The 70,572-nt window shown below is 48.3% G+C and overlaps 7 protein-coding genes across 7 annotated transcripts; 4 read left to right on the forward strand and 3 right to left on the reverse strand.

The window, feature by feature from the left end:
- Positions 1 to 1,122: 1,122 nt before the first annotated feature.
- Positions 1,123 to 2,058, reverse strand: LOC140265188 (olfactory receptor 14J1-like). The gene has a single exon (XM_072361073.1). It carries the CDS (start codon positions 2,056 to 2,058, stop codon positions 1,123 to 1,125), a length of 936 nt encoding a protein of 311 aa, XP_072217174.1.
- A 13,277-nt stretch (positions 2,059 to 15,335) lies between these two features.
- LOC140265162 (olfactory receptor 14C36-like) lies at positions 15,336 to 16,301 on the forward strand. The gene has a single exon (XM_072361047.1). It carries the CDS (start codon positions 15,336 to 15,338, stop codon positions 16,299 to 16,301), a length of 966 nt encoding a protein of 321 aa, XP_072217148.1.
- An 18,056-nt stretch (positions 16,302 to 34,357) lies between these two features.
- Positions 34,358 to 35,281, forward strand: LOC140265176 (olfactory receptor 14J1-like). The gene has a single exon (XM_072361061.1). It carries the CDS (start codon positions 34,358 to 34,360, stop codon positions 35,279 to 35,281), a length of 924 nt encoding a protein of 307 aa, XP_072217162.1.
- Positions 35,282 to 41,474: 6,193 nt separating this feature from the next.
- Positions 41,475 to 42,410, reverse strand: LOC140265190 (olfactory receptor 14J1-like). Its single transcript, XM_072361075.1, has one exon. It carries the CDS (start codon positions 42,408 to 42,410, stop codon positions 41,475 to 41,477), a length of 936 nt encoding a protein of 311 aa, XP_072217176.1.
- Positions 42,411 to 47,640: 5,230 nt separating this feature from the next.
- Positions 47,641 to 48,261, forward strand: LOC140265096 (olfactory receptor 14J1-like). Its single transcript, XM_072360977.1, has one exon. The coding sequence runs from the start codon at positions 47,641 to 47,643 to the stop codon at positions 48,259 to 48,261; it is 621 nt and encodes a 206-aa protein (XP_072217078.1).
- Positions 48,262 to 55,450: 7,189 nt separating this feature from the next.
- On the forward strand, positions 55,451 to 56,416 carry LOC140265097 (olfactory receptor 14C36-like). Its single transcript, XM_072360978.1, has one exon. The coding sequence runs from the start codon at positions 55,451 to 55,453 to the stop codon at positions 56,414 to 56,416; it is 966 nt and encodes a 321-aa protein (XP_072217079.1).
- A 12,269-nt stretch (positions 56,417 to 68,685) lies between these two features.
- LOC140265098 (olfactory receptor 14J1-like) lies at positions 68,686 to 69,636 on the reverse strand. The gene has a single exon (XM_072360979.1). The coding sequence runs from the start codon at positions 69,634 to 69,636 to the stop codon at positions 68,686 to 68,688; it is 951 nt and encodes a 316-aa protein (XP_072217080.1).
- Between the last annotated feature and the right edge of the window lie 936 nt (positions 69,637 to 70,572).

The raw sequence follows: 70,572 nt of genomic DNA on the forward strand, positions 1-70,572 counted from the left end.
GGGCGACAGGGGAATCGCTGTTCCGCAAACTGCCGCGCCGCCCCCCCCCCATTCCAACTTCTTTTGTAAAGTCCACTCTGAGCTTGTTGTCCTCTGATTGGTCAGCCGTAATCGCGCAAATGGTGTGCCATCACCTGGTTGGTTCTTCCAGGAAACTTTGTATCCTTCGAGGCGCGCTTCTCCGGGGCCGCTCCACACTGCCTTCACCTGCGCCGCCGGCGCCGCCAGCCCCGCCCCCTGTAACTAGGCAGAACACAATCCCTGTGGTCTCCACGTCCCGCAACACCCAACCTGGTTTTAAAGAACAAACATTTTATTAAACTATTAACACGTCCCGGCTTTAATGAGCAAACATTTCTATAACATATTATATATGTATAAAAACATTTCTCATAATTATTATCCTTTTCTTTTTCTCTTTATCTCAACCCATAAGTTTTAAACCGCAGCACTGCCCTGAGTCCCTTAGAGATCTCCTTGGGACACTTCAATCTGAAATGGTTACACATTTACCAAAAAATCTCGAGGTCTTCTCAGGGAGCAGCTCCTGAGGTTTATTCCTTACACCAGCTTTGAAAGAGGCCTCTAGTTCTCTGGTCCTGCTCTGAAGGGGCCCTCTTGTTACTGCAGTGCCAGCAATGAGACCAGCTCTGACACAGCCGTTCATATTGCCGGCTACTGACTGCAGCCCCGGAGTGCTGCTATAGAGACAACAGGACTGTTGTGAGACACACAAGACCTTCAGGCCTGCACAAATGAGAGGATGTGAGAGCACTGTGGCAGTGGAAAGTGAGCAGGAATGAAAAGAGCACGTTGTGCTGCTGTCTGTGGCTGTACCTCTCCCAGACCCAGACAAGGAAGGAAGAGAGAGGAGCTAAGGAAAAGTCCATTTTGAAAGCTTATTAGGAATCCTTTAACTTTTCCAGAGAGTCTGGTTCCAAGTTTCCATGAGCGCTTGGAGTCAGAAAATGGAAATTAGGTAGGAAAGAATTGTAATAAATTTTTATTTATAGGTTCAGTAACATTTTTTTGCAGGTTTTTATATCACACACAATCAAACAATCAAAGATGCATAAAACATAAAGAACCTTCACTGAGAATTGTGGTAGGAAAATATGTAATTTATGGAAGCTGGAACAGTGCATATTGCAACAGCTTCCTGAGACTGTGCATGATCTCCCGGTTCCTCATGCTGTAGATAATAGGGTTCAGTGTTGGAGGAACCACTGCATACAGAAGAGCCACTGTCAGATCCAGGAGTGGGGAGGAAATGGAGGGGGGCTTCAGGTGGGCAAAAAAGGCAGTGCTGAGAAACAGGGAGACCACAGCCAGGTGAGGGAGGCACGTGGAGAAGGCTTTGTGCCGTCCCTGCTCAGAGGGCATCCTCAGCACGGCAAGGAAGATCTGCACATAGGACACAACTATGAAAACAAAACAGCCAAAGACTAAAATGACACTAAAAAGGAGCACGACAACTTCCCTGAGGTAGGAGGCTGAGCAGGAGAGCTTAAGGATCTGGGGGATCTCACAGAAAAACTGGTTGACAACATTGCCTTGGCAGAGAGGCAGTGAAAACGTACTGGCAGTGTGCAGCAGGGAATTGAGAACCCCAGCGCCCCAGGCAGCTGCTGCCATGGTGGCACAAGCTCTGCTGTCCATCAAGGTCCCGTAGTGCAGGGGCTTGCAGATGGCAACGTAGCGGTCATAGGACATGATGGTGAGAAGGGAAAACTCTGCTGACATGAAGAAGAGAAAGAAAACGAACTGTGCAGCACATCCTGCGTAGGAGATGGCCCTGGTGTCCCAGAGGGCGTTGGCCATGGCTTTGGGGAGAGTGGTGGAGATGCAGCCCAGGTCGAGGAGGGCCAGGTTGAGCAGGAAGAAGTACATGGGGGTGTGCAGGCGGCGGTCGCAGGCTACGGCTGTGCTGATGAGGCCGTTGCCCAGGAGGGCAGCCAGGTAGATGCCCAGCAAGAGCCAGAAGTGCAGGAGCTGCAGCTGCCGCGTGTCTGCCAACAGCAGCAGGAGGAACTCGCTGATGGAGCTGCTGTTGGGCATCTGCTGTTCCTGGGCTTGGAGTCCTGTTCAGAGTGCAGAAGATAATGACAAGTCCAGACCACTCTCAAACTCACTCCTCCTGCTATACTATGTAAATTTTCATTTCCCTTAGGAAAATAGTTATTTAACTCCAGAACTTGTGTATACTATCATGAGCTTCACCATCCCGTAACGAGTAGAAGACTGGGGAGCTCTTACTTTCTTCTCATTTCCTATATCATACCCCAGCCTCCTGGATATTTTCCTCTTTACTCCAATTGCTCTTTGAGACCACAGCCCCAGCCTCTTTGCACTTCAGTTTGTCTTAGAGAAATCAGCCTGTTTGCAGGACAACTGAACTATTAATGCCTGCAGAAAAGAACTATAACTTCAGCTGATTGTACCCTTTTAGGTAGGTGAGGCTGAAAACACAACCTGTGTGACTTTTCACAAAACAGCCAACTGATTGGAGAAATACTGGGGAGTCTCTGAGCTGTGTTCAATGTTGACAGCCGCTTTTAGATTTTTTGCCTCCATTCCTTTCTGTTTTCACTCAGAACAGAAAAAGGAAAATCCCTGCCTTGGCTCTCCTCTTGCAAAGGACCCTCAGAAAGAGTCTGTTGTGCAGTGGAGCTGTGATCCCCTGCCCCAGGCAGCAGCTGTGGCAGCACAAGCCCTGCCGGGGGGCTCCTTCCCCCCACACGTCTCCCCGCAGCACCCTGGGCAGCTCCCCAGGCAGGCTGAGTGCTGAGCCTGGCAGGCGGCAGAGTCCCATAGCCGGCACACAGCCCCTGGGGCACAGCAGGGACCCTGCTCTGCAGGACAGCCCTGGGCACCTGCCTGCAGCTCCAGCTGCTCATCCTGCAGCCGTGCTGGGACACGCAGCCCTCAGGGCTGTGCTTTCATACTGCAGCATGGAAAACCTCAGCTGGAGCAGAAGTCTTTTTCCACAATAAAGAAACATGCAGTGCCTGCACCCAGATCTGCTATTGAATGTCCCTGATTAAGATAACCCTCTATGAAAACCAGCTGCATGGCCTGAAGTGAGACTTACCTTGTCATGGTCTGTCGGCTATGCTCCTGCAGCAGGCTCAGAAGGCTGCTCACACCTCACGCATCCTGTAAGCTCTCTCCCTTTCTCTCCTCTCCTTCTGTCACCTTCAGGCTGTGCTGTGCACAAGAGCTGCTCCTGGGCACAGCTGTCTCTGCAGCACCACAAACTTTTATGAGCTCCCTGTGTCCCAGGAGCCCAGCCCAGCTCTGTAGCAGAGGATGTCATTTTTATCCTTCCCACTCGTATCCCCCGAGATTTCTCTGCATCTTCATGGTCAACAGCTCCTGAAAGACAACAGCATCATGACTGTGCTTTGAAATCTGTTGAATTTAACACCAGATTTCAATTGGTCAGTGACTAATGCCAGACATGTGGTGAGTCCTCCCAGAGAGTGTTTGCTGAAACAAAAAGGAGCACACAGAGAACTACAGGATATCATAGAATCATGAAATCACCAAGGTTGGAAAAGATGTAAAAGATTATCCAGTCCAACTGTTCAGCTATCACCAATAGCTCTCACTAATCCATGTCCCTCATCACAATATCTATTCATTCCTTGAATACCTCCAGGCTCAGTGAATCTCCCCCCACCCCGGGAAGTCCATTCCATTTTCCAAATTGCAGGACATGGTTTTTGATCTTGGTGAACTTCATCCCATTGGATGGCTCTCTCTCTCCAGCCTGTCCAGATTCCTCAGCAGGGCCTTGCTAACTCCAGGCAGATCCACACTCCCATCCAATTTGGTGTCATCTGTAAACTTACTTAGGGTTCACTCGATGCCCTCATCCAGGTCAATAATAAAGATATTGAAGAGGAAAGGCACCAGCACTGACCTCTGGAGAACACAAAGTAGGCACACAGGTAGGCGTCCAGGTGGGTCTTGAATATCTCCAGACAAGGAGACTCCATCACCCCCCTGGGCAGCCTGTTCCAGTGCTCCGTCACCCTCACCGTAAAGAAGTTCTTGCGCACATTCGTGCGGAACTTCCTATGCTGGAGTTTCAGCCCATTTCCCCTAGTCCTGTCCCCACGCACTACTGAAAACAGACCAGCCTCGCCACTATGGCTCCCACTCTTAGGGTATTTATAAACCTGGATCAAGTCCCCTCTCAGCTTTCTTTCCTCAAGGCTAAACAGACCCAGTTCCCTAAGTCTCTCCTCATAGGGGAGATGGTCCAGGCCCTTCACCATCTTTGTGGCCCTCCGCTGGACTCTTCCCAAGAGATCCCTGTCTTTTTTGTACTGGGGAGCCCAGAACTGGACACAGTATTCCAGATGAGGCCTCACCAGGGCAGAGTAAAGGGGGAGGATCACCTCCCTTGACCTGCTGGCTATGCTCTTTTTAATGCACCCCAGGATGCCATTGGCCTTTTTGGCTACAAGGGCACACTGCTGGCTCATGGCCAACCTGTCGTCCACCAGGATGCCCAGGTCCCTCTCAGCAGAGCTCCTCTCCAGCAGGTCATCCCCCAACCTGTACTGGTGTATGCAGTTTTTTCTACCTAGATGCAAGACTCTACACTTGTTTTTGTTAAACCATCCGGTTTCTTACTGCCCAAGAGAAGAGCTGCTCCAAAGTAATGCCTCCTCTTCTATTAACTGGGCTGTAAAATCAGAGGCGTATGTTGGAGGTTTGGCTGTAGAGGTCGAACATTGCCACCAACATCCTATTAAAAATTGCTATTGTGTGACAGATGACAGCAGAGGGGCAGCCTGACAGAATGGCATCTGACATGGAGGTGCACATGAAGCAAAGGTTTGCCACTGAATTCCTCCAAACAGGAGACAGGTGCACTGGTTGACATCCACCAAAACTTGCTGAATGTTTCTGTAGACCAAATGGTGGATGTGAGCAGAGTGAGGCAGTGCGAGGTGTGTTTCAGCAGTGCTAAGTGTGGGTAACCTTTGCTTGGTACATTTGCTTATGAGCATGGTATGCAGGCTCCTCTTCCCTCCCCTCAGTTTCCCATCGGTGTTCTCCAGGCTTCTCCTGACCTCCTCATGTCAGTCATCTCATTAGGGGCAGCTTTCCACCTACCAGCCTAGGCTCCAGAATGGCTCCTGTGGAACCTGGGTAACTTTAATCCGACCTTTGTGCAGGATTCCTCAACCACAGACCATCCTGGAGGCAGCGACCACCTCTGTGTCCAAAATGGAAGAAGCCATGAAGAAAGCTGTGATCAACGGAGTGGAATTGTGGACAGTGAAGTAAAATCCAGTTGGCGGCTGGTCACAAGCGGTGTCCCCCATTGCTCAGTGCTGGGACTGCTTCTGTTTAACATCTTCATTGATGATCTGGATGGGGGGATTGAGTGCACCCTCAGTAAGTTTGCAGACAACACCAAGTTGGGAGGGAGTGTTGATCTGTCTGAGCGGGGAAGGGCACTACAGAGGGACCTGAATAGGCTTGATCGATGGGCCAAGGTTAACGGAATGTGTTTCAATAGGGCCAAGTGTCAGGTCCTGCATTTTGGTCACAACAACCCCAGGCAACCCTACAGGCTTGGCGAGAATTGGCTGGAAAGCTGCCTGATGGAAAGGGACCTTGGTGTGCTGATGGACAGTCGGCTAAATACAAGCCAGCAGTGTGCACAGGTGGACAAGAGGGGCAATGGCATAATGCCTTGGATCAAGAATGGAGTGGTGAGCAGGACTAAGGAAGTCATCCTGCTCCTGTACATTGGTGAGGCCTCACCTTGATTACTGTGCCCAGTTTTGGGCACCTCAGTACAAAAAGTCATAGAGGAACTGGAGTAGGTCCAGAGAAGGGCAACAAGGCTTGTGAAGGGCTTGGAAAATCAACCCTATGAGGAGAGGCTGAGGAAGCTGGGGCTGTTTAGTCTGGGGAAAAGGAGGCTGAGGGGAGACCTTAATGCTCTCTTCCAGTATCAGTAAGGTGCTTACAGAGAGAACAGGGCAAGTCTCTTCTCACTGGTGACAAGTGACAGGACAAGGGGAAGTGGCCTCAAGTTGTGCCAGGGTAAGTTCAGGTTCGACGTTAGGAAACACTTCTTTACAGAAGGGGTAGCTAAACACTGGAACGGGCTCCCAGGGAGGTGGTTGAGTCACCATCACTGGGTGTGTTTAAGAGCTGTTTGGATGAGGTGCTCAGGGATATGATTTAGCTGACGGTTGTTAGAGTTAGGGTACTATGGTTAGGCTGTGGTTGGACTTGATGATCTTCTAAGTCTTTTACAACCTGGGTAATTTTATGATTCTATGATTCTATGAAGCTTGGAAAATTATGATGTGATAACCCATATCCAAGAACTTGTCCTGTGCAGGGTATCACAGGGAATGAGCAAGAGGGGACGTGACAAACAACATGCAATCCAGCTGCTGCTGCTGGCCTCTCAGAGGCACTGGCAGATGTGAGCCTGAAAGCACAGACCCCAGCCAGGAGCCCAGGGATGGCCCGTCAGCTGTTGCAGGCTGAAGTCACTGTATATTCTGATGAACAGCTTTGTGTTTCCTACCAGACTGTGGGTTTCTGAGAACATCTGACCCTGACAGCTCCAAAAGAAGGAGGACAGACAGAGTCACTGCATGTCCTTTATTCCGTAAGGTTCACAGAGAGCCTGGTTCGTTATGTACAGTGTGTATGGGCTACACTAGAAAGGTACAAACAGAGTAGGAATTCATTTGACTAATGATGATTTAGTGAAAAACATTACAGTACACATATATATAAAGAATAATTATAAATTACACATATGAAATGAACGGAACAATCAATAAAAGAGAGCTTGATTCAGAAAAAAAGCTGGATTACATTATATGAATTCCATAAGATGGGCAGTTCACAGCTTTTGAAACACATTTAGTAATCACTTTCCTCACTGCATCCTTTATCTCCCTGTTCCTCATGCTGTAGATAATAGGGTTCAGTGTTGGAGGTACCACCGAGTACAGAACTGCCACCATCAAGTCCATGGATGGAGAGGAAGCATAGGGTGGCTTCAGGTAGGCAAAAGAGACAGAGATGAGAAACAGGGAGACCACGGCCAGGTGAGGGAGGCACGTGGAGAAGGCTTTGTGCCGTCCCTGCTCAGAGGGCATCATCAGCACAGCAACGAAGATCTGCACATAGGACACCACTATGAAAACAAAGCAGCCAAAGAATAAACTGATACTAAAAATGACAAGCACAACTTTCCTGAGATTTGATTCTGAGCAGGAGAGCCTGAGGATCTGGGGGATTTCACAGAAAAACTGGTTGACAACATTGCCTTGGCAGAGAGGCAGTGAAAACGTACTGGCAGTGTGCAGCAGGGAATAGAGAATCCCAGCACCCCAGGCAGCTGCTGCCATGGTGGCACAAGCTCTGCTGTCCATCAAGGTCCCGTAGTGCAGGGGCTTGCAGATGGCAACGTAGCGGTCATAGGACATGATGGTGAGAAGGGAAAACTCTGCTGAAGCGAAGAAGACAAAGAAAAAGAGCTGTGCAGCACATCCTGTGTAGGAGATGGCCCTGGTGTCCCAGAGGGCGTTGGCCATGGCTTTGGGGAGAGTGGTGGAGATGCAGCCCAGGTCGAGGAGGGCCAGGTTGAGCAGGAAGAAGTACATGGGGGTGTGCAGGCGCTGGTCGCAGGCTACGGCTGTGCTGATGAGGCCGTTGCCCAGGAGGGCAGCCAGGTAGATGCCCAGCAAGAGCCAGAAGTGCAGGAGCTGCAGCTGCCGCGTGTCTGCCAACGGCAGCAGGAGGAACTCGCTGATGGAGCTGCTGTTGGGCATCTGCTGTTCCTGGGCTTGGAGTCCTGCTCTGAGTGCAGAAGGTAATGACATGTTCAGATCATTCTCAGAGACACTCCTCCTGCTACAATATGACATGTTTTCATTCTCCTAAAACAGTGTACATTTAGCACCATTACTTGCATTTAATTTCATGTCGTTCAGCATTTTTTAAGCAGAAGCAGCATTTGGAGCTCTAACCTTCCTCTTCTTTTTTTTTATATTACTCCGTCTCTCTGGATATTTTTATCTGTTTCATGTCTCATATCTTTACACCAACTGCTCTCAGAACCCCCCAAGCCCAGCCTCTGACTTTTAATTTCTGTGTGAAAAAGCTGCCTGTTGGCAGGTTAGGTGAATTATTCTTGTCTTCAGAAAATGATTATAATTACAGCTGGTTCCACCCTGCGAGAAAGGAGAGATTGAAAGAAAATCACGTGTTTCACAATACAACTTTTGGATGGAAGGAAAATTCTCAGAGCTGTGACAGCCCCTTTCAGATTTCTGCCTCCAGTCATTTCTGCCTTCCCTCAGAACAGGAAATGGGAAATCCCAGACTTGGCTCTCCTCTTGCAAAGTACCCTCACAAACATCCTGCTGTGCAGTGGAGCTGTGATCCCCTGCCCCAGGCAGCAGCTGTGGCAGCACAAGCCCTGCCGGGGGGCTCCTTCTCCCCACACATCTCCCTGCAGCACCCTGGACAGCTCCCCGGGCAGGCTGAGTGCTGAGCCTGGCAGGCGGCAGAGTCCCATAGCCGGCACACAGCCCCTGGGGCACAGCAGGGACCCTGCTCTACAGGACAGCCCTGGGCACCCGCATGCAGCCCCATATTCACAGCCTGCAGCCGTGCTGGGACATTCTGCCCTCAGGGCTGTACTCTGACACTGCAGCATGGAAGCCCTCAGCTAAAGCAGAAGGCTTTTTCCACAGTAAAGAATCATGCAGTGCCTGCAGCCAGATCTGCTATGGCATGTCCCTAATTTTGTTAACTTTCTATGAAAACCAGCTGCATGGTCTGCAGTGAGACTTACCGTGTTATGATCTGTGTGGAATGCTCCTGCAGTGAGCTGGCAGCCTGCTCACACCTCACTCATCCTGTAAGCTCTCTCCCCTTTCTCTCCTCTCCTGTCACCTGCAGGCTGTGCTGTGCACAAGAGCTGCTCCTGGGCACAGCTGTCTCTCTGCAGCACTGCCCACTTGTATGAGCTCCCTGTGTCCCAGGAGCCTGGTCCAGCTCAGCAGCAGATGATGTCATGTTTATCCTTCTCACTCATCTCCCCTGAGATGTCCCTGGCTCTTCTTGGCCAACAGCTCCTGAAAGACAACAGCATCATGACTGTGCTTTGAAATCTGATGAAGTAAACACCAGATTTCCAGTGGTCAGTGATTAATTCCAGTCATATGGGGAGTCCTACCAGAGATCGTTTGATGAAACAAAAAGAGTACACAGACAAGGACAGAGAGGGGTGGACTTCCCCTGTGCAGGGCAGCGATCCATCTGAGGTATTGCGCGAATCTCATCCCTAGACAGAAATCCTAGAGCTGAAATGGGATTCAGCACCCCATATACCCACAGGAGCTGGGATTCTTCTGGTTCAGTTCAGAAGTGCACAAGGAGTTGCCTGCATGTGGGCTCCTGATCTGAGTCCTCGGTCATCAGCAGGGAGGCAGTTGCTCACACACAGACGCTGGGTGATGCCCAAGGTGCCTGGGCTGCTCCTGGGTGTGTGCCAGTGCTTGTAAACTGTGTGGGAAATCCCTTAGATAGACATCTCCTTCCTGAGCTTCAGCTGAAGGCCAGAGAAGGGAAGAGGTATTCTTGGCCATCCTAATGACAACAGACCCCAGCGTTTAGGGCACCTCAAAATGTTTTTTTCAGCCATCTCCATGGAGCAAGTAGAGTTACTCAGCTGACTAAATGGATGAGCACACTGTTGTGGTTTTGTGATTTTTGTTGTCAGTATTCCACATAAGAACATCATGCAGAACAGCGGGAGTTAAAGAGTTCACACTTTGCTTCCACGTTACCGCCTTTTTGGGCAGTTTGGGTTCTGGGACGGGAAAGCAGGGGCGGCATCCCCGGAGGACTTGTCACAAAGAGGAAGTGAGGTCAGACTCTGGACCAGACCCCAGCAGCTCTCTACCATTCGCCATCTGAGCTCACAGCTGAGAAATGCACGTGCTTCCCTCGCACTGCTTTGGGTTCTTTTGTCTCTCTCATCTGTTTGATTTGCTTACATTTAGTAATGTACCATCAGATTGTTGCCATTCTGTTTTACTTTGTTAAAACAATCTGTTTGCTCTCTGCTTTTCTCCCTTTCCCGGAGCACATGGCCCAGGGCTGGATGGGTCACGAGGCAAACCCCTTCCTTTCTTTTCCTTTATTCCTTTGTCTCTCCTTTTTTTTTTTTTTCTTTTTTTTTTTTTTTTTTTTTTTTCTTCCCTGGGGTCTGTACCTCCCTGTCCCAGACTGATATCCGGAGATCACCCCCAGACAAAGCTCAAGGAGGCTAAGTGTAGATTGGATGTCAGGGGGGATTTCTTTACAAGAAGAGTGCTGGAGGTGCTGGGACAGGCTGCCCAGAGAGACTGGATACCTCATCCCTAGAGGTGTTCAACACCATTTTGGATAGGGTCACCTGGTCTAGTGCTAGATCTGGAGGTTGCTGACCCTGCCTGTGGCACGGGGATTGGAACTTGATGATCCTTGGGGTCTGACGTATTCGCCAATTCACCCGACTTATCCCGGGACCTCGACTGTCCGGGGGAGAGACACAAACATGGATGCCATGATGTCTTCTCTCAATTTATTGCTGCGTCACATTCCTTATATACCATCCTAAATCCCACGCAGACACGTACACCCGCTGCGCAAAACCCGATGCACGCAAGAGAACCTGTACACACACCTACCTAAACCCCCCGCCCACTAACTCTTAAGCTACAGGCCTAACTCAGCTATTCTAGAACACTCCATCTACTCAGAACTACTGTATGCACTGATAAATCCTTACAAAGACTGCTTAGTACCCCAACACAAGGCACTGCAAAGCTATGGCACATCTATGTTCTTTCACTGATGACACCTTAGTTTCCTCTGGGCTCTCATTTCAGTGCCATCTACATAAGCTGAGGGTCATGCCAATAGATAGGAAGGTGTCAAATGTTGTCTCCTTGTAAGAAAGAACAAGAAAGGAGACAGGGCCAATTATGGACCTGTCAGTCTCACTCCAGTGCCTGGTAAAATTATGGAGAAAATGATGGTGGGAGTGACTGAAAATCAGCTGAAGGTCAATTCTGTCATTGGTCGCAGTCAACACAAGTTTCTGAGGGGACAGTCCTGTTTAAATTCAGGTCATTTATGACACGTTTATCCATTTAGCTGACAAAGGGAAGCCAGAGATGTAATCCTTCAGGATTTCAGTCAAGCTTTTGAGACTATTTCTCACAGCAACCTTCTGGACAGAATGTCCTGCATATTGCTAGAAAGAAACAGAACGTGGTCAGTGAACAGTTGGCCAACAGGTCAGGCCCAAAGGATTATAGATAGTGGGTTCCATCTGGCTGTTAGATGGTCACGATCAGGGTTACCAAGGACTCCATTTTAGGGCCACTTCTCTTTCATGTTTTTGTGGATGACCTGAATGCAGGCCTAGAAGATTTTTTAAGCAAATTTGCTGATTGAAGGTGCTGTTGCCTCCACTGAGAGAGGAGAGGACTTGCAGAGAGATGTGGACAAGTCAGAGAAGTGCAATCAGCAGCAGCCCTAATAGCCTTGTGACTACTATTAGGTGTTTCCACAGCCATCAGCTTAACACCAGCCCTCGTGTTTTTCCTACAAGGAGGCGAGTCACCCTTCTCCTTCACCAAGGGCCAAGACCTTGGGGCTTAGAAGCACACCCCTCTCCTGAAAGCACAGAGACACTGCATGCAGTTTCCATTTTGGTGGCCCCAGCTACTGCCCCACCCCCCTTCATACCTAGTTTAAAGCCCTCTGGATGAACCTACTCAATTCTCTCCTTAAGATCCCTTTTGACCGGTGGGACCCAAGGTCAAAAAACCCAAACCCCTGCCGGGCACACCAGTCTCGGAGCCAGGTATTGATCTGTTGGCCCGTTATATTGAATCCCTCATTCTTCCCTGAAGCAGGAGGGATAGAGATGAACACAACTTGTGCTCCCGAACCCTTTACCTGTCGCCCCAAGGCTCTGAAATCCTTTTGCAGAGTCCTCATGGAAGTTCTGCCTAACTCATCACTACAAACTTGGAACAGTAATAGGGGATAGTAGTCAGTGGGGTGGACTATGGAAGGAATTTTCATCCTCACATCCTTAACCCGGGCACCTTGGAGGCAGCAGACCTCCCTATGTAGAGGGTCTGGTCTACATATTGGCCCTTCTGCTCCCTTCAGTGCAGAGTCACCAATAACAATGACCCGTCATTTTTTCTTAGTTGGTGAAGTTCTAATGGTGGGTGAAGAGCGGTTGGACTTGGGGGGCACCAACAACTAAGGAGTACCATCATCACCACCATAGTCCAGCAGTCCCTGCAAGAAAGATGACAGAGGTAATTACGGACCTGTCTCGTTCCAGTGCCTGGTAAAATTATGGAGAAAGTGATGGTGAGAGTGATTGAAAAGCACCTGAAGAACAATTCTGTCACTGGTCACAGCCAACACAACTTCCAGAGGGGAAGGTCCTGTTTCACTATAGGTCTTTTGATGACAAGGTTATCCATTTAGTTGACCAAGGGATGCCAGTGTGTTAGACGGTCACCCTCAGGGTTCCCCAGGGCTCCATTTTAGGGCCACTTCTCTTTCATGATTTTGTGGATGACTTGCATGCAGGACTAGAAGATGATCTGAGCAAGTTTGCTGATGATACCAGATAAGGAGATGCTGTTACCTACACTGAGGGTGGAGAGGACTTGCAGAGAGATGTGGACAAGTCAGAGAAGTGGGTACCAGTTGGTCCTAAGCACCAAGTACATAAAGCATAACAAGAACAGGTGCCAGATTGTGCACCTGGGTAGGAGCAACCCTGGACATAAACACTGACTGGATACGAGACACTGGAGAGCGGTCTGACTGAAAACAATTGGAGGTCATGGTCAGCATCAAATTGAACGTGAGTCAGCAGTGTGTCCAGGCAGCCGGGAAGGCCAACAATCCATTGGAGTGCATCAAGCAAGGTATTGCCAGCTGGGTAAAGGAAAGGATCATCCCTCTCTGCTCTGCACTGCAACAGCCTCACCTGGAGCACTGGGTGCACTTCTGGGCACCACAGAACATAAAGGACATCAAACTATGGGAGAGTGTACAAAGGAGGACACTGGAAATGAGAGATCTGAAGTTCAGAGTTTCATTTGGATTGACTGCTTGTTCAGACTGGGCCCTTCTCACATCCCACAGCCTGCGAGGTCACACAGGGCACACATGGGACATGCACTTCACAGCATCCTTGCACCCCATGAAGAGCCTGGGATCTCCTGTCTTTCATTTAACATCATACAGATGTCCATCCCACTGCCCCAGGAATGGCCCTGAGCCAACATGAGGGATAGGATATCCCTGCCAAGGGTCTGGGAATCAGGAAATGACCTGTCTGCTTTGTATGGCAAAAGAGGGGTTTCTCTGCTTCAGAGCCACCATGTCAGTGTCTTTCCCTGGCTGTACTCATGGCTTCCAATTATCTGCTCTAACAAGTCCCTTGGGAAGCTTGCTTGTTAGTGTCCCTCAGTGGGCCCATTAATACTCCAAGTAACTTCACTGTTACTTCTGACTTTGTCTTGTTGAGCACTTTGTGCAGTCTTCTCTCTGCACTGGAGTTCGATGGACTCGGCATCAAATGTGCCCTGGGGCCACTTACCACCTAAAGAGCCTCCTGAGCCTTGTGCCTCCCTGTCATCCTCTTCAGGTTTTCAGACCTTGTTCAGCAAAATGGAGGGGTACCTGGAGAGAGCTTAAAGTGGCCGAATCCAGCAGGCGTTAATTGTTTATATATTTATATTTGAGTTTAAACAAAACATTAAAGCAGCACTGTGCAACTGGTATCAATCTGGAATGTTCCCAATGAGTTCTGTTGTGTTACTGTGTGGACAAATGTCCTCCTCAACCTCCCCAACTAATTTCTACTCACATTGGCCCCATGGGACTTGCATCACTTTTTTTCACATCACTCTTCTCTGCCTTCACCCGCTCAGTGTTAAAACTCCTTTGCTCCAACTCCCACTAGCTTTCTACAGAAAACCAGCTGCACATGTAAAAGGAAAGATTTCTCTTTTTTTTATTTTTGGCCAACAAACAGCAGGAAAGGTGTTGCAATTGAATGAACAGTAAAACACAGTGATCAACTGCATGCCATGCCCATGTCGCTTTCATTGAGGTTTGTCTATCACAGGGAATATTTGTACAAGAAATGAGTTAGACACAGTCATGATGCCGTTTTCTTTCAGGAGCTGTTGGCCATGAGGACCCAGGGATATCTCAGGGGAGACAAGTGGGAAGGATGAAAATGTCATCCTATTTTGTTGTGCTGGGCCGGGCTCCTGGGACACAGGGAGCTTATAAATGTGGGCAGCGCTGCAGAGATAGAGCTGTGCCCAGGAGCAGCTCTTGTGCACAGCACAGCCTGCAGGTGACAGAAGGAGAGGAGAGAAAGGGGAGAGAGCTTGCAGGATGTGAACAGCGTGAGCGGGATGTGAGCTCACTGCAGGAGCATTGCTCACAAACGATGACACGGTAAGTCTCACTGCAGGCTATGCTGATGCTATTCATAGAGGGTTAACTTAATCAGGGACATGCCATAGCAGATCTGGCTGCAGGCACTGCGTGTTTCTTTACTGTAGAAAAAGACTTCTGTTCCAGCTGTGGGTTTCCGTGCTGCAGTGTCGGAGCACAGCCCTGAGGGCTGCGTGTCCCAGCATGGCTGCAAGGTAATTTGCAAGATGGGATCCAAGGCAGGGATTTTCCTTTTCCTGTTTTGAGGGAATGAGAGAGGACAGGAGGCACAAATCTAAAAGAGGCAGTCATCTTTGAACACAGCAATGAAACACCTCAGTATTTCTTCTGTTCATCTGTTGTTTTGTGAACAGTCACACAGGTTGTGCTTTCAGACTCTCCTTCCTGAAAGGATACGATCAGTTTCTGTTCTCCTCGTTTTCTGCAGACATTAATTGTTAACCTGTCCTGTAAACAGTCTGATTTCTCTAAGACAATTTGAAGTGCACAGATGCTGGGGCTGGGGTCTCGAAGAGCAGCTGCAGTAAAGAGGAAAATATCCAGGAGGCTGGGATATGATTAGGAAATTAGCAGAAGGAAAGAGCTCCTTAATCTTCTACTCCTTAAGGGATGGTGAAGGTCATAAAAATAAATACAAGTTCTGGAGTTAAATGGCCATTTTTCAAAGGGGAAGGAATAAAGTATAGTACAGCAGGAGGAGTGTCTCTGAGAATGGTCTGGACTTGTCATTATCTTCTGCACTCTGTACAGGACTCCAAGCCCAGGAACAGCAGATGCCCAACAGCAGCTCCATCAGCGAGTTCCTCCTGCTGCCGTTGGCAGACACGCGGCAGCTGCAGCTCCTGCACTTCTGGCTCTTGCTGGGCATCTACCTGGCTGCCCTCCTGGGCAACGGCCTCATCAGCACAGCCGTAGCCTGCAACCGCCGCCTGCACACCCCCATGTACTTCTTCCTGCTCAACCTGGCCCTCCTCGACCTGGGCTGCATCTCCACCACTCTCCCCAAAGCCATGGCCAATACCCTCTGGGACACCAGGGCCATCTCCTACGCAGGATGTGCTGCACAGCTCTTTCTCTTTCTCTTCTTCATGTCAGCAGAATATTACCTTCTCACCATCATGTCCTATGACCGCTACGTTGCCATCTGCAAGCCCCTGCACTACGGGACCTTGATGGACAGCAGAGCTTGTGCCACCATGGCAGCAGCTGCCTGGGGTGCTGGGCTTCTCAATTCCCTGCTGCACACTGCCAGTACATTTTCACTGCCTCTCTGCCAAGGCAATGTTGTCAACCAGTATTTCTGTGAAATCCCCCAGATCCTCAAACTTGCCTGCTCAGACTCCTACATCAGGGAAGTTGTGGTTATCATTTTTAGTGCCGTTTTATTCTTTGGCTGCTTTGTTTTCATAGTTGAGTCCTATGTGCAGATCTTCCTTGCTGTGCTGAGGATGCCCTCTGAGCAGGGACGGCACAAAGCCTTCTCCACGTGCCTCCCTCACCTGGCTGTGGTCTCCCTGTTTCTCAGTTCTGGCTTTTTTGCATACCTGAAGCCTCCCTCCGTTTCCTCCTCATCCATGGACCTGATGGTGGCACTTCTGTACTCCATGGTACCTCCAGTAGTGAACCCTCTCATCTACAGCATGAGGAACCAGGAAGTCAAGGATGCAGTGAGGAAAGTGATTAACAAATGTGTTTCACAAACATTCGACTGCCCATCATTTGGAATTCATGACATGTAATGCAGATTTTACTGATGCAAACTCTTTGCATTGTTTTGATCAACTTTTGTAACTGTAATTTATTATTATTATTATTTTAATACTGTTATGTTTTTCACTGAAACATCATTACTCAAACCAATTCCTCTTTAACTTGTAACTTTGTAGTAGCCCAGACGCACTGTACATAATGAACCAGGCTCTCTGTGTACCTTAACAGAATAAAGGACATACAGTGACTCTGTCTGTTCTCCTTCTTGTGAGACATTTCTGGAGCTGTCAGGGTCAGATGTTCTCAGAAACCCACAGTCCAGCAGGAAGCACACAGCTGTTCATCAGACTGTGCGGTGCCTTCAGCCTGCAACAGCTGACGGGCCATCCCTGGGCTCCTGGCTGGGGTCTGTGCTTTCAGGTTCACGTCTGTCAGTGCCTCTGTGTTGTGGCTTTGTGATTTCTGTTGTCAGTATTCTACAACAAAACATCGTGCAGAACAGTGGCACTTAAGGATTTAATATCCTCTTTCTGTGTTACCACCGTTTGGGGCATTTTGGTTTCTGGGGTGTGGGGGCGCAGGTTCGGCATCCCTGGAGGACTTGGTATGAAGAGGAAGAAGAGTGGGACTCTGGACCGGATTCCAGCCGCTCTCTGACTCTGGTTCCTCATGTTCTGTGTCAGAGTTGCACATACCTATAATCAATTAAGGGCATGATAGAGATACCTGTGTGGTTCCTGTCCATCCTAGTTCATGTAACTGACAATACAGTGTTTGGACTGGTCTCCAGATGCTCATCCCAGTTCCTTATGCATGCTCAGGGTGCCAACTTAGGTACCATGCTGTCAGTCCCTCTGAATGCGTTCCTTGAAACTGTAATTTACATTCTGTGGGGGAAGCCTTCCCCAAAACCGGAGAATGCTGATTGGTGCAGAATATGGAGAGGTTTAGGAGAGAGCTTAGAAGTGTGCGGACACCCAGTGTCATGGGATTTTACTTTTGAACAGCCGTGGGACCCTGAGAAATGAAGCAAGTAACTGACTAAGGGATGGTGCAGTTCAGAAAGATCTGAGGAGGAATGGCTTATCTGGGCCTTAGCTTGTGCTTACCCAACTCTTTATAATACTACTGTGGAGAGATAGAGTTTCCAAACTGAGACTCAATCCAAAAGGGGAAACCTCCAAGTCGATCTTGGTCAATCAGAGGAGGCAGCAGTATCAGTGTCAGTTGCCCCTGTTGTCATGGTTTTGTAATGTTGCTGTCAATATTCCACACCATAACATCATGTGCAGTATGGATCATTAAAAGGTTCATACTCCAATTCTGTGGAATAACAATGTCCCGAATACTCAGCTCTCGGAGAAGAACTACATATCCCAGAGGACATAGCGGCCAGAGCTAAGTCATGGGAGGAGGACATCTATAATCTCGCTCCCAGGCTGGAGCTCTCTCTCTCTCGAACTCTCAGAGAGTGGGAAGTGTTCCAGCCGTGTCGCCTAGAGTTCACAGTAGGCCTCTCATTTTTCAGGCACTCTCTCTCTGTTTTGTTCAATTTACTTACCTCAATCATATTGTATTATATTGTGTTATCTTGTATTCCGATATCATATTTAGTAAAATAAGTTTTCCTCCTTAGATTGTCGCCGCTGTTCTCTTTTCCCATTCTCCTTTTCCCTTCTATTTTTGGGCCGGGGGCTCTACGAGGCAACTACCCCCTATCACGACCACAGGTAAATCAAAGTAAACTGTGACACTGCTTTATAACCAATCTCTGGATTATAGAGTTTATTTTTGCAAGTCAGTCACAGCAGTGGAATGCCCTAAGCTCTGGAATTTGTAGTAGATGGGGAATACATCAAGAACTGTCTCTTCTTCTGCTAAACTCATCCATGAGGTCAGGTAAACAACTCTACAGTCTCAGGTGCCCATTACTCACAGAAACACAGAATCACAGAATCACCGGAGTTGGAAGGGCCCTCCAGATAACATGGAGTTCAATCCCCTCTGCCACAGCAGGTTTCCTACACCAGGTAGGCTCACACTAGGCATACAGGCAGGTCTTGAATATCTCCAGGGAAGGAGACTCCCACAACACCCTGGAGCAGCCTGTTCCAGTGCTCCATCAACCTTACCGTAAAGAAGTTCTTGCACACATTCGTGTAGAACATCCTATGATCAAGTTTCCTCGTGTCCTGTCTCCACACACTGCTGAAAAGAGCCTGGTCTCTCCACTTTGACTCCACACCACAGATATTTATAGACCTGGATCAGGTTCCCTCTCAGTCTTCTTTTCTCAAGGCTAAACAGACCCAGCTCACTTAGCCTTTCGTCATAGGGGAGATGCTCCAGGCCCTTCACCATCTTTGTGAACCTCCTTTGAACTCTTTCCAAGAGATCCCTGTCTTTTTTGTACTGGGGAGTCCAGAACTGGACACAGTATTCCAGATGAGGCCTTACCAGGGAAGAGAAGAGGGGGAGGATCACCTCCCTCGACCTGCTGGCCACGCTCTTTTTCATGCACCCCAGAATGCCATTGGCCTTTCTGGCCACGAGGGCACACTGCTGGCTCATAGCCAACCTGTCGTCCAGAAGGATACTCAGGTCAGTCTCTGCTGAGCTCCTCTCCAGCAACTCATCCCCCAACCTGTCCTGGTGCATGCAATTATTCCTCCATAGGTGCAAGACTCTACAGTGGCTTTAGTTAAACCTCATCTGGTTTCTTAACGCCCAGCTTTCCTGCCTGTCCAGGTCATGGTGAATGGCAGCACAGCCTACAGGCGTGTCAGCCAATCTATCCAATTTCATATCATCAGCAAACTTGCTGAGGGTGGCCATTATCCCCTTGTCAAGTTCACTGATAAAGATGTTGAACGAGACCGTACCCAGCACCGACCCTTGGGGAACACCACTACTTACAGGTCACCAATTGGACTCTGCACTGCCAGTGACAACCCTCTGTGCTCTGCCAGTCAGACAGTTCTCCACCCACCTCACTTTCCACTCATCTATCCCACACTTCCTCAGCTTTCTTATATGGATGTCATGGGGAACACTATCAAATGCCTTGCTGAAATCAAGGTAGATGGCATCCACTGCTCTCGCCCCATCCACTCAGCCATGGAAAACGTCATAGAAGGCTACCAGGTTGGTCGAGCATGACCTCCCCTTGGTGGACCCATGCTGACTACTCCTGATATCCTCCATTTCTTCCAACTGCCTGGAGATGGCATCCAGCACAAGCTGTTCCATCACCTTTCAAGGAACAGAGGCTGCCTAGCCTGAAATTACCTTGATCTTTCTCCTTGCCCTTTTTGAAGACTGGAGTGACACTGGCTCTCCTGCAGTGTTCAGTGGAAGATAAATCCTCTGGATGGAGCATATAGTGATATTCTGATAACCATAACCAAATGGATGAGCTCACAACAGAAGAGGCAGATCTTCCTCTCTGCTCCATCTGTGGCATACTCTGGAGTTCAAGGCATTGCAAAGCTATGGCACATCTACGTTTGTTCGCTGATGACACCATAGTTTGCTCTGGGCTCTCATTTCAATGGCATCTACATAAGTCTGGGGTCATGCCAGATGACAGGAAGCTGGCAAATGTTGTCTCATTGTAAGGAAGAGCGAGAAAGATGGCACGGGCAATTATGGACCTGTCAGTCTCACTCCAGAGCCTGGTAAAATTTTGGAAACAGTGATGGTGGGAGTGACTGAAAAACAGCTGAAGGACAATTCTGTCACTGGTCACAGCCAACACAGGTTTCTGAATGGAAGGTCCTGTTTAATTATGGTCCATTTCTGACAAGGTTACCCACTTAGCTGACCAAGGGAAGCCAGTTGATGTTATCCTTGAGGATTTCAGTAGATCTTCTGATACTGTTTCTCACAGCACCCTCCTGGACAGAATGTCCAGCATACGGTTAGACAGAAACAGGATGTGGTCAGTGAGCAGTTGGCCAATAAGTCAGGCCCAAAGGATTATAGTCAATGGGTTCCATCGGGCTGGTAGATGGTCACTATCAGGGTACCCCAGGGTTCCATTTTAGGGCCACTTCTCTTTCATGTATTTGTGGATGACCTGCACACAGGACTTGAAGATGTTCTGAGCAAGTTTGCTGGTTGGAGAAGTTGTCACCTCCACTGAGGGTGGAGAGGTCTTGCAGAGACATGTGAACAAGTCAGAGAAGTGGGTACCAGTTGGTACTATGCACCAAGTGCATAAAGTATAACAGGAGCCTGATTGTGCACCTGGGTAGGGGCAACCCTGGACATACACACTGACTAGATATGGGACACTGGAGGGTGGACTGACTGAAAAGGACTGGTGGTCCTGGTCAGCATCATATTGAATGTGAGTCAGCAGTGTGCCCAGGCAGCCAGGAAGGTCAACAGTCCCCTGGAGTGCATCAAGGAAGGTAAAAGCATGCTGGGTAAAAAAGAGGCTGGGTAAAAATGTTGCCTGGGTAGGGGAAACCCTGAACATACACACTGACTGGATATGGGACACTGGAGAGCGGACTGACTGAAAGCTATTGGGGGACCTGGTCAACATCAAATTGAATGTGAGTCAGCAGTGTTCCCAGACCACAAGGAAGGCCAACAGTCCCATGCAGCACAGGAAACAAGTTATTGCTAGGTGGATAACAGAAAGGATAGTTCCTGTCTGCTCTGCATTGCTACAGCCTCACCTGGAGCACTGGGTGCAATTCTGGGCACCGCAGTATGCAAAGAACATCAAACTATGGGAGGGTGTGCAAAGGAGGGCACTGGAACTGAGAGATCAGAATTCAGAGTTTCATTGGGATTGACTGCATGATCAGATTGGGCCTTTCTTACATCCCACAACCTGTGATGAGACACAGGGCACACATGGGACATGAACCTCACAGTGTCCTTGCACCCCATGCAGAGCCAGGTATCATTGGTCCTTCTGTCTTTCATATGACATCATACAATTCTCCATTTCCTGCCCCAAGAAGGGCCCTGAGCCAACATGAGGGACAGGATCTCCCTGCCAAGTCTGGAGATCAAGGTTTGGCCTTTCTGCTTCATAAGACAAAGGGGGAGTTTCTCAGCATCAGAGCCACCATGCCAGTGCCTTTGCCTGCCCGTACTCATGGCTTCCAATTATCTGCTCTAACAAGTCCCTTGGGAAGCTTGCTTGGTAATGTTCCTCAGTGGGCCCATTAATACTACAAGTAACTTCACTGTTACTTCTGACTTTGTCTTGTTGAGCACTTTGAGCAGTTTTCTCTCTGCACTGGAGGTTGATGGACTCAGCAACAAATGCCGCCTGGGGCTCCTTACCACCTAAAGAGCCTCCTGAGCCTTGTGCCTTCCTGTCATTCTCTTCAGGTTTTCAGAACTTGTTCAGCAAAATGGAGAGATATCTGGAGAGAGCTTAAAGAGGAATAATCCAGCAGACATTTATTGTCTGTTTATTTATAGTTGTGTTCAAACAAGACATTAAAGCAGCACTGTGCAACTGATGTCAATCCAGGATGCCCCCACTGAGTTCTATTCTGTTTCTGTGTGGACAAAGTTGCTCCTCAACCTCCCCATCCTGTTTCTACTCACATTGGCCCCATGGGACTTGCATCACTGTTCCTCACATCACTCTTCTCCTCTGCCGTCACCCGCTCAGTGTTAAACCTGCTTTGCACCAACTCCCTCTGGCTTTCCACAGAGAACCTACTGCACATGGGCAAGGAAGGTATTCTCTTTTTTTTTAGCCAACAAACAGAAGGAAAGGTGATGCAATAGAATGAACAGTAAAACACAGTGATCAACTGCATGTTTTGTCCCAGCTGCTTCTATTGAGGTTTGTCTTTCACAGGGAATGGTTGTACAAGAAATGAGTTAGACACAGGCAGGAAGGGATAGATAGAATCACAGTGAAGGATTTGGCAATAGAGTCCATCAGACTTTTGAGGAATGGAGCAAATTCCAGTAATCTCCCTGGGATAGATCAGCCAGGTAGTTGGGAGGTATCAACTTAAAACTGAACAGGACTTGTGAGTATTTCACAAATTGAGAAGGGTTAACACATTCTCATTGATTTCTACCTTCAACTCTTTTCCTCACCTTTACTGACATTAATGAAGATATTTCAGACTTTGTGCTTTAAAAAGAAAGAGAAAAAGGAAAAGAAGAAAAAGAAAAGGAATAGATAGGAAGGGATAGATAGGATCACGGTGAAGGAGTTGACAACACAGTCCATCAGATTTTAGAGCGATGGAGCAAATTTGAGTAATCCCCCTGAAAGTCAGAAATCAGACAGATAATAATTGGGAGGTATCTGACTGAACAAAATGCAAGGGATGGAGAAATCTGGTGGGCAGTGGGAGGAGCGTGTGTCCAGATGGCCTGCTGAAAACGTGGCCTTAACCACGGCCATTCATTTAGGACAGCTGGAGACACCTGGAGGATGAGGGACATCAAATAGGCAGCAGGGAAGAGCAGCAGCGGACGCCGGGCTTTAGTCACAGGTCATTGGCACTGGCACCGCTGTCTGTGTCCCTGAACATGAAGGCATCTGTGTCCTGCAAACATGGTTCTGGAAAAGATCGTAAATATGGGAAAAGAAAAACAGGCACAAAATCCCCTCAAGTACTCATATTTACAACTCCAAATGGACAGGACACATGAGATTTTCTCATGTTGAGAAGGGTTAACACATTTTCATTGATTTCTATCTTTGTCTTCAATCTTTGTCTCAGTTTTATTGACAGTTATGATCATCATTTAAGCTTACAGCCTTAACATTAATTAATTTTTTAATTAATATAAAGAGATCCATTTGCGTCTTGCACATGGTTTGATGCCCCTTTGACCTTCACAATTACCCCCAGACCTTCCTTGCCGGAGAGTATGAGATCCAGCAGAGCACCTCTCCTCTTTGGTTCCACCACGGCTTGGTCAAGAAGCTGCCATCTGTGCTCTCCTCGGATCTCCTGGATGGCACATGCCCTGCTGTGCTGTCCCTGCAGAAGATACTGGAGTGAGAAAGGCCCCTAAAGGGGATACAGGCCTGACAACATCAGGATTCCATCTGCCTGCAAAGGGCGCCTTCCACTTGCTCTTCCTGATCAGGAAGCTGGGAACAGGCACTGTTGGTCTCCTCTGTTTGCCATTTCCATTAGCTCTGACCTGGCTGCTCTGCCATCCCCAGGCAGAGCTCTGTGCACTCTCACACAGGGCAGTCACCCTTCCTTGTATCCTCACCTATCCATCCTAAAGACTCTTTATCCCCTTTGTGCTGCAGTTGTGGAAGCCATTAAACTGTGCCCCTGTGGTCCAAAAAAGAGCTCAGGCCTGTTGCTATACCAGGATTTCTAGCTTATTTTGTGTTGTTGTTTGCATTAGTGCAAACCCACAGAAGTAAACATCCAGACTGGAAAGCATCACTGGACATAGACTGACTGGATAGCTCATCTATGTTCTTAGTGTGCAGAAGGTGGCACACAGGGATTAGTCCCACTGTGGGTCTAGGAGTTGATGTAGCAGCAAGGACACTCCTAGGGCATGGCTTTCCTGAAGGCCCTGTGCTGCATTTGCAGCTGCATTTGTGTGGGACAGCCCAGAGAAGATGCACAACACGAGGCTGCTTCCGATGCCATTCACCTGAGAGCCCACAGAAAACTGAGGTTATGTCTGTTGATGAATAACGACATATGTTAGCTTTGTGTTGCCTTGAGCTCCGGAATATGCAGCAGATGGAGAACAGAGAAAGATCTGGCTCTTCAATGAGCTCATCCATTTAGTTAGCAGAGAAACTCTGCATACTCTGGCGAGATGGGTGACAAAGGCACTTTGAGGTCATTTACGATGACCAGAAATACTTCTTTCCCCTCTCTGGCCCTTAGCTGATGCTCAGGAATGAGGTTTCTATCTCAGGAATTTCCCACATGCTTTACAACTCTGTCACACATCAAGGAGCAGCCCAGACACCTTGGGCATCACCCAGCCTCTGTGTGTGAGCAACTGCCTTTGTGCTAAAGGACCAAGGACTCAGAGCAGGAGCTCACATGCAGGCAAATGCATACAGAAATGCCACTGTCAAATCCAGGAGTGGGGAGGAAATGGAGGGGGGCTTCAGGTAGGCAAAAAAGCCAGTGATGACAAATAGGGAGACCACGGCCAAATGAGGGAGGCACGTGGAGAAGGCTTTGTGCCGTCCCTGCTCAGAGGGCATCCTCAGCACAGCCATGAAGATCTGCACATAGGACAAAACTATGAAAAGAAAGCACCCAAAGACTAAACTGAAACTAAATAGGAGCAACACAACTTGACCGAGATAAGTAATAATGCCCCTAGTGATACTCTAGCACATTTGTCCTCTAAAATTGGTTCTATTTGACATGCTACTTCATAAACTTGCATGATCATTATCAATTATTAGCACCAAGGCATGGCTATGAGCATCCTAAAAGCATATGTTGCACAAATTTTAGTGGTCATTAAGAATCAATATATCAGAGTATATGAAAGTTGAAGACTTTTCCTAACTAGTTACAGGTTAACACAATGGGACCCTCATGGATTTATTTCCAGGTTGCAGAAACTTAGGTTGCAGAGCAAACGTGTTTGTTCTTTTTAGTAGGTTTAACATTAATGTTGTTATGTTGTGTTTGATTTGTTTCTTTTCTCATGTTTAGAGTATTGTCAGTCGAGGCCTTGATTGAGTTATAATGGTTTTGTTATTAATATGAGTAGTGTTGTTATTCTATAGGCTGTAGCTTGCTAATTAATAAAAAAAGAGGCTTGGGGCTCGGCCCATGGCTTAGGAATATCATAGAATATGCTTTAGTGTTTGTCGGAATAATCCTTTTAATCCTGTGTTTGCTACCATTTATACTGACTTCCTTGCAAAATATGATTAGTCGGTTGGTAAACCGAGCCGCTTCAGCCAACTTAGTTATGCAAAAAGAAAATGGGGAAGTGTGGAGAGTTGTATTGATGACTGGCTAGCTGAGAAAGGCCATGTAGATACAGTGCAGCTGGTCAAGCAACCGTGTCAGGTGCAGGGATAATGAGAACAACAGAATGTGTGATAAGGAAGTTGGCCGCGGCTTTGGGGAGTCAGCAAGACAGTGGTTATCAGGACGATAACCACAAGGCACAAAGGTAGGTGGGGTTGACATGTAACTGGGAACCAACGATGAGCTTTGCTTTGCACTGTGTATGAGCTAATTATCTGCGCTATGAATGTACATGTAGCAAAGCAATAAACGAGACTTGCTGATTATAAATCATGGTCATTGCACTTCTCCTGTTGTCTCCCACAAATGTCTATTTTGCAAGCATTTTAGGTATGTTTTAACGTATTCAGGGAATTTGGTTCCATGCTTACACGAGCTCTTGGAGTGAGAAAATGGAAATTAGGTGGGAAAGAAGTGAAATAAAATTTTATTTATAAGTTCAGTAACATTTTTTTGCGGGTTGCCATATCACACACAATCAAACAATCAAAGATGCATAAAACATAAAGAACCATCACTGGGAAAATGTGTGAGGAAAATGTGCACTTTATGGAAGCAGGAATAGTGCGTATTGCAACACCTTGCTGAGAGCGTGCTTGATCTCCTTGTTCCTCATGCTGTAGATAATAGGGTTCAGTGTTGAAGGAACCACTGCATACAGAAATGACACCATCAAATCCAGGAGTGGGGAGGAAATGGAGGGGGGCTTCAGGTGGGCAAAAAAGCCAGTGATGAGAAACAGGGAGACCACGGCCAGGTGAGGGAGGCACGTGGAGAAGGATTTGTGCCGTCCTTGCTCAGAGGACATCCTCAGCACGGCAATGAAGATCTGCACATAGGACACAACTATGAAAACAAAGCACCCAAATCCTAAACTGGCACTAAAAATGAGCAACACAACTTCCCTGAGATTTGATTCTGAGCAGGAGAGCTTGAGGACCTGGGGGATTTCACAGAAAAACTGGTTGACAACATTGCCTTGGCAGAGAGGCAGTGAAAACGTACTGGCAGTGTGCAGCAGGGAACTGAGAACCCCAGCGCCCCAGGCAGCTGCTGCCATGGTGGCACAAGCTCTGCTGTCCATCAAGGTCCCGTAGTGCAGGGGCTTGCAGATGGCAACGTAGCGGTCATAGGACATGATGGTGAGAAGGGAAAACTCTGCTGAGATGAAGAAGACAAAGAAAAAGAGCTGTGCAGCACATCCTGCGTAGGAGATGGCCCTGGTGTCCCAGAGGGCGTTGGCCGTGGCTTTGGGGAGAGTGGTGGAGATGCAGCCCAGGTCGAGGAGGGCCAGGTTGAGCAGGAAGAAGTACATGGGGGTGTGCAGGCGGCGGTCGCAGGCTACGGCTGTGCTGATGAGACCGTTGCCCAGGAGGGCAGCCAGGTAGATGCCCAGCAAGAGCCAGAAGTGCAGGAGCTGCAGCTGCCGCGTGTCTGCCAACGGCAGCAGGAGGAACTCGCTGATGGAGCTGCTGTTGGGCATCTGCTGTTCCTGGGCTTGGAGTCCTGTTCAGAGTGCAGAAGGTAATGACAAGTTCAGAACATTCTCAGAGACACTCCTCGTGGTATAATATGACGTGTTTTCATTCTCCTTCAACAATGTAGATTTAGCACCATTACTTGCATTTAATTTCATGTAGTTCAGCATTCCTTAAGCAGAAGCAGCATTTGGAGCTCTAACCTTCCTCTTATTTCCTTTTCTTATCCCGTCTCCCTGGATATTTTCATCTGTTTCATGTGTTTCATATCTTTACCCCAACTGCTCTTACAACCCCAAACCCAGCCTCTGTGCTGTTCAACTTCACTTAGAAAAAGCTGCCTGTTCCCAGGTTAAGTGAATTATTCATGACTGCTAAAAAATACGATAAATTCAATTGCTTCCATGATTTGAGAAAGGGGAGACTGAAAGAATATCATGTGTGACTGTTCAGAAAACAAGCAATTGATTGAAGATAAATTCTCAGAGCTGTGACAGCCAGTTTTAGATTTCTTCCCTTTTGCCTTTACTCAGAACAGGAGATGGAAAATCCCTGCCTTGGCTCTCCTCTTGCAAAGGACCCTCACAAACATCCTGCTGTACAGTGGAGCTGTGATCCCCTGCCCCAGGCAGCAGCTGTGGCAGCACAAGCCCTGCCGGGGGGCTCCTTCCCCCAACACGTCTCCCCGCAGCACCCTGGACAGCTCCCCGGGCAGGCTGAGTGCTGAGCCTGGCAGGCGGCAGAGTCCCATAGCCGGCACACAGCCCCTGGGGCACAGCAGGGACCCTGCTCTGCAGGACAGCCCTGGGCACCCGCCTGCAGCCCTCAGGGCTGTGCTCTGATGCTGCAGCACAGAAGCCCTCAGCTGGAGCAGAAGGCTTTTTCCACAGTAATGAAACATGCAGTGTCTGCACCTAGATCTGCTATTGAATGTCCAATTTATAGTTAGCCCTCTATGAACAGCAGCTGCATGGCCTGAAGTGAGACTTACCTTGTCATGGTCTGTTAGCAATGTTCCTGCAGCGTGCTCAGAAGGCTGCTCACACCTCACTCATCCTGGAAGCTCTCTCCCCTTTCTCTCCTCTCCTTCTGTCAGCTGCAGGCTGTGCTGTGCACAAGAGCTGCTCCTGGGCACAGCTGTCTCTACAGCACCACACACTTTTATGAGCTTCCTGTGTCTCAGGAGCCCAGCCCAGCTCAGTAACAGAGGATGTCATATTTATCCTTCCCACTTGTCTCTCCTGAGATGTTTGGGGTTTTCATGGTCAACAGCTCCTGAAAGACAACAGCATCATGACAGTACATTCAAATCTGTTGAATTTAACACCAGATTTCTAGTGGTCAGTGACTAATTCCAGACATGTGGTGAGTCCTCCCAGAGAGTGTTTGCTGAAACTAAAAGGGCACACAGACAAGGACACAATAGCATAGAATCATAGAATCACCAAGGTTGGCAAAGACCTACAAGATCATCCAGTCCAGCTGTTCAGCTATCACCAATAGCTCCCATTATTCCATGTCCTTCAACACAGTATCCATTCATTCCTTGAACACCTCCAGGGTCCGTGAATCCACCACACCCCTGGGAAGTCCATTCCACGTCCCAAAGTGCAGGACGCAGCATTTGGTCTTGTTGAACCTCATCCCATTGGCTTCAGCCCAGCTCTCCAGCCTGTCCAGATTCCGCTGTAGGGCCTTTCTAACCCCAGGCAGATCCACACTCCCAGCCAATTTGGTGTCATCTGCAAACTTACTTAGGTTTCACTCGATGCCCTCATCTAGGTCAACAATAAAGAAACTGAAGAGGAAAGTCACCAGCACTGACCTCTGGGGAACACCAAGTAGGTGCACAGGTAGGCATCCAGGCGGGTCTTGACTATCTCCAGACAAGCTGGAGACTCCACAACCCCGTTGGGCAGCCTGTTCCAGTGCTCCGTCACCCTCACTGTAAACAAGTTCTTGCACACATTCATGTGGAACTTCCTATGCTCCAGTTTCCGGCCATTTCCCCTTGTCCTGTCTCCACACACGGATGAAAAGAGTTTGGTCTCACCACTTTGCCACCTACACCTCAGATATTTATAGACCTGGATCAGGTCCGCTCTCAGTCTTCTTTTCTCAAGGCTAAACAGACCCAGCTCACTTAGCCTTTCTTCATACGGGAGATGATCCAGACCCTTCACAATCTTTGTAGCCCTTTACTTCACTGTTTCCAAGAGATCCGTGTATTTTATTTTTATTTTTTTATTTTTTATTTTTTATTTTTTTAATGATGAGCCCAGAACTAGACACAGTACATCAGATGAGGCCTTACCAGGGCAGATTAGAGGCGAAGGATCACCTCCCTCGACACCCTGGCCACCCTCTTTTCTATGCACCCCAGAATTCCATTGGCCTTTTTGGCCACAAGGGCACACTGCTGGCTCATGGCTAACCTGTCATCCATCAGGAAACCCAGGTCCCTCTCTGCAGCGCTCCTCTCCAGCAGCTCATCCCCCAGCCTGTCCTGGTGCATGCAATTATTCCTCCCTAGGTGCAAGACACTACACCTGCTTTTTTTAAGCCCCATCTGGATTCTTACTGCCCAGCTCTCCAGCCTGTCCAGGTCCCGCAAAATGGAAGAACAGCCCACAGGCATGTCAGCCAATCCTCCCAACTTTGTTTCATCAGCAAACTTGATGTGTATGGCCACTATTCCTTTGTCAAGTTTGCTGATAAAGATGTTGAACAAGACTGGACACAGCCCTGACCCCTGGGAAACACCGCTACTTACAGGTCACCAACCAGACTCTGCACCGCCAACGACGACAATCTGTGCTCTGCCAGTCAGCCAGTTCTCAACCCACCTCACTGTCCACTCATCTATCCCACACTTCCTCAGCTTTGTTCTATGGATGTCATGGGGAACAGTATCAAATGCCTTGCTGAAATCAAGGTAGACGACATCCACTGCTCTCGCCCCATTTACAAAGCCAGTGAAAATGTCATAGAAGGCTACCAGGTTGGTCGAGCATGACCTCCCCTTGGTGGACCCATGCTGACTACTCCTGATAAACTCCCTTTCTTCCAGTTGTCTGTAGTTGGCATCCAACACAAGCTGCTCCATCACCTTTCCAGGGAATGAGGTGAGGCAGCCTAGCCTGTAATAACCCAGATCTTCCTTCTTGCCCTTTTTGAAGACCGGAGTGACACTGGCTGTCCTCCAGTATTCAGGCACCTCCCCCATTCTCCAAGACCTCTCAAAGATGATAGAGAGCGGTTCAGCAGTCACTGCTGCAATCTCCCACACCACTCATGGATGCACCCCTTCATGTCCCATGGCTTTAAGAACATCAGTGTGGCCTAGGTGCTCACGGACCACCTCTTCCCAGACTAAATGCAAGTAAAGTCTTCCATTCCCCAGACCCTCACTAAGCTCCAGGCTCTGGGATTCCTGAGGGAGAGCTTTTTTCACTGAAGACAGAAGCAAAGAATGCCTTCAGTATCTCCAGCGTCTCAACATCCCCCGTCACCAGAATACCCCCCTCACTTCGTAGGGTACCCACAGTCTCCCAAGTATTCCTTTTATTCATAACATAATTAAATATATATATATATATATATATATATATATATTTAATGAGTGTCAACCAATTTATGTAATACTAAGTTCTGCTTGCAAGGAACTGTGTGAGAGAGGTGGGACAATCAGGGCTGGTTCTGCGTTGAGGTGTTTATAACTGGACAATACAGACTGTTAATGGAAAGATAAATGGTAGTAAGGGTGTATATGGGATCTAAAAAACAGTATTGTTTGACAAACTGTCTTGACGGCATAATAAAGTGTAATTGTTGATGGCATATGGAAGTGTACCAGAGGGTGTGTGGAAGTGTAAATCAGGATACAAATAGTGGAATAGTTTACAGAGGAAAAAGAGTTTAAGAGGAAGTGAGTTTATCTGCACAGACATGAGTGCAACCCCCCGCACCTCTCCTCTGTGAGCAGAGCGAAGCAGAGACACAGTCCCCATGTATCATGTAGTGTTATTCTACATAGAAAATGGGTGAGGTCACAACAGAAGAGGCAGATCTTCCTCTCTGCTCCATCTGTGGCATACTCTGGAGTTCAAGGCATTGCAAAGCTGGGGCCCATCTACGTTCTTTCACAGATGACACTTTAGTTTGTTCTGGGCTCTCATTTCTGTTGCATCTAAAGTCTGGGGTCATGCCAGTTGAAAGGAAACTAGCAAATGTTGTCTCATTGTAAGGAAGAACAAGAAATGTGACAGGGGCAATTACGGACCTGTCAGTCTCACTCCAGAGCCTGATAAAATTATGGAGACAATGATGGTGGGAGTGACTGAAAAACAGTTGAAGGACAATTCTGTCACTGGTCACAGCCAACACAACTTTCTGAATGGAAGGTCCTGTTTAATTATGGTCCATTTCTGACAAGGTTACCCACTTAGTTGACCAAGGTAAGCCAGCTGATGTTATCCGTGAGGATTTCAGTAGAGCTTCTGATACAGTTTCTCACAGCACCCTCCTGGACAGAATGTCCAGCATACGGTTAGACAGAAACAGGATGTGGTCAGTGAGCAGTTGGCCAATAATTCAGGCCCGAATGATTATAGCCAATGGGTTCCATTGGGCTGGTAGATGGTCACTATCAGGGTACCCCAGGGTTCCATTTTAGGGCCACTTCTCTTTCATGTATTTGTGGATGAACTGCATGCAGGACTTGAAGATGTTCTGAGCAAGTTTGCTGGTTGGAGGTGTTGTTGCCTCCACTGAGGGTGGAGAGGTCTTGCAGAGACATGTGAACAAGTCAGAGAAGTGGGTACCAGTTGGTACTATGCACCAAGTGCATAAAGTATAATAGGAGCCTGATTGTGCACCTGGGTAGGGGCAACCCTGGACATACACACTGACTGGATATGAGACACTGGAGAGCGGTCTGACTGAAAAGGATTGGGGGACCTGGTCAGCAGCAAATTGAATGTGAGTCAGCAGTGTGCCCAGGCAGCCAGGAAGGCCAGCGGTCCCACGGAGCACAGGAAACTAGTTATTGCTAGGTGGGTAACAGAAAGGATAGTTCCTGTCTGCTCTGCATTGCTGCAGCCTCACCTGGAGCACTGGGTGCACTTCTGGGCACCGCAGTATGCAAAGAACATCAAACTATGGGAGGGTGTGCAAAGGAGGGCACTGGAAATGAGAAATCAGAATTCAGAGTTTCATTGGGATTGACTACATGATCAGACTGGGCCTTTCTTACAACCCACATCCTGTGATGAGACACAGGGCACACATGGGACATGAACCTCACAGTGTCCTTGCACCCCATGCAGAGCCTGGGATCTTCTGTCCTTCTGACTTTCATTTGACATCATACAATTCTCCATTTCCTGCCCCAGGAAGGGCCCTGAGCCAACATGAGGGACAGGATCTCCCTGCCAAGTCTGGAGATCAAGGTTTGGCCTTTCTGCTTCATAAGACAAAGGGGAAGTTTCTCAGCATCAGAGCCACCATGCCAGTGCCTTTGCCTGCCTGTAGTTGTGGCTTCCAATTATCTGCTCTAACAAGTCCCTTGGGAAGCTGGCTTGTTAATGTTCCTCAGTGGGCCCATTAATGCTCCAAGTAACTTCACTGTTACTTCTGACTTTGTCTTGTTGAGCACTTTGTGCAAACTTCTCTCTGCACTGGAGGTTGATGGACTCAGCAACAAATGCCGCCTGGGGCTCCTTACCACCTAAAGAGCCTCCTGAGCCTTGTGCCTTCCTGTCATTCTCTTCAGGTTTTCAGAACTTGTTCAGCAAAATGGAGAGTTACCTGGAGAGAGCTTAAAGTGGCCGAATCCGGCAGTCGTTTATTGTTTATTTATTTATATTTGAGTATAAACAAAACATTTAAGCAGCACTGTGCAACTGGTACCAATCTGGAATGTTCCCAATGAGTTCTGTTGTGTTACTGTGTGGACAAAGGTCCTCCTCAGCCTCCCCACCCCATTTCTGCTCACACTGGCCCCATGGGACTTGCATCACTTTTCTTCACATCACTCTTGTCCTCTGCATTCACCCGCTCAGTGTTAAAACTCCTTTACACCAACTCCCACTAGCTTTCCACAGAAAACCAGCTGCACATGGGAAAGGAAAGATTTCTCTCTTTTTTTTTGGCCAACAAACAGCAGGAAAGTTGTTGCAATTGAATGAACAGTAAAACACAGTGATCAACTGCATGCCATGTCCATGTCGCTTTCATTGAGGTTTGTCTTTCACTGGGAATACTTGTACAAGAAATGAGTTAGACACAGTCATGATGCTGTTTTCTTTCAGGAGCTGTTGGCCATGAGGACCCAGCGATATCTCAGGGGAGAGGAGTGGGAAGGATGAAATTGTCATCCTAATCTGCTGGGCTGGGCTGGGCTCCTGGGACACAGGGAGCTCATACAAGTGGGCAGTGCTGCAGAGAGACAGCTGTGCCCAGGAGCAGCTCTTGTGCACAGCACAGCCTGCAGGTGACAGAAGGAGAGGAGAGAAAGGGGAGAGAGCTTGCAGGATGTGAACGGTGAGAGTGGGCTGTGAACTCACTGCAGGAGCATTGCTCACAAATGATGACACGGTAAGTCTCACTGCAGACCATGCAGATGTTATTCATAGAGGGACAACTTAATCAGGGACATGCCATAGCAGATCTGGCTGCAGGCACTGCATGTTTCTTTACTGTGGAAAAAGACTTCTGTTTGAGCTGAGGGCTTCCGTGCTGCAGCATCAGAGCACAGCCCTGAGGGCTGCGTGTCCCAGCACGGCTGCAGGCTGTGCATATGGGGCTGAAGGTGGGTGCCCAGGGCTGTCCTGCAGAGCAGGGTCCCTGCTGTGCCCCAGGGGCTGTGTGCCGGCTATGGGACTCTGCCGCCTGCCAGGCTCAGCACTCAGCCTGCCCGGGGAGCTGTCCAGGGTGCTGCAGGGAGACGTGTGGGGGGAAGGAGCCCCCCGGCAGGGCTTGTGCTGCCACAGCTGCTGCCTGGGGCAGGGGATCACAGCTCCACTGCACAGCAGGATGTTTGTGAGGGTACTTTGTGAGAGGAGAGCCAAGGCAGGGATTTCCCATTTCCTGTTTTTAGGGAAGGAAAGAGGATTGGAGGCAGAAATCTAAAAGGGGCTGTCAAATATGAACACAGCTCTGAGAGTCTCAAATATTTCTTCAGTCCATCGGTTGTTTTGTGAACAGTCACACAGAATGCACAGAATGTGCTTTCAGCCTCTCCTACTTAAAAGATAAAAGTTCTCATTGTTTTCTGCAGACATTAATAGTTCACTTATCCCACAAATAGGCTGATTTCTCTAAGACAAACTGAAGTGCACAGAGGCTCGGGCTGGGGACTCAAAGAGCAGCAGGAATAAAGAGGAAAATTTCCAGGAAGCTGGGATATGATTAGAAAATGTGAAGAAAGAAACAGCTCCCTAATCTTCTTCTGTTCTTTTAGGGTTGGTGTAGCTCATGAAAATAAATTCAAGTTCTGGAGTTAAATGAACATTTTCCAGAAGGAAGAGAGAATTTTCATAATAAATGAGATGTGTCTCTGAGAAGGGTCTGTACTTGTCATTATCTTCTGCACTCTGAGCAGGACTCCAAGCCCAGCAACAGCAGATGCCCAACAGCAGCTCCATCAGCGAGTTCCTCCTGCTGCCGTTGGCAGACACGCGGCAGCTGCAGCTCCTGCACTTCTGGCTCTTGCTGGGCATCTACCTGGCTGCCCTCCTGGGCAACGGCCTCATCAGCACAGCCGTAGCCTGCGACCGCCGCCTGCACACCCCCATGTACTTCTTCCTGCTCAACCTGGCCCTCCTCGACCTGGGCTGCATCTCCACCACTCTCCCCAAAGCCATGGCCAACGCCCTCTGGGACACCAGGGTCATCTCCTACACAGGATGTGCTGCACAGATCTTTTTCTTTGTCTTCTTCATGTCAGCAGAGTATTCCCTTCTCACCATCATGTCCTATGACCGCTACGTTGCCATCTGCAAGCCCCTGCACTACGGGACCTTGATGGACAGCAGAGCTTGTGCCACCATGGCAGCAGCTGCCTGGGGCGCTGGGGTTCTCAATTCCCTGCTGCACACTGCCAGTACATTTTCACTGCCTCTCTGCCAAGGCAATGTTGTCAACCAGTTTTTCTGTGAAATCCCCCAGATCCTCAAGCTCTCCTGCTCAGAATCAAATCTCAGGGAAGTTTTGTTTCTCATTTTTACTTTCAGTTTAGGCTTTGGCTGCTTTGTTTTCATAGTTGTGTCCTATGTGCAGATCTTCCTTGCCGTACTGAGGATGCCCTCTGAGCAGGGACGGCACAAAGCGTTCTCCACATGCCTCCCTCACCTGGCCGTGCTCACCCTGCTTGTCATCTCTGGCTTTTTTGCCTACCTGAAGCCCCCCTCTGTCTCCTTCCCATCCATGGACCTGATGGTGGCACTTCTGTACTCAGTAGTGCCTCCAACACTGAACCCTATTATATATAGCATGAGGAACCAGGAGGTCAAGGATGCAGTGAGGAAAGTGATTACTAAATGTGTTTAAAAAGCTGTGAACTGCCCATCTTTTGGAATTCATATAATGTAATCCAGCTTTTTTCTAAATCAAGCTCTCTTTTGTTGATTGTTCTGTTCATGTTATATGTGTAATTCATTATTATTCTTTATATATATATACTGTAATGTTTTTCACTAAAATATCATTAGTCAAATCAATTTCTACTCTGTTTGTACCTTTCTAGTGTAGGCACAAAGCCTTCTCCACGTGCCTCCCTCACCTGGCCGTGGTCTCAGTATTTGTCAGCACTGCCGTTTTTGCCTGCCTTAAGCCCCCCTCACTCTTTTCCTCCCCATCCATGGACCTGATGGTGACAGTTCTTTACTCGGTGGTACCTCCAATACTGAACCCTGTCATCTACAGCATGAGGAACAGGGAGGTCAAGGAAGCAGTGAGGAAAGTGATTACTAAATGTGTTTCAAATGCTGTGAACTGACCATCTTTTGGAATTCATATAATGTATTCCAGCTTTTTTTCTGAACCAAGCTATCTTTATTGATTGTTCTGTTCATTTTATATGTGTAAATCATAAATATTCTTATATATATTTATATACTGTAATTTTTTTCACTAAGACATTAGTCAAATCAATTCCTACTCTGTTTGTACCTTTCTAGTGTAGCCCATACACACTGTACATAACAAACCAGGCGCTCTGTGAACCTTGCAGAATAAAGGACATGCAGTGACTCTGTCTGTCCTCCTTCTTTTGGAGCTGACGGTGTCGCATGTTCTCAGAAACCCACAATCCAGCAGGAAGCACATGACTGTTCATCAAACTGTGCCGTGACTTCAGCCTGCAACAGCTGACGGTCCATCCCTGGGCTCCTGGCTGGGGTTTGTGCTTTCAGGCTCACATCTGTCGGTGCCTCTGAGAGGCCAGCAGCAGCTGCTGGTTTGCACGTTGGTTGTCAGGTCCCCTCTTGCTCATTTCCTGTGAGACCCTGCACAGGACAAGCTCTTTGATACGAGTTATCACATCAGAAGTTTCCAAGCTTCCTGGCTGGAACCAGCCATTGTGGCTTGGAACCAGCCTTGTAAGCCTGGAGCCAGCCTTGTGTCACGACTTACCTAGATTTACCTGTGCCCGTGACAATGGGCAGCCGCCCCGTAGGGCCCCTGTCCCGAAAGGGAAGGGAAAATGGGAATGGGAAAAGAGAACAGCGGCGGCAACCTAAGGAGGAAAACTTATTTACTAAGTATGATATCAGAATACAGGATAACACAATACAATACAAAATGATTGAGGCTAATAAATTAAATGAAACAGAGAGAGAGTCCCCAGAAACCTAGAGGCCTACTGTGAACTCAAGGCAACACAGCTGGAATGCTTCCCAGTCTCCGAGAGTCCAAGAGAGAGTCCAGCTCCAGAGAGTGAGATTATAGATGTCCTCCTCCCATGACTTAGCTCTGGCCGAAAAGTCCTCTGGGATACGTAGTTTTGTTCTGAGAGCTGAGTATTTGGGACGTTGATATTCCACAGAACTGGACTATGAAGCTTTTAATGATCCATACTGCACATGATGTTATGATGTGGAATATTGACAGCAACATTACAAACCCATGACATTCCACGCCTTATTCGACATTATTACATCATGGTTAATGTATATACAAATATACACGTATATAAAACTATGATAACTAAATAGTACAATTAAATGTAATATAACTGTAAAACTAAATTGCACTAAACATGCATATATGTATACATATATACATAGAATTACTGACTGCACTCCTCCAACATCAAATTCCCTTGTGGTACACATTGAGCATCCCCGTCCTTCTGCATCACCCACCAAGTGCACCCAGGTCCCTGGGCAAAAACTGTTCCACGGACAGGTTTGCCATTTCCAGAGGCTGGAAGGACCCAAACAGCTTTTCACAACGCGTTCTTTACATGTACAACAGGGACCTTATCTCCCTCTATAGTGTGTAGGGGGCTGGATTAGGTAGGACCATCATGATTGACAGATCCTCTAGTATTGACCAACCAAGTGGCTTCTGCCAGATGCTTCTCCCAGTGCTTAAATGTTCCACCACCCATTGCTTTCAACATAGTTTTCAACACCCCATTGTATCATTCAATTTTACCAGAAGCTGGTGCATGATAGGGAATATGATAAACCCACTCAATGCCTTGATTTTTGGCCCAAGTATTTATAAGGGAATTTTTGAAATGTGTCCCATTATCAGATTAAATTCTTTCTGGGGTGCCATGCCGCCACAGGACTTGTTTCTCAAGACCCAATATGGTGTTTCGGGCGGTAGCATGGGGTACTGCGTATGTTTCAAGCCACCCAGTGGTTGCCTCCACCATGGTGAGCACATAGTATTTACCACTGCGAGATCGTGGCAAGGTGATATAATCAACCTGCCACGCTTCCCCATATTTTTACTTTTGCCATCGCCCTTCCTCCCAGAGAGTTTTCATCCTCTTGGCTTGTTTAATTATGGCACATGTTTCACAGTCATGAATAACCTGTGCAATAGCGCCCATAGTTAAGTCCACCCCTCGGTCTCTGGCCCACTTATATGTTGCATCTCTTCCTTGATGGCCTGAGGTCTCATGGGCCCATCGAGCCAGAAATAGTTCGCCTTTATTTTGCCAGTCCAAGTCGATTTGAGCCACCTCAATTCTGGCAGCTTTATCTACCTGATGGTTGTTTTGTTGTTCTTCAGTAGCCCGACTCTTGGGCACGTGTGCATCCACGTGACGCACCTTTACAACCATACCTTTTGTTGGGGCAGCAATGTCTTTCCAAAGTTCAGCAGCCCAAACAGGTTTACCCCTCCGCTGCCAGTTCTTCTGTTCCCACTGCTGTAACCACCCCCATAAGGCATTTGCCACCATCCATGAGTCAGTATAAAGATAAAGCATTGGCCACTTCTCCCGTTCAGCAACATCTAAGGCCAGCTGGACAGCTTTTACCTCTGCAAACTGACTTGATTCTCCCTGACCTTCAGTGGCCTCTGCAACCTGTCATGTAGGGCTCCACACAGCAGCCTTCCATCTGCGATGTTTCCCAACAATGCAGCACGATCCATCAGTGAACAGGGCAAACTTCTTTTCGTTTTCTGGTAGTTCATTGTATGGTGGGGCCTCTTTGGCGCGTGTCACCTCTTCTGCTGGTGATGTTCCAAACCTTTTACCTTCAGGCCAGTCCATGATCACCTCTAAAATTCCTGGACTATTGAGGTTCCCCATTCATGCTCGATGTGTAATCAAGGTAATCCACTGGCTCCAGGTGACATCGGTAGCATGATGGGTGGAGGGAACCTCCCCTTTGAACATCCAGTTCAGCACTGGCAGTCGAGGTGCCAGAAGGAGCTGTGTTTCAGTACCAACTACTTCGGAAGCAGCCCGAACCCCCTCATATGCGGCTAAGATCTCCTTCTCAGTTGGAGTGCAGCACTCTTCAGACCCCTTATACGCTCGACTTCAAAATCCCAGGGGTCGGCCTCGGGTCTCTCCTGAGGCTCTTTGCCACACACTCCAGGTGGGACCTTTCTCTCCAGCAGCAGTGTAGAGGATGTTCTTTACATCCTGTCCCGTCCGTACTGGCCCCAAGGCCACGGCACGGGCTATCTCTTGTTTTATCTGCTCAAAAGCCTGCTGCTGCTCAGGGCCCCATGTGAAATTGTTCTTTTTCCGCGTTACGTGATAAAGGGGGCTTACAATGAGGCTGTAGTTTGGAACGTGCATCCTCCAAAAGCCCACTACACCCAGGAAAGACTGTGTCTCTTTCTTGTTAGTTGGTGGAGACATGGCAGTGATTTTGTCGATCACATCTGCTGGGATGTGACGACGTCCATCCTGCCACTTTATACCTACGAACTGAATTTCTTGGGCAAGCCCTTTTACTTTGCTTTGCTTAATAGCAAAACCAGCTTACAAAAGAATTTGGATAATCTTTTCTCCTTTTGTGAAAACTTCCTCTGCTCTATCACCCCACACAATGATTTCATCAATGTACTGCAGGTGTTCGGGAGCACCACCTTGTTCCAGCACAGTTTGGACCAACCCATGGCAAATGGTTGGGCTGTGTTTCCACCCCTGGGGCAAACGGTTCCAGGTATACTGAATGCCCCTCCAGGTGAAGGCAAACTGTGGCCTACATTCTGCGGCCAAAGGAATGGAGAAGAAGGCATTAGCAATGTCAGTGGTGGCATACCATTTGGCTGCTTTTGACTCCAGCTCGTATTTTAGTTCCAACATGTCCGGCACAGCAGCACTCAGTGGGGGTGTTACCTCATTCAGGCCACGTTAGTCTACTGTCAGCCTCCATTCTCCACTGGCTTAACGCACTGGCCATATGGGGCTATTAAAAGGTGAGTGAGTTTTACTGATCACTCTCTGATTCTCCAGCTGGCGAATTGTAATCGGGTTATCTAGATTTACCTGTGATAGAGGCTGCTGCCCCTGGAAGCAGGGGACTGGACAAAAACAGTGGCAGCAATCTAAGGAGAAAACTTATTTTACTAAATACGATATTGGAATACAAGATAACACAATATGATACAATATAATTGCGACTACTAAATCAAACAAGACAGCGATAAAATTGGCAGCTGACAAAATGAGGTTTTGTGCACATTTATCTCTGAGGTCATCTTTGAGTTATGGAAGCAACATTGTTCATAAGATTAATAATTAAACTCTTTACTTTTGACTCCTCAGGGAGTCTGGCTACAGAGGAGAGAAGGGAGGACACCTTCCAGCAGTCCCTCAGACTCACTCTCACTTCGTTTTGTCCTGGAGATCGAGAGCTAGTTCCAATAGCTCCTGAGGATTTTGACTATCCGTGGGATGCTCACACCAGCACACTCCCATTGCTACGTGTCATTAATGTGTTCCAGGTTATGTTTGAGATTAAACAATTATTCAAGAATATCACTGAGAGATCTGACCCAAGGTGAGAAGGCTCTGCATGGCAGGTGGTGTGGGACGGTCTGGGGAGCTGCCTGAAGCAGTGGGTGCCCCCAGGACTTTGGAACTTCATCTCCGTGCAGGATCCTGAGAAACTGGTAGAATAATGGGGGCCAAGTTACTGTTCCATGTATTGCGATAAGAAACTGAAACAACTGCCTCCCACGGGAGGTGCGCTGTGCCAGGAAGTACAGCCCTGTGGTCACTCCAACCTCCCCAATGAGCCCAGTGGCTGCTCCAACTTAGTCAGAGGTCCTGTGGTCATTCCAGCTCTGACAATGAGTTCTGAAGTTGCCCCAGTTCCTGCAACAGCCCAACAGTAGCTGCAGATTCTACTGTGAACTCTGTGGCTGTTAAAACCCCTGCAAAAGGTTCTGGAATTTCAAAAAGATATGCATATGAATTAGTATCTATGCATATATTTTTGCAACTGCATATGTTATATATATGTGAAAATATACTGTATGTAAGCATGCGTTTATATATATAGATACAGATCTAAGTCATAATCAAACTGCTTTCCTTTTTGTCTATCTTAGTAAATAGATTTAACCCAACAAATTTGAAACCACAGCACTGCCCTGAGTCCCATACACATCTCCTTGGGACTCTTGAATCTGACCCTTTCACTCAGTGAATAGCACCAGAAGATCTCGAGGACTTTTCAGGCAGTAGCTCCTGAGGTACATTCCTTACACCATCTTTGGAAGAGGCCTCCAGTTCTCTGTTCCTGCTCTGAAGGGGCCCTCTTGTTACAGCAGTGCCAGCAAGGAGACCAGCTCTGACACAGCCGTTCATATTGCCGGCTACTGACTCAGTCCCGGAGTGCTGCTGTACAGGCAACAGGACTGTTGTGAGACACACAAGACCTTCAGGCCTGCACAAATGAGAGGACCTATTAAGAGCACTGTGGCAGTGTAAATAGAGTAGGAGTGAAAAGAGCACGTTGTGCTGCTGTCAGTGACTGTACCTCCCCCCAGAACCGGAAAAGGTAGGAAGAGAGAAAAGATAAGGAAAAGTCTAATTTGAAAGCTTTTTAGGAATCATTTAACCTATTCAAAGAATGTGGTTCGATGTTTACATGAGCTCTTGGAGTGAGAAAATGGAAAGTAGGTAGGAAGGAAGTAGCTACAAAACTTGCAACAATTTTATTGCAGATTGTCGGATAACAATTACACAGTCAAACAATCAAAGATGCATAAAACATAAAGAAACATCACTGTGAATTATTTGAGGAAGATGTGTGCTTTATTGATGCTGGAATAGTGCATACTGCAACACCTTGCTGAGAGCATGCTTGATCTTCCTGTTCCTCATGCTGTAGATAATAGGGTTCAGTGCTGGAGGCACCACGGAGTACAGAACTGCTACCGTCAGGTCCATGGATGGGGAGGAAATAGAGGGAGGCTTCAGGTAGGCAAAAAAGGCAGTGATGAGAAAGAGGGAGACCACGGCCAGGTGAGGGAGGCACGTGGAGAAGGCTTTGTGCCGTCCCTGCTCAGAGGGCATCCTCAGCACAGCAAGGAAGATCTGCACATAGGACACAACCATGAAAACAAAGCACCCAAAGCCTAAACTGTTAGTAAAAATAATAAACACAACTTCCCTGAGATTTGATTCTGAGCAGGAGAGCTTGAGGATCTGGGGGATTTCACAGAAAAACTGGTTGACAACATTGCCTTGGCAGAGAGGCAGTGAAAACGTACTGGCAGTGTGCAGCAGGGAACAAAGAACCCCACTGCCCCAGGCAGCTGCTGCCATGGTGGCACAAGCTCTGCTGTCCATCAGGGTCCCGTAGTGCAGGGGCTTGCAGATGGCAACGTAGCGGTCATAGGACATGATGGTGAGAAGGGAATACTCTGCTGAAAGGAAGAAGAGAAAGAAAAAGAGCTGTGCAGCACATCCTGCGTAGGAGATGGCCCTGGTGTCCCAGAGGGCGTTGGCCATGGCTTTGGGGAGAGTGGTGGAGATGCAGCCCAGGTCGAGGAGGGCCAGGTTGAGCATGAAGAAGTACATGGGGGTGTGCAGGCGGCGGTCGCAGGCTACGGCTGTGCTGATGAGGCCGTTGCCCAGGAGGGCAGCCAGGTAGATGCCCAGCAAGAGCCAGAAGTGCAGGAGCTGCAGCTGCCGCGTGTCTGCCAATGGCAGCAGGAGGAACTCGCTGATGGAGCTGCTGTTGGGCATCTGCTGTTCTTGAAGTCCTGCTCAGAGTGCAGAAGATAATGACAAGTTCAGACCATTCTCAAAGACATTCCTTCTGCTGTACTGTGAAATGTTTTCATTCTCCTATGTCAGTGTTTATTTAGCACCACAACTTGAATTTAATTTCATTAAGTTCAACATTCATTAAGCAGAAGAGGCATATGGAGCTTTAACCTTCCTCTCATCTTCTAATCTTATCTCATCTCCGTGGATTTTTTCATCTGTTTTTTGTCTCATATCTTTACCCACACTGCTCGTAAAGTCCTCAGTCCCAACCTTGCGCCCTTCACTTTCTGTTCAGGAAACCTGCATATTTGCAATATAAGTGCATGATTTTTGTCAACAGAAAATGATATTTTCAACTAATTTCCCCCTTGAAAAGGTTCCTCTCCTTAAAAGGAGAGGCGGAAAACACATCACGTGTGACAGTTCACAAAACAAGCAATTGACTGAGAAGAATTTGGGAGTCTCAGCACTGTGTTTATATTTGACAGCCCCTTTTATATTTCTGCTTCCAATCCTTTCCGTTTCCTTAAAAAAAAAAAAAAAAAAAAAAAAAAAAAAAAAAAAAAAAAAAACAGAAAATTCCTACCTTGGCTCTCCTCTTGAAAGGCAGCTCCCCAGATATGTTGAGTGCAGATCCTGACAAGTGGCAGAGTCCCATAACCGGCACACGGCCCCTGGGGCACAGCAGGGACCCTGCTATGCACAACAGCCCTGGGCACCCGCCTGCAGCCCCATATGCACAGCCTGCAGCCGTGCTGGGACACGCAGCACTCAGGGCTGTGCTCTGATGCTGCAGCACAGAAGCCCTCAGCTGGAGCAGAAGGCTTTTTCCACTTTAAAGAAACATGCAGTGCCTGCAGCCAGATCTGCGATGGGATGTCCCAGATTTGGTGATCCCTCCAGGAAAAGCAGCTGCATTGCCTTCTGAGAGACACTTACCATGTTGCAATCCCTTGCAGTGAGCTCACATCAGGCTCACACTGTACACACTCTGTAAGCTCTGTTTCCTTTCTCTTCTGTCCTCATGTCAACTGCAAATCAAGCCCCAGCCCTGGTGTGCTGTGCACAAGAGCTGCTCCTGGGCACAGCTGTCTATCTACAACATTACCCACTTTTATGAGCTCCCTGTGTCCCAGGAGCCCAGCCCAGCTCAGTAACAGAGGATGTCATCTTTATCCTTCCCACTTGTCTCCCCTGAGATGTCCCTGGGTCCTCATGGCAAACAGCTCCTGAAAGACAACAGCATCATGACAGTACATTCAAATCTGTTGAATTTAACACCAGATTTCTAGCGGTCAGTGACTAATTCCAGACATGTGGTGAGTCCTCCCAGAGAGTGTTTGCTGAAACTAAAAGGGCACAGAGACAAGGACACAATAGCATAGAATCATAGAATCACCAGGGTTGGCAAAGACCTACAAGATCATCCAGTCCAACTGTTCACCTATCACCAATAGCTCCCATTATTCCATGTCCTTCAACACAATATCCATTCACTCCTTGAACACCTCCAGGGTCGGAGCAGAGCAGAGACACAGTCCCCATGTATCATGTAGTGCTATTCTGCTTACCAAATGGATGAGCTCGCAACGGAAGAGGCAGATCTTCCTCTCTGCTCCATCTGTGGCATACTCTGGAGTTCACAGCATTGCAAAGCAATGGCACATCAATGTTCTTGCAATGATGACACTTTAGTATGCTCTGGGCTCTTATTTCAATTGCATCTAAAGAAGTCTAGGGTCATGCCAGTTGACAGGTAGCTGGCAAATGTTGTCTCATTGTAAGGAAGAAAGAGAAAGATGACAGGGGCAATTATGGACCTGTCAGTCTCACTCCAGTGCCTGGTAAAACTATGGAGACAATGATGGTGGGAGTTATGGAAAAACAGCTGAAGGAAATTCTGCCATTGATCACAGCCAACACAAGTTCCCGAGGGGACGGTCCTGTTTAAATTCAGGTCACTTATGACACATTTATCCATTTAGCTGACCAAGGGAAGCCAGTTGATGTTATCCTTGATGATTTCAGTAGAGCTTCTGATACTGTTTCTTACAGCACTCTTCTGAGCAGAATGTCCTGCATACGGCTAGACAGAAACAGAACATGGTGGGTGATCAGTTGCCCATTAGGTCAGGCCCAAAGGATTATAGTCAATAGTTTTCATCAGGCTGGTAGATGGTCACTGTAATGGCTCCCTAGGGCTGCATTTTAGATCCACTTTACTTTCATGTTTTTGTGGATGACTTGCATGCAGGACTTGAAGATGTTCTGAGCAAGTTTGCTGATGAGACCAGATGAGGAGGTGCTGTTGCATCCACTGAGGGTGAAGAAGACTTACGGAGAGATGTGGACAATCATAGAAGTGGGTACCAGTTGGTACTAAGCACCAAGTGCATAAAGTATAACAAGTGCCTGATTGTGCGCCTGTATAGGGGCAACCCTGGACATATACACTGACTGGATAAGGAACAACGGAGGGCATTCTGACTGAAAAGGATTGTGGGTCCTGCTCAGCATCAAATTGAATTTGAGTATGCAATGTGCCCAGGAAGCCAGGAAGGCCAACAGTCCTCTGGAGTGCATCACGTAAGGTATTGCCAGCTGGGTGAGGGAAAGGATCATCCCTCTCTGCTCTGCATTGCTACACCTGGATCAGGGGTGCTCTTCTGGGCACCACATAATATAAAGAACATCAAACAATGGGAGGGTGTGCAAAACAGGACACTGGAACAGAGAGATCTGAAGTTCAGTGTTTCATTGGGATTGACTACATGATCAGATTGGGCCTTTCTTACATCCCACATCCTGCGATGAGACACAGGGCACACATGGGACATGAACCCCACAGTGTCCTTGCACCCCATGCAGAGCCAGGTATCATCGGTCCTTCTGTCTTTCATCTGACATCATACAATTATCCATCCACTGCACCAGGAAGGGCCCTAAGCCAACACTAGGGACAGGATCTCCCTGCCAAGTCTGGAGATCAAGGTTTGGCCTTTCTGCTTCATAAGACAAAGGGGGAGTTTCTCAGCATCAGAGCCACCATGCCAGTGCCTTTGCCTGCCTGTACTCATGGCTTCCAATTATCTGCTCTAACAAGTCCCTTGGGAAGCTGGCTTGTTAATGTTCCTCAGTGGGCCCATTAATACTCCAAGAAACTTCACTGTTACTTCTGACTTTGTCTTGTTGAGCACTTTGTGCAAACTTCTCTCTGCACTGGAGGTTGACGGACTCAGCAGCAAATGCCGCCTGGGGCTCCTTAACACCTAAAGAGCCTCCTGAGCCTTCCTGTCATCCTCTTCAGGTTTTCAGAACTTGTTCAGCAAAATGGAGATGTATCTGGAGAGAGCTTAAAGTGGCCGAAGCCGGCAGGCGTTTATTGTCTGTTTATTTATAGTTGTGTTCAAACAAGACATTAAAGCAGCGCTGTGCAACTGGTACCAATCTGGAATGTTCCCAATGAGTTCTGTTGTGTTACTGTGTGGACAAAGGTCCTCCTCAACCTCCCCACTTCATTTCTACTCACATTGGCCCCATGGGACTTCCATCACTTTTCTTCACATCAGTCTTCTCCTCTGCATTCACCCACTCAGTGTTAAAACTCCTTTGCACCAACTAAAACTAGCTTTACACAAAGAACTAGTGGCACATGTAAAAGGAAAGATTTTTTTTTTTTTTTTTTTTTGGCCAACAAACAGCAGGAATGAACAGTAAAACACAGTGATCAACTGCATGCCATGTCCATGCCGCATCTATTGAGGTTTGTCTTTCACAGGGAATATTTGTACAAGAAATGAGTTAGACACAGTCATGATGCTGTTTTCTTTCAGGAGCTGTTGGCCATGAGGACCCAGGGATATCTCAGGGGAGAGGAGTGGGAAGGATGAAAATGCCATCCTATTCTGCTGGGCTGGGCTGGGCTTCTGGGACACAGGGAGCTCATACAAATGGGCAGTGCTACAGAGAGACAGCTGTGCCCAGGAGCAGCTCTTGTGCACAGCACAGCCTGCAGGTGACAGAAGGAGAGGAGAGAAAGGGGGACAGCTTGAAGGATGTGAACGGTGTGAGTGGGCTGTGAGCTCACTGCAGGAGCATTGCTCACAGATCACGACACGGTAAGTCTCACTGCAGACCATGCAGCTGATTTTCATAGATGGTTATCTAAATCAGGGACATGCCTGAAGGGGGAAGGAGCCCCCCGGCAGGGCTTCTGCTGCCACAGCTGCTGCGTGGGGCAGGGGATCACAGCTCCACTGCACAGCATGATGTTTGTGAAGGTACTTTGCAAAAGGAGAGCCAGGGCAGGGATTTTCCATTTCTTGTTCTCAGTGAAAGCAGAAATGATTGGAGGCAGAAATCTAAAAGGGGCTGTCAACTTTGAACACAGCTCGGAGACTCCCCAGTATTTCTCCAATCAGTTGGCTGTTTTGTGAAAAGTCACACAGGTTGTGTTTTCAGCCTCACCTACCTAATAGGATACAATCAACTTAAGTTATAGTTCTTTTCTGCAGGCATTAATAGTTCACTTGTCCTGCAAACAGGCTGATTTCTCTAAGACAAACTGAAGTGCACAGAGGCTGGGGCTGTGGTCTCAAAGAGCAATTGGAGTAAAGAGGAAAATATCCAGGAGGCTGGGGTATGATATAGGAAATGAGAAGAAAGTAAGAGCTCCCCAGTCTTCTACTCGTTACGGGATGGTGAAGCTCATGATAGTATATACAAGTTCTGGAGTTAAATAATTATTTTCCTGAGGGAAATGAAAATTTACATAGTATAGCAGGAGGAGTGAGTTTGAGAGTGGTCTGGACTTGTCATTATCTTCTGCACTCTGAGCAGGACTTCAAGCCCAGGAACAGCAGATGCCCAACAGCAGCTCCATCAGCGAGTTCCTCCTGCTGCCGTTGGCAGACACGCGGCAGCTGCAGCTCCTGCACTTCTGGCTCTTGCTGGGCATCTACCTGGCTGCCCTCCTGGGCAACGGCCTCATCAGCACAGCCGTAGCCTGCGACCAGCGCCTGCACACCCCCATGTACTTCTTCCTGCTCAACCTGGCCCTCCTCGACCTGGGCTGCATCTCCACCACTCTCCCCAAAGCCATGGCCAACACCCTCAGGACACCAGGGTCATCTCCTACACAGGATGTGCTGAACAGATCTTTTTCTTTGCATTCTTCATTTCAGCAGAGTATTTCCTTCTCACCATCATGTCCTATGACCGCTACGTTGCCATCTGCAAGCCCCTGCACTACGGGACCTTGGTGGACAGCAGAGCTTGTGCCACCATGGCAGCAGCTGCCTGGGGTGCTGGGGTTCTCAGTTCCCTGCTGCACACTGCCAGTACGTTTTCACTGCCTCTCTGCCAAGGCAATGTTGTCAACCAGTTTTTCTGTGAAATCCCACAGATCCTCAAGCTCTCCTGCTCAGGCTCCTACATCAGGGAAGTTGTGGTTATCATTTTTTGTGCCATTTTATTCTTTGGCTGCTTTGTTTTCATGGTTGTGTCCTATGTGCAGATCTTCCTTGCTTTGCTGAGGATGCCCTCTGAGCAGGGACGGCACAAAGCCTTCTCCACGTGCCTCCCTCACCTGGTCGTGGTCTCCCTATTTCTCAGTTCTGGCTTTTTTGCCTACCTGAAGCCCCCCTCCGTTTCCTCCAAATCTATGGACCTGATGGTGGCACTTGTGTACTCCATGGTACCTCCAGCAGTGAACCCTATTATCTACAGCATGAGGAACCAGGAAGTAAAGAATGCAGTGAGCAAAGTGATTAACAAATGTGTTTCACAAACTTTCAGCTGCCCATCTTTTGGAATTCACGACATATAATTCAGCTTTTTACTGATGCAAACTCTTTGCTTTGTTTTGATCAACTTTTGTAACTGTAATTTATTATTATTATTATTTTAATACTGTTATTTTTTTCACTGAAACATCATTACTCAAACCAATTCCTCTTTAACTTGTAACTTTGTAGTAGCCCAGGCTCTCTGTGTACCTTAACAGAATAAAGGACATGCAGTGACTCTGTCTGCTCTCCTTCTTGTGAGACATTTCTGGAGCTGTCGGGGTCGGATGTTCTCAGAAACCCACAGTCCAGCAGGAAGCACACGGCTGTTCATCAGACTGTGCGGTGACTTCAGCCTGCAACAGCTGACGGGCCATCCCTGGGCTCCTGTCTGGGTTCTGTGCTTTCAGGTTCACGTCTGTCAGTGCCTCTGTGTTGTGGTTTTGTGATTTCTGTTGTCAGTATTCCACAACAGAACATTGTGCAGAACAGTGGCACTTAAAGATTCAATATCCTCTTTCTGTGTTACCACTGTTTGGGGCATTTTGGGTTTCTGGGGTGTGGGGGCGCAGGTTCGGCATCCCTGGAGGACTTGGCATGAAGAAGAAGCAGGGTGGGACTTCGGACCGGATTCCAGCCGCTCTCTGACTCTGGTTCCTCATGTTCTGTGTCAGAGTTGCACATACCTATAATCAATTAAGGGCATGATAGAGATACCTGCGTAGTTCCTGTCCATCCTAGTTCATGTAACTGACAATACAGTATTTGGACTGGTCTCCAGATGCTCATCCCAGTTCCTTATGCATGCTCAGGGTGCCAACTTAGGTACCATGCTGTCAGTCCCTCTGAATGCGTTCCTTGAAAGTGTAATTTACATTCTGTGGGGGAAGCCTTCCCCAAAACCGGAGAATGCTGATTGGTGCAGAATATGGAGAGGTTTAGGAGAGAGCTTAGAAGTGTGCGGACACCCAGTGTCATGGGATTTTACTTTTGAACAGCCGTGGGACCCTGAGAAACGAAGCAAGTAACTGACTAAGGGATGGTGCAGCTCAGAAAGATCTGAGGAGGAATGGCTTATCTGGGGCTTAGCTTGGGCTTACCCAACTCTATATAATACTACTGTGGAGAGATAGAGTTTCCAAACTGAGACCCAAACTAAAAGGGGAAACCTCCAAATCGATCTTGGTCAATCACAGGAGGCAGCAGTATCAGTGTCAGTTGCCCCTGTTGTCATGGTTTTGTAATGTTGCTGTCAATATTCCACACCATAACATCATGTGCCGTATGGATCATTAAAAGGTTCATACTCCAATTCTGTGGAATAACAATGTCCCGAATACTCAGCTCTCAGAAGAAATCTACGTATCCCAGAGGACATAGCGGACAGAGATAAGTCATGGGAGGAGGACATCGATAATCTCGCTCCCAGGCTGGAGCTCTCTCTCTCTCGAACTCTCAGAGAGTGGGAAGTGTTCCAGCCGTGTCGCCTAGAGTTCACAGTAGGCCTCTCATTTTTCGGGCACTCTCTCTCTGTTTTGTTCAATTTATTTACCTCAATCATATTGTATTATATTGTGTTATCTTGTATTCCGATATCAAATTTAGTAAAATAAGTTTTTCTCCTTAGATTGTCGCCGCTGTTCTCTTTTCCCATTCTCCTTTTCCCTTCTATTTTTGGGCCGGGGGCTCTACGGGGCAACTACCCCCTATCACGACCACAGGTAAATCAAAGTAAACTGTGACACTGCTTTATAACCAATCTCTGGACTATAGAGTTTATTTTTGCAAGTCAGTTACAGCAGTGGAATGCCCTAAGCTCTGGAATTTGTAGTAGATGGGGAATACATCAAGAACTGTCTCTTCTTCTGCTAAACTCATCCATGAGGTCAGGTAAACAACTCTACAGTCTCAGGTGCCCATTACTCACAGAAACACAGAATCACAGAATCACCGGAGTTGGAAGGGCCCTCCAGATAACATGGAGTTCAATCCCCTCTGCCACAGCAGGTTTCCTACACCAGGTAGGCTCACACTAGGCATACAGGCAGGTCTTGAATATCTCCAGGGAAGGAGACTCCCACAACACCCTGGAGCAGCCTGTTCCAGTGCTCCATCAACCTTACCGTAAAGAAGTTCTTGCACACATTCGTGTAGAACATCCTATGATCAAGTTTCCTCGTGTCCTGTCTCCACACACTGCTGAAAAGAGCCTGGTCTCTCCACTTTGACTCCACACCACAGATATTTATAGACCTGGATCAGGTTCCCTCTCAGTCTTCTTTTCTCAAGGCTAAACAGACCCAGCTCACTTAGCCTTTCGTCATAGGGGAGATGCACCAGGCCCTTCACCATCTTTGTGAACCTCCTTTGAACTCTTTCCAAGAGATCCCTGACTTTTTTGTACTGGAGAGCTCAGAACTGGACACAGTATTCCAGATGAGGCCTTACCAGGGAAGAGAAGAGGGGGAGGATCACCTCCCTCGACCTGCTGGCCACGCTCTTTTTCATGCACCCCAGAATGCCATTGGCCTTTCTGGCCACGAGGGCACACTGCTGGCTCATAGCCAACCTGTCGTCCAGAAGGATACCCAGGTCAATCTCTGCTGAGCTCCTCTCCAGCAACTCATCCCCCAACCTGTCCTGGTGCATGCAATTATTCCTCCATAGGTGCAAGACTCTACACTGGCTTTAGTTAAACCACATCTGGTTTCTTAACGCCCAGCTCTCCTGCCTGTCCAGGTCATGCTGAATGGCAGCACAGACTACAGGCGTGTCAGCCAATCTGCCCAATTTCGTATCATCACAGTATCATACAGTATCACAGTATCGTGCGAGTTGGAAGGGATCTTAGAGATCATCGAGTCCAACTCCTGGGATTCGAGCCCTCTGTGTAGCAGAGCAGCATTTCTGCCACTTACGCCACAGGAGGGATTTGAACCACGGGCCTCTGGTGCTGCAAGCAGCAACGTATACCATTGCGACACTGGAGGCACACATCATCAGCAAACTTGCTGAGGGTGGCCATTTTCCCCTTGTCAAAGCCATTGATAAAGATGTTGAACAAGACCAGACCCAGCATCGACCCCTGGGGAACAACGCTAGTTACAGGTCACCAATTGGACTCTGCACTGCCAACGACAACAATCTGTGTTCTGCCAGTCAGCCAGTTCTCAACCCACCTCACTTTCCACTCATCTATCCCACACTTCCTCAGCTTTGTTATAAGGATGTCATGGGGAACAGTATCAAATGCCTTGCTGAAATCAAGGTAGATGACATCCACTGCTCTCGCCCCATCCACCCAGCCATGGAAAACGTCATAGAAGGCTACCAGGTTGGTCGAGCATGACCTACCCTTGGTGGACCCATGCTGACTACTCCTGATAACCTCCATTTCTTCCAACTGCCTGGAGATGGCATCCAGCACAAGCTGTTCCATCACCTTTCAAGGGACAGAGCTGAGGCTGCCTGGCCTGTAATTACCCACATCATCCTTTTTGCTCTTTTTGAAGACCGGAGTGACATTGGCTATCCTGCAGTCTTCAGTGGAGGATAAATCATCCAGATGGAGCATGTAGTGATATTCTGATGACCATAACCAAATGGATGAGCTCACAACAAAAGAGGCAGATCTTCCTCTCTGCTCCATCTGTGGCATACTCTGGAGTTCATGGCACTGCAAAGCTATAGCACATCTACCTTCTTGCACTGATGACACCTTAGCATGCTCTGGGCTCTCATTTCAATTGCATCTAAGTAAGTCTAGGGTCATGCCAGTAGGCAGGAAGCTGGCAAATGTTGTCTCATTGTAAGGAAGAGCGAGAAAGTTGACAGGGGCAATTATGGACCTGTCAGTCTCACTCCAGTGCCTGGCAAAATTATGGAGACAATGGTGGTGGAAGTTATGGAAAATCAGCTGAAGGACAATTCTGTCACTGGTCACAGCCAACACAAGTTCCCAAGGGGACAGTCATATTTAACTTAAGGTCTTACTGTGACATGTTTATCCTTTTACCTGACCAAGGGAAGCCAGTTGATGTTATCCTTGAGGATTTCAGTAGAGCTTTTGATATTCTTTCTCACAGCACCCCTCTGAGCAGAATGTCCTGCATACGGCTAGACAGAAACAGAACATGGTGGGTGATCAGTTGCCCATTAGGTCAGGCCCAAAGGATTATAGTCAATAGTTTTCATCAGGCTGGTAGATGGTCACTGTAATGGTTCCCCAGCGCTCATTTTAGGGCCACTTCTCTTTCATGATTTTGTGAATGAATTGCATGCAGGACTAGAAGATGATATGAGCAAGTTTGCTGATGATACCAGATGAGGAGATGCTGTTACCTCCACTGAGGGTGGAGAGGACTTGCAGACAGATGTGGACAAGTCAGAGAAGTGGGTACCAGTTGGTACTAAGCACCAAATGCATAAACCATAACAAGTGCCTGATTGTGCACCTGTATAGGGGCAACCCTGGACATATACACTGACTGGATAAGGAACAACGGAGGGCATTCTGACTGAAAAGGATTAGGAGTCCTGCTCAGCATCAAATTGAATTTGAGTATGCAATGTGCCCAGGAAGCCAGGAAGGCCAACAGTCCTCTGGAGTGCATCACGTAAGGTATTGCCAGCTGGGTGAGGGAAAGGATCATCCCTCTCTGCTCTGCATTGCTACACCTGGAGCACTGGGTGCTCTTCTGGGCACCACATAATATAAAGAACATCAAACTATGGGAGGGTTTGCAAAGGAGGGCACTGGAACAGAGAGATCTGAAGTTCAGAGTTTCATTGGGATTGACTACATGATCAGATTGGGCCTTTCTTACATCCCACATCCTGCGATGAGACACAGGGCACACATGGGACATGAACCCCACAGTGTCCTTGCACCCCATGCAGAGCCTGGGATCTTCTGTCCTTCTGTCTTTCATTTGACATCATACAGTTCTCCATCCACTGCCCCAGGAAGGGCCCTGAGCCAACATGAGGGACAGGATCTCCCTGCCAATGTCTGGAGATCAAGGTTTGGCCTTTCTGCTTCATAAGACAAAGGGGGAGTTTCTCAGCATCAGAGCCACCATGCCAGTGCATTTGCCTGCCTGCAGCCATGGCTTCCAATTATCTGCTCTAACAAGTCCCTTGGGAAACTGGCTTGTTAATGTTCCTCAGTGGGCCCATTAATACTCCAAGTAACTTCACTGTTACTTCTGACTTTGTCTTGTTGAGCACTTTGAGCAGTTTTCTCTCTGCGCTGGAGGTTGATGGACTCAGCAGCAAATGCCGCCTGGGGCTCCTTACCACCTAAAGAGCCTCCTGAGCCTTGTGCCTTCCTGTCATTCTCTTCAGGTTTTCAGAACTTGTTCAGCAAAATGGAGAGATATCTGGAGAGAGCTTAAAGAGGAATAATCCAGCAGACATTTATTGTCTGTTTATTTATAGTTGTGTTCAAACAAGACATTAAAGCAGCACTGTGTAACTGGTATTAATCCAGAATGTTCCCAGTGAGTTCTGTTCTGTTACTGTGTGGACAAAGGTCCTTCTCAACCTCCCCACCCCATTTCTACTCACATTGGCCCCATGGGACTTGCATCACTTTTCTTCACATCACTCTTCTCCTCTGCATTCACCCGCTCAGTGTTAAAACTCCTTTGCACCAGCTCCAACTAGCTTTCCATAAAGAACCAGTGGCACATGTAAAAGGAAAGATTTCTCTTTTTTTTGGCCAACAAACAGCAGGAAACGTGTTGCAAATGGATGAACAGTAAAACACAGTGATCAACTGCATGCCATGTCCAAGCTGCTTCCACTGAGGTTTGTCTTTCACAGGGAATACTTGTACAAGAAATGAGTTAGACACAGTCATGATGCTGTTTTCTTTCAGGAGCTGTTGGCCATGAGAACCCAGCGATATCTCAGGGGAGAGGAGTGGGAAGGATGAAGATGTCATCCTATTCTGCTGTGCTGGGCTGGGCTCCTGGGACACAGGGAGCTTATAAATGTGGGCAGCGCTGCAGAGAGACAGCTGTGCCCAGGAGCAGCTCTTGTGCACAGCACAGCCTGCAGGTGACAGAAGGAGAGGAGAGAAAGGGGAGAGAGCTTGCAGGATGTGAACGGTGTGAGCGGGATGTGAGCTCAGTGCAGGAGCATTGCACACAGATCTCGACACGGTAAGTCTAACTGCAGACCATGCAGATGTTATTCATAGAGGGTTAACTTAATCAGGGACATGCCATAGCAGATCTGGCTGCAGGCACTGCGTGTTTCTTTACTATGAATAAACCCTCTGCTTCAGCTGAGTGTTTCCGTTCTGCAGCATCAGAGCACAGCCCTGAGGGCTGCATGTCCCAGCACGGCTGCAGGCTGTGAATATGGGGCTGCAGGCGGGTGCCCATGGCTGTCCTGCAGAGCAGGGTCCCTGCTGTGCCCCAGGGGCTGTGTGCTGGCTATGGGACTCTGCCGCCTGCCAGGCTCAGCACTCAGCCTGCCCGGGGAGCTGCCCAGGGTGCTGCAGGGAGACGTGTGGGGGGAAGGAGCCCCCCGGCAGGGCTTGTGCTGCCACAGCTGCTGCCTGGGGCAGGGGATGACAGCTCCACTGCACAACTGAATGTTTGTAAGGGTACTTTGCAAGAGGAGAGCCAAGGCAGGGATATTTCCATTTCCGGTTCTGAGGGAAGGCAAAAAAGACTGGGGGCAGAAATCTCAAAAAGGGATGTCTAATTTAAACACAGCTCTGAGGCTCACAAATATTTTGTCAATCCATTGGTTGTTCTCTGAACAGTCATAGAACAAGGTGAAAACAGAGGTTGCGCTTTCAGCCTCTCCTTTCTAAAAGGAGACAATCAGTTTAACTTATCGTTGTTTTCTGCAGACATTAATAGTTGCTGTGTCCCACAAACAGGCAGATTTCCCTAAGACAAACTGAAGTGCACAGAGGTTGTGACTGGGGTCTGAAAGAACAGCTGCAGTAAAGAGGAAAATATCCAGGAGGTAGTGATGTGATTAGGAAATAAGAAGAAAATAAGAGCTACCTAATATTCTGCTCCTTGAGGGATGGTGAAGTTCATGAAAAGAAATTAAAGTTCTGGAGCTAAATGATCATTTTTCTCAAAGGAAAAATGGAAAAAAGAAAGAAAAAAATTATAGTATAGCAGAAGGAGTGTCTTTGAGAATGGTCTGGACTTGCCATTATCTTCTGCACTCTGAGCAGGTCTCCAAGCCCAGGATCAGCAGATGCCCAACAGCAGCTCCATCAGCAAGTTCCTCCTGCTGCCGTTGGCAGACACTTGGCAGCTGCAGCTCCTGCACTTCTGGCTCTTGCTGGGCATCTACCTGGCTGCCCTCCTGGGCAACGGCCTCATCAGCACAGCCGTAGCCTGCGACCGCCGCCTGCACACCCCCATGTACTTCTTCCTGCTCAACCTGGCCCTCCTCGACCTGGGCTGCATCTCCACCACTCTCCCCAAAGCCGTGGCCAACGCCCTCTGGGACACCAGGGCCATCTCCTACGCAGGATGTGCTGCACAGATCTTTTTCTTTATCTTTTACCTCTCAGCAGAGTGTTCCCTTCTCACCATCATGTCCTATGACCGCTACGTTGCCATCTGCAAGCCCCTGCACTACGGGACCTTGATGGACAGCAGAGCTTGTGCCACCATGGCAGCAGCTGCCTGGGGCGCTGGGGTTCTCAATTCCCTGCTGCACACTGCCAGTACGTTGTCACTGCCTCTCTGCCAAGGCAATGTTGTCAACCAGTTTTTCTGTGAAATCCCCCAGATCCTCAAGCTCTCCTGCTCAGAATCATATCTCAGGGAAGTTGTGTTTCTCATTTTTAGTATCAGTTTAGCCTTTGGCTGCTTTGTTTTCATAGTTGTGTCCTATGTGCAGATCTTCATGGCCGTGCTGAGGATGCCCTCTGAGCAGGGAAGGCACAAAGCCTTCTCCACGTGTCTCCCTCACCTGGTCGTGGTCTCTCTGTTTCTCAGCACTGCCTCTTTTGCCTACCTGAAGCCCCCCTCCATCTCCTCCCCATCCATGGACCTGATGGTGGCAGTTCTGTACTCGGTGGTACCTCCAGCAGTGAACCCCCTCATCTACAGCATGAGGAACAGGGAGGTCAAGGATGCAGTGAGGAAAGTGATGACCAAATGTGTTTCAATATCAGTGAACGGCCGATCTTTTGGAATTCATATAATGTAATCCAGCTTTTTTCTGAATCAAGCTCTCTTTTATTGATTGTTCCGTTCATGTTATATGTGTAATTCATTATTCTTCTTTTATATATATATATACTGTAATGTTTTTCACTAAAACATCACTAGTCAAATCAATTCCTGCTCAGTTTGTACCATTCTAGTGTAGCCCATACACACTGTACATAATGAACCAGGTTGCCTATGAACCTTACAGAATAAATTACGTGCAGTGACTCTGTCTGTCCTCCTTCTTTTGGATCTAATGGGGTCGGATGTTCTCAGAAACCCACAGTCCAGCAGGAAGCACACAGCTGTTCATCAAACTGTGCGGTGGCTTCCCCTGCAGCAGCTGACGGGCCATCCCTGGGCTCCTGGCTGGGGTCTGTGCTTTCAGGCTCACATCTGTCAGTACCGCTGAGAGGCCAGCAGCAGCAGCTGGTTTGCACGTTGATTGTCAGGTCCCCTCTTCTTCATTACCTGTGAGACTCTGCACAGGACAAGTACTTGGATATGGGTTATCACGTCAGAAGTTTCCAAGCTTCATAGAATCATAGAATCACAAAATTACCCAGGTTGGAAAAGACTTTGAAGATCATCAAGTCCAACCACAGCCTAACCATAGTACTCTAACAACACTCTGCTAAATCATATCCCTGAGCACCATATCCAAAAAGCTCTTAAACACATCCAGTGATGGTGACTCAAGCACCTCCCTGGGAGCCCATTCCAGTGTTTAGCTACCCTTTCTGTAAGGAAGTGTTTCCAATTGTTCAAACTAAACTTACCTCGGTGCAACTTGAGGCCATTTCCCCTCGTCCTGTCACTTGTCACCAGTGAGAAGAGACTTGCCCTGTTCTCTCTGTAAGCACCTTACTGATACTCCAAGAGAGTGATATGGTCTCCCCTCAGCCTCCTTTTCCCCAGACTAAACAGCCCCAGCTTCCTCGGCCTCTCCTCGTAGGGCTGATTCTCCAAGCCCTTCACAAGCCTCGTTGCCCTTCTCTGGTCCTGCTCCAGCACCTCCATGTCTTTCTTGTGCTGAGGTGCCCAAAACTGAACACAGTACTTGAGGTTTGGACTCATCAATGCTATTGCAGTATCAGGATGAAGTTCCCAGTCCTGCTCACCACACCATTCTTGATACAAGCCAGGATGCCACTGGCCCTCTTGGCCACCTGGGCACACTGCTGGCTCATATTCAGCCGACTGTCCATCAGCACACCAAGGTCCCTTTCCATCAGGCAGCTTTCCAGCCACACTTCCCGAAACCTGTAGATTTGCCTGGAGTTGTTGCGACCAAAATATAGGACCCAACAATTGGTCCCATTGAAACTCATGCCGTTAACCTTGGCCCATCGATCCAATCTGTCCAGGTCTGTCCGTAGTGTCCTTCTCCCGTCAGGCAGATCAACACTCCCTCCCAACTTGGTGTCGTCTGCAAACTTACTGAGGGTGCTCTCAATCCCCCCGTGAAGATCATCAATGAAGATGTTAAACAAAAGCGGTCTCAGCACCAAGCCCTGGGAAACGCCGCTCGTGACCGGCCCCCAGTGGGATTCCACTCCATCGACCACAACTCTCTGGGCCCGGCCATCCAACCAGCACTTCACCCAGCGGAGCGTGCGCCCATCCAAACCACGGGCAGCCAGCTTCTCTACCAGAATGTTATGTGGGAGAGTGTCAAAGGCCTTACTGAAGTCCAGGTAGACCACGTCGACAGCCTTTCCTTCATCTACTAAGCGGGTCACCTTGTCATAGAATGAAATCAGGTTAGTCAGGCAGGATCTACCGTTCATAAACCCATGCTGACTAGGCCTGATCCCCTGGCTGACCTTTAGTTGATCCATGATGATACCTGAGATTATCCTTTCCATAACCTTCCCAGGCACCGAGGTGAGACTGATGGGCCTGTAGCTGCCAGGATCCTCTTTCCGGCCCTTTTTGAAGACGGGCGTCACATTTGCCAGCCTCCAATCCACCAGGACATCCCCAGTCAGCCAAGACTGCTGAAAAATGATGGACAGTGGTTTGGCGACCACATCCGCCAACTCCCTCAGCACTCTAGGGTGCAACCCATCTGGCCCCATGGACTTATAAACATCCAGCTTTCGAAGTAGGTCCAGAACCATCTCATCGCGGATCACGCAAGGCTCTTTTGGTTCCCCCTTCCCGTCTACCAGTGTAGGGGGCTGCATTCCCAGGGTGTTACAAGCGTAACTATTGATGACCGAGGCAAAGAAGGTATTAAGTACCTCAGCCTTGTCCCGATCCCTACAGAGGGATCTGGACAGGCTGGAGAGCTGGGCTGAAGCCAATGGAATGAGGTTTAACAAGGCCAAATGCCGAGTCCTGCACTTCGGCCACAACAACCCCAGGGAGCGCTATAGGCTTGGGGCGGAGTGGCTGGAGGACTGTGTGGAGGAAATGGAGCTGGGGGTACTGATTGATGCATGGCTGAACATGAGCCGACAGTGTGCCCGGGTGGCCAAGAAGGCCAACGGCATCCTGGCTTGTATCAAGAATGGTGTGCTGAGCAGGACTAAGGAAGTCATCCTGCCCCTGTACTCGGCATTGATGAGGCCTCACCTCAAGTACTGTGTCCAGTTTTGGGCACCTCAGCACAAGAAAGATATGGAGGTACTGGAGCAGGTCCAGAGAAGGGCAACGAGGCTCGTGAAGGGCTTGGAGAATCAGCCCTACGAGGAGAGACTAAGGAAGCTGGGGCTGTTTAGTCTGAGGAAGAGGAGACTGAGGGGAGACCTTATTGCCGTCTCCCAGTACCTGAAAGGTTCTTACAGTGAATGTGGGGCAGGTCTCTTCTCACTAGTGACAAGTGACAGGATGAGGGGAAATGGCCTCAAGTTGCGCCAGGGCAAGTTTAGGTTGGATATTAGGAAGAACTTCTTTACAGAAAGGGTGGTTAGGTACTGGAATGGGCTCCCCAGGGAGGTGGTTGAATCGCCATCCCTGGATGTGTTTAAGAGCCGTTTGGATGTGGTACTCAGGGATATGATTTAGCAGAGGTTGTTTTTTTTTTTTTGTTTTGTTTTTTTTTTTTGTTTTTTTTGTTTTTTTTTTTAGAGATGGGGTACTGGTTAGACTGCGGTCGGACTTGATGATCTTCAAGGTCTTTTCCAACCTGGATAATTCTATGATTCTATGATTCTATGATCCTCAGTGACCAAGTTGCCCTCAGAATCCAACAAGGGATGGGGATTTTCCTTAGCCTTCCTCTTGGCATTGATGTGTTTATAAAAACATTTACTATTCTCCTTAACCTTAGCAGGCAAGCTCAGTTCTTGCTGCACCTTGGCCTTCCTAATTTTCTCCCTGCACAGCCTCACTACAAACCTGTAATCCTCATAAGTAGCTCCCCCATTCTTCCAGAGACCGTAAACTCTCTTTTTGTTCTTTAGATCAAGCCAAAGGTCTCTGGTCAGCCAGCCCGGCCTCCTCACCCGTCGGCTTGTCTTTCGCGATGTTGGGACAGTCAGCTCCTGCGCCTTTAGGACAATTTCCTTCAAGTACTCCCAACCTTCCTGTGCTCCCACACTCTCCAAAGATACCCCCCAGGGGACCCTCTCAACCACGGTCCTAAGGAGGTTGAAGTCCGCCCTCTGGAAGTCCAAGGTGGCAGTTCTGCTGACTCCCCTCCGTGGTTTGACAAGGATCGAGAAAACTAGCATTTCATGATCACTTTGTCCCAGAAGGCCTCCAACCTTTACATCCCCCACCAGACCATCTCTGTTAACAAACAGCAGGTCCAGAGTTTTGTTTTGCCTCATTGCCTCCTTCACCAACTGTGTCATGAAGTTATCTCCCACACACTCTAGGAACCTCCGAGACTGTTCCTTATCTGCTGTATTGCAATTCCAGCAGATGTCCGGGAACGGACCAGAACAAGGGGGAGTGACCTCAAGGCCTCCCCCAATTGTTTATAAAGCATCCCATCCAAGTCTTAATCCTGGGTAGGTGGCCTGTAGCAAACTCCCACAATAACATTGGTATTGTTGGCCCTAGCTTTTATTCTGATCCATAAGCTTTCAACCCTGTCATCACCGTTATTGATTTCTGCATTCACAATCTTTTTTAACATAGAGAGCTACACCACCGCCTTTCCTACCTAGCCTATTGGTAGCCCTCAATCACTGCACTCCAGCTGTGGGAGTCATTCCACCATGTTTCCGTGACGGCAACTGTATCAAAGCTTTCTGAACACACTGTGGCCTCCAGCTCCTCTTGTTTATAACCCATGCTGCGTGCATTAGCATAAAGGCACCTGAGTTTGGCCTCCTTGCAATCAGCAGCAGCCCTAATAGCCTTGTGACTACTATTAGGTGTTTCCACAGCCACCAGCTTAACACCAGCCCAAGTGTTTTTCCTACAAGGGGGCGAGTCACCCTCCTCCTTCACCAAGGGCCAAGACTTTGGGGGCTTAGAAGCACACCCCTCTCCTGCAAGCACAGGGACATTGCATGCAGTTTCCATTTTGGTGGCCCCAGCTACTGCCCCACCCCCCTTCATACCTAGTTTAAAGCCCTCTGGATGAACCTACCCAATTCTCTTCTTAAGATCCCTTTTGACCGGTGGGAGCCAAGGTCAAAAAACCCAAATCCCTGCCGGGCACACCAGTCTCGGAGCCAGGTATTGATCTGTTGGCTCGTTATATTGAATCCCTCATTCTTCCCTGAAGCAGGAGGGATAGAGGTGAACACAACTTGTGCTCCCTTACCCTTTACCTGTCACCCCAAGACTCTAAAATCCTTTTGCAGAGTCCTCATGGAAGTTCTGCCTAACTCATCACTACCAACTTGGAATAGTAATAGGGGATAGTAGTCAGTGGGGTGGACTAGGGAAGAAAGTTTCATCCTCACATCCTTAACCCGGGCACCCGGGAGGCAGCAGACCTCTCTATGTAGAGGCTCTGGCCTATATATTGGCCCTTCTGCTCCCTTCAGCGCAGAGTCACCAATAACAATGACCCATCATTTTTTCTTGGTGAAGTTGGAATGGTGGGAGAAGAACGGATAGACTTGGGGAGCACTTCTTCTTTTTTGAAGAAAAAGATAGAAATCAATGAGAATGTGTTAACCCTTCTTGATGTGTGAAATACTCACGAGTCCTGTTAAGTTTTAAGTGTATTCCTCCCAACTACCTGGCTGATCTATCCCAGGGAGATTACTGGAATTGCTCCATTCCTCAAAAGTCTGATGGACTTTGTTGTCAAATCCTTCGCCGTGACACTGTCTATCCCTTCCTATCTGTTTCTAACTCATTTCTTGTACAAATATTCCCTGTGAAAGACAAACCTCGGTAGAAGCAGGTTGGATACGGAATCACTGTATTGCAAATGTTGATCACTGTATTTTCCTGTTCATCCAATTGCATCTCCTTTCCTTCCATTTGCTGGCCAAATAAAAAAAAAAAAAAAAAAAAAAAGAAAAAAAAAAAAAAAAGGAATTCTTTCCTTGCCCTTGTGCAGCCGGTTCTCTGTGGAAAGCCAGTGGGAGCTGGTGCAAAGCAGGTTCAACACTGAGCGGTGACTGCAGAGGAGAAGAGTGATGTGAGGAAAAGTGATGCAAGTCCCATGGGGCCAATGTGAGTAGAATTGGGTTGGGAAGTTTGAGAATGAAATTTGTTCACACTGTAACAGAACAGAACCCATTTGGGACACCCTGGAGTGACATGAGTTGCAAAGTGCTGCTTTAATGACTTGTTTAAACCCAACTGTAAATAAATAAATAAATGTCTTCCAGATTCTTGCTCTTTAAGCTCTCTCTAGATACCTCTCCATTTTGCTGAACAAGTTCTGAAAACCTGAAGAAGATAACAGGAAGGCACGAGGCACAGGAGGGCTCTTGAGGTGGTAAGGGGCCCCTGGGGGCATTTGCTGCCAAGCACATCTACCTTCAGTGCAGACAGAAGACTGCACAAAGTGCTCAACGAGACAAAGCCAGAAATAGCAGTGAAGCTTCTTGGAGTATGAATGGTATGGGTCCACTGAGTGCCATTAACAAGCAAGCTTCCCAAGGGACTTGTTAGAGCAGATAATTGGAAGCCATGACTACAGGCAGGCAAAGCCACTGGCATGGTGGCTCTAATGCAGAGAAACTCCCCCTTTGTCTTATGAAGCAGACAGGCCATGACCTGATTCCCAGACCCTTGGCAGGGGGATTTTGTCCCTCATGTTTGCTTAGGGCCCTGCCTGGGCAGTGGAGGGAGGTTTGTATGATGTCAAATGAAAGACAGAAGGACAGAAGATCCCAGGCTCTGCATGGGGTGCAAGGATGCTGTGAGGTTCATGTCCCATGTGTGCCCTGTGTCTCATCGCAGGATGTGGGATGTGCGAAGGGCCCAGTCTGAACAAGTAGTCAATCCCAATGAACCTCTGAACTTCAGATCTCTCAGTTTCAGTGCCCTCCTTTGCACACCCTCCCATAGTTTGATGTCCTTTATGTTCTGCAGTGCCCAAATTTGCACCCAGTGCTCCAGATGTGGCTGTAGCAATGCAGAGCAGAGAGGGACAATCCTTTCCCTCACCCAGCTGGCAGTGCCTTGCTTGATACACTCTAGTGGACTGTTGGCCTTCCTGGCTGCCTGAACACACTGCTGACTCACATTCAATTTGATATTGAACAGGACCCCCAGTCCTTCTCAGTCGGACCGCTCTCCAGTGTCCCATATCCAGTCAGTGTGTATGTCCAGAGTTGCCTCTACCCAGGTGCACAATCAGCCACTTGTTCTTGTTATACTTGGTGCCCAGTTCTCTGACCCAGTTCTCCATCTCTCTACCAGTCCTCTCCACACTCAGTGGAGGCAACAGCACCTCCTCATCTGGTATTATCAGCAAACTTGCTCAGAACTTCTTCTAGTCCTGCATGCAGGTCATCCACAAAAACATGAAAGAGAAGTGGCCCGAAAATGGAGCCTTGGTAACCCTGATAGTGACCACCTACCAGCCTGATGGAAGCCATTGACTACAATCATTTGGACCTGATCTATTGGCCAACTGCTCACCCACCACGTTCTGTTTCTGTCTAGCCATATGCAGGACATTCTGTCCAGAAGGGTGCTGTGACAAACAGTATCAGAAGCTCTACTGAAATCCTCAACAATAACATCAACTGGCTTCCCTTGGTCAACTAAGTGGATAACCTTGTGATAAAAGAGCCTTAGTATAAACAGGACCTTTCCCTTGGGAACTTGTTTTGGCTGGGACCAATGACAGAGTGATCCTTCTGTAATCGGGTTATCTAGATTTATCCGTGATAGAGGCTGCTGCCCCTAGAAGGGGAGAAATGAACAAAAACAACGGCAGCAATCTAAGGAAAGAAATTATTTTACTAAATACGAGACACAATATGATACAATATAACTACAACTACTATATCAAACAAGGCAGAGAAAAAGAAAGAGAGAAAAAAGAGTCCCGGAGAACCGGGGGCCTACTGCAATCTCTAGGCGACAGGCTGGAACGTTGCTGATAGAGCGAGACGGCAGGGATGGAGCGCTCCAAAGCGAAAGACAGGGCGAAAAGAGGGACGTTCCAGCCTGGGAGCGAGACCATACGTGCGTCCTCCTCCTCCGGCGACCCATCCCTGGCCGCGCTGTCCCCTGGGATATGCAGTCCCCTCCAAGGGCTGAGCACTCGGGATGCCGCCACCCCACAGATCTGGAGCATGAACCTTCCACACCCCCGCACACCCTCTGTCACACTTCCACACACCCTCTGTTACACTTCCACATACCCTCTATTACACTTCCACATACCCTCTGTTACACCCCCACACACCCTCTGTTACACTTCCACATACCCTTTGTTACACCTCCACACACCCTCTGTTACACTTCCACATACCCTCTGCTACACCTCCACATACCCTCTGCCACACTTTCTTATACCACCAAAACAGTTCATACCGCACATGATGTCATGATGTAGAATATTGACAGCACAAAACCATGACACCTTCAGCCGCCTTAAACAGTGTGGGAAATCCCTGAGATAGACACCTCCTTCCTGAGCATCAGCTCGTGCGAAGCGGACAGGCTGTGACAGCAGCACCGTCAGAGGGCAGATCCTGGGGTTGCTGTATCCCAAGTGCAGGACGTGGCACTTGGTTATGTTGAACCTCATCCCATTGGCTTCAGCCCGGCTCTCCAGCCTGTCTAGATCTCTCTGTAGGGCCTCGCTGCCCCCAGGCAGATCCACACTCCCAGCCAATTTGGTGTCATTTACAAACTTACTGAGGGCGCACTCAATGCCCTCATCCAGGTCATCAATAAAGGTATTGAAGAGGACAGGTCTCAGCACTGACCCCTGGGGAACACCACTCGTGACCGGTCACCAGCTGGATTTAACTCCATTCACCACCACCCTCTGAGCCCGGCCCTCCAGCCAGCTCCTTACCCAGCCAAGAGTGTACCCGTAAAACCACGGGCTGCCAGCTTCTGCAGGGGAATAATGTGGGAGTCAGTGTCAAAGACTTTGCTGAAGTCTAGGTAGACCACATCAACAGCCTTTCCCTCATCCAGCAGATGGGTCACTAGATCATAGAAGCAGATCAGGTTGGTCCAACAGGACCTGCCCTTCAGGAACCCATGCTGGCTAGGCCTGATCCCCCAGTTGTCCCGCACATGCCACATGAAGTTCCTCAAGACAATCTGCTCCATAACCTTCCCTGGAACCGAGGTCAGGTAAACAGGCCTGTCGTTCCCCGGATCCTCCTTGCAATGTTTCTTGTAAATGGGAATCACAGTGACAAGCCTCCAGTCTTCTAGGACCTCACTAGTCAACAAAGAGCACTGATAGATGATGGAAAGTAGCTTGGCTATCACCTCTGCCAGTTCCCTCAGCACTCTTGGGTGAATCTCATCTGGACAGTTGTGACAGTCCAGTTGGACTAGTAAGTCTCTGACTATTCCTTCCAGAATCATGGGTGTTTAGTCTGCTCCCCTGGTTGGTCTTCCCCTGTGTTGGGCAGTGATCCAGCTGAGGCAGTGCAGGCGTCTCATCCGCAGAGGGAAACCCTGGGGCTGAAATGGGATTCAGCTCCCCACGGACCCTCAGGAGCTGGGATCCCTCTACTTCAGTTCAGATGTGCACAAGGTGTTGCCTGCATGTGAGCTCCTGCTCTGAGTCCTTCAGCAGGGAGGCAGTTGCTCACACACAGCAGAGCTGCTGCCTGGAAGGACCACATCCATGCAGCATGGCAGGCTTTGGCTGGTTAGTGTGCAAAGCCGGGAAAACTCACAGGCTGTGGCCCCGAGGAAGGCAAAGGAAGTCCCAGTGTAAGTGACATCACCAGGGCTGCTGGAACCTGTGTGTTGTCACGCTGCTTTTCCATTACAACAGCAGGCTCGACCGAAGGGGAGCATTGCTGTCATGTTAGGTACTGGATAGAGCATGTTGCAGAGGGGCAGACAGTCTTGCCAAAGAGGCCAGTGGTACACCGCCATGGACAGCACAAGTCTTTTTGCGCCTCCTTGAACCCTGGCCAGGCTTTGTGGAGAAAGCCAAGAGGAGAAGGTGGGCACCAGGTATTTCCCCAGACTGCTACCTAGATTGGTTTATTCAGTGGTATAAAGGCTGGACCTGCTTACAGTGGCTGTGAATGCCTCATCCATGGGATGGATGCATTGCTGTACAAGTTCCCCATGGCTGGGAGAGGTTCTCCATATCGTCATTGCAAATGGAGCTCCCCAGTGACTGTGGATCTGAGTGATGGGAAAGTGTTGGGTCAGCTGGTGATGTATCTTAATCACTGAGCTCACATAGCAATGGTTAGGCTCACTGCCTCACTTACTTCCTTTACTGCTTTTGACTACAGACACTGCTTTATTTTTTGTATGCTACTGTAATGGGCAGTAAATGAAGCCTATCCCTTACGTTGGTGTCTGTGTCCTTCCTGTTGACCCCCTGGATTGGTACCACAGTATTAGCATGTGATGGGCACAGAACTTGGACATCAGGAACATGACTTGTAAGGCCAGCATCAAGAGCGTATCCTTTGGAGAGAGACGGAGTTACTTTGGCTTGTTGAGCCTGGAGAACAGAAGGCTCTGGGGAAACCATGTGTCTGCCTTTCAGTAGACAGGGCCTCAAAGGTCACCTATTTCCAACACCCTGCTGCGGCCAACAGTGAGGTCAGGCTCTAGGTCAGGTTGCCCAGGATGCCACCCAGCCTGAACTTGTACACTGGTAAGGACGGGGTATGCACAGTGTTTCTGGGCAGCCTGTGCCAGCACCTCACCAACGTCTCAGTGAAAAGATTTTTAGCACTGCTTTTGCAGCCTCTGGCTTAAAGAAATCCTTTTTAATTTTCTTCTCTACTAACTAACTTTTAACTATCGTTAAAATCTTATGCTTATGCATGCATTCTCAACCAAAAACCTGTCACAGAGTTATTTAGATCAATCTATGTCAGTGACAGGGCAGTAGGTCTATGGGGCCCCCATCCACTGATGAATGGGATGCGTAGTCCTTCTTCTGTGTGCTCCACATGATGTTATGATGTGGAATGCCAATAGCAAAAATTACAAAGCCATGACACCTGATTCAATTCCTGTGGGTCATTGAGAAGCAGACCCGGTAATTGCCCAGCAGCCAATTTGTCTTTTCTCCCCTGGAATGGCACAGAGTGCAGCCATCCAAAGAGAGACGCTCCAGCCCCACCTGTCCTTTAAGCAGACTTCGTTGCCATAGTAAACTGGAGTAGCCATATTTAGGTTCTGCTTTGGTTTTTGGCATTCAAGTGCTTTCAGTATCTCTTAGCAGTGCACGGACACAAGGGTCCTCTGCTCTGATTGTACGATGGTTATTTAAACAATATTTGCACTTATGATATATCATAATATAATAATAGTATAATATAAATATCCCAGTAGTTATAAATTTTCTATTATTTTTTTACGTCACTACTGTAATTAAAAAAACAAAAAACAAAAAACAAACAAACAAACAAACAAACAAACAAAAAACAGAAATTCTAATGTTCTGTAATTTACCTGTTAACAATATTGTATATTTTATGAGATTCATCAAACACAGAATGACTTGTGTTGGAAGGGACTCCAAGGATCACCAAGTTCCAACCCCGTGCCACAGGGAGGTCCACCAACTTCCAGTGATAAGAGCTGCTTCAAAAGAAATGCCTCCTCTTTTATTACGTGGGTTGTAAGATCAGAGGCAGATATTGGAGGTGTGGCTGTAGAGGTTGAACCTTCCCACCAACATCCCATTAAACATTGCTCCCGTGTTTCAGAATGGCACCTAACATGGAAGTGCATCTGAAGCAAAGGTGAGCCATTTAATTCCTCCAAGTGGAAAAAATTGCAGGCGCTGACATTCACCAACATTTGCTGAATGTTTCTGGAGACCAAAGAGTGGATGTGAGCAGAGTGAGGCAGAGGGAGGTGAGGTTTCAGCAGTGGTAACTGTGGGTCACCTTTGCTGGTGCAGAAGGTTATGAGCATGGCATGTAGGCTCCACTTCCCTCCCATCAGTTTCCCATTTCTGTTAACCAAGCGTCTCCTGACCTCCTTGTGTCAGTCATCTCATGAGAGGCAGCATTCTACCTACCAGCCTAGGCTCCAGAATGGCTCTTGTAAGTTCTGGGTAACTTTTATCCAACCTTTGTTCTCAGCTCCTCTTCCACAGACCCTCCTGGAGGCAGTGACCACCTCTGTGTACAAAAAGGAAGAAGCCCTGGAGGAAGCTTGGAAACTTCTGACATGATAACGCAGGGTCTCACAGGGAATGAGGAAGAGGGGACCTGACAACCAACGTGCAAACCAGCTGCTGCTGCTGGCCTCTCAGAGGCACTGCCAGATGTGAGCCTGAAAGCACAGACCCCAGCCAGAAGCCCAGGGATGGCCTGTCAGCTGTTGCAGGCTGAAGCCACTGCACGGTTTGATGAACAGCTGTGTGCTTCCTGCTGGATTCTGGGTTTCTGAGAACATGAGACCCCGACAGCTCCAGAATTGTTTCACAAGATGGATGACAGACACAATCCCTGCATGTCCTTTATTCTGTTAAGGTACACAGGGAACCTGGTTCATTATGTACAGCATGTCTGGGCTAAAGTACAAAGGTACAAGCTGATTAGGAATTGATTTGAGTAATGATGTTTTAGAGAAAACCATTACAAAATTAAAAATAAATAAATAAATAAATAATTTTAAAAAAGGAATAAATTACACATCTAAAGTGGCATAAAACAAACCATAAAAGAGAGCTTGATTTAACAAAAAGCTGCATTACAAGGCATGAATTCAAAAAGATAGGCAGTTCACTGCTTTTGAAACACATTTGGTTATCACTTTCTTCACAGCATCCTTGACCTCCTGGCTCCTCATGCTGTAGATGAGGGGGTTCAATGCTGGAGGTACCACTGAGTACAGTAGTGCCACTGTCAGATCCAGGAATGGGGAAGAGATGGAAGGGGGCTTCAGGTAGGCAATAAAGGCAGTGCTGACAAACAGGGAGACCACGGCCAGGTGAGGGAGGCACGTGGAGAAGGCTTTGTGCCGTCCCTGCTCAGAGGGCATCCTCAGCACGGCAAGGAAGATCTGCACATAGGACACAACTACGAAAACAAAGCACCCGAAGACTAAACTGATAATAAAAATGAGATACACAACTTCCCTGATGTAGGAGCCTGAGCAGGCGAGCTTGAGGATCTGGGGGATTTCACAGAAAAACTGGTTGACAACATTGCCTTGGCAGAGAGGCAGTGAAAACGTAATGACTGTGTGCAGCAGGGAATTGAGAAGCCCAGCGCCCCAGGCAGCTGCTGCCATGGTGGCACAAGCTCTGCTGTCCATCAAGGTCCCGTAGTGCAGGGGCTTGCAGATGGCAACGTAGCGGTCATAGGACATGATGGTGAGAAGGGAACACTCTGCTGAGATGAAGAAGAGAAAGAAAAAGAACTGTGCAGCACATCCTGCGTAGGAGATGGCCCTGGTGTCCCAGAGGGTGTTGGCCATGGCTTTGGGGAGAGTGGTGGAGATGCAGCCCAGGTCGAGGAGGGCCAGGTTGAGCATGAAGAAGTACATGGGGGTGTGCAGGCGGCGGTCGCAGGCTACGGCTGTGCTGATGAGGCCGTTGCCCAGGAGGGCAGCCAGGTAGATGCCCAGCAAGAGCCAGAAGTGCAGGAGCTGCAGCTGCCGTGTGTCTCCCAGAGGCAGCAGGAGGAACTCGCTGATGGAGCTGCTGTTGGGCATCTGCTCTTCCTGGGCTTGGAGTCCTGCTCAGAGTGCAGAAGATAATGACAAGTCCAGACCACTCTCAAACTCACTCCTCCTGCTATACTATGTAAATTTTCATTTCCCTTAGGAAAATAATTATTTAACTCCAGAACTTGTATATACTATCATGAGCTTCACCAACCCGTAACGAGTAGAAGACTGGGGAGCGCTTACTTTCTTCTCATTTCCTATATCATACCCCAGCCTCCTGGATATTTTCCTCTTTACTCCAATTGCTCTTTGAGACCACAGCCCCAGCCTCTGTGCACTTCAGCTTGTCTTAGAGAAATCAGCCTGTTTGCAGGACAAGTGAACTATTAATGCCTGCAGAAAAGAGCTATAACTTAAGTTGATTGTATCCTATTAGGTAGGTGAGGCTGAAAACACAACCTGTGTGAGTTTTCACAAAACAGCCAACTGATTGGAGAAATACTGGGAGCCTCTGAGCTGTGTTCAATGTTGACAGCCCCTTTTAAATTTTTTGGCTCCATTCCTTTCTGTTTTCACTCAGAACAGAAAAAGGAAAATCCCTGCCTTGGCTCTCCTCTTGCAAAGGACCCTCATAAAGAGTCTGTTGTGCAGTGGAGCTGTGATCCCCTGCCCCAGGCAGCAGCTGTGGCAGCACAAGCCCTGCCGGGGGGCTCCTTCCCCCCACACGTCTCCCCGCAGCACCCTGGGCAGCTCCCCGGGCAGGCTGAGTGCTGAGCCTGGCAGGCGGCAGAGTCCCATAGCCGGCACACAGCCCCTGGGGCACAGCAGGGACCCTGCTCTGCAGGACAGCCCTGGGCACCTGCCTGCAGCTCCAGCTGCTCATCCTGCAGCCGTGCTGGGACACGCAGCCCTCAGGGCTGTGCTTTCATACTGCAGCATGGAAAACCTCAGCTGGAGCAGAAGTCTTTTTCCACAATAAAG

Source organism: Excalfactoria chinensis, unplaced genomic scaffold (assembly GCF_039878825.1).
Source record: "Excalfactoria chinensis isolate bCotChi1 unplaced genomic scaffold, bCotChi1.hap2 Scaffold_68, whole genome shotgun sequence".
In the NCBI taxonomy this organism is placed as follows: domain Eukaryota; kingdom Metazoa; phylum Chordata; class Aves; order Galliformes; family Phasianidae; genus Excalfactoria; species Excalfactoria chinensis.

What these genes read in the sequence shown, in the direction of transcription:
- LOC140265188 (XM_072361073.1), bottom strand. Translation starts at nt 2,058, where the DNA reads ATGCCCAACAGCAGCTCCATCAGCGAGTTCCTCCTGCTGCTGTTGGCA.
- LOC140265162 (XM_072361047.1), top strand. Translation starts at nt 15,336, where the DNA reads ATGCCCAACAGCAGCTCCATCAGCGAGTTCCTCCTGCTGCCGTTGGCA.
- LOC140265176 (XM_072361061.1), top strand. Translation starts at nt 34,358, where the DNA reads ATGCCCAACAGCAGCTCCATCAGCGAGTTCCTCCTGCTGCCGTTGGCA.
- LOC140265190 (XM_072361075.1), bottom strand. Translation starts at nt 42,410, where the DNA reads ATGCCCAACAGCAGCTCCATCAGCGAGTTCCTCCTGCTGCCATTGGCA.
- LOC140265096 (XM_072360977.1), top strand. Translation starts at nt 47,641, where the DNA reads ATGTCCTATGACCGCTACGTTGCCATCTGCAAGCCCCTGCACTACGGG.
- LOC140265097 (XM_072360978.1), top strand. Translation starts at nt 55,451, where the DNA reads ATGCCCAACAGCAGCTCCATCAGCAAGTTCCTCCTGCTGCCGTTGGCA.
- LOC140265098 (XM_072360979.1), bottom strand. Translation starts at nt 69,636, where the DNA reads ATGCCCAACAGCAGCTCCATCAGCGAGTTCCTCCTGCTGCCTCTGGGA.